Genomic DNA, 71611 nt, shown 5'->3' with positions numbered 1-71611 from the left:
GGAGCCAGGACACCAGGTCAGGGGGGAGATATCATCACCCCCACCCGAGATTGGGTACCAAGCCCCAAGTGCAATAGGAGAAGGATCGTTGAGTGCGGGAGGAACTGAAAGATAGGATCATGGCCAAGCTTGAAACCTGGGCCCCCGGTAGCCGGTTACCAAGATTACGTAAGTACCCTCAGAAGGTCTGCTAGATGATGTTAATGCAGCACTACGGACGATACCTACAGCCACGATTACCGAGACTAGCTGATCTACAATACGGCAGCAGTGATCAGTGAGATGCTTGGCTACAAGTTGAACAGCCACAAGGGGCAGTACCCTCCATGGCCGGATGAGTACCCTCCATGGAGAAGGAGGCTTGAGGCTAAAATCAAGGTAGCACGGAGGGAGGTCAGCCAACTATCGGAGTTGCAGAAAGGCACAATGAAGAAGGTGCCTAAGAAGTACAGGAAGCTGTCCATATCTGAGGCCTTGGAAACTGCCAAGCAAAGACTCACAGCCTTGGCCAGCTGCTTGAGGAGGTACACCAGAGAGATAGAAGGCAGGAGAATAAACCAGCTGTTCTCCACAGAACCAGCGAAGGTGTACTCTCAGTGGCAAGGGAACAATAAGAGAACAGCACCACCAAGGCTGGAGACGGGCTGGAAGAGCATATGGGAGAAGGACGCAACCCATAACGGCAATGCTCAGTGGCTAGTGGATCTGAGGGCAGACCATAGCAACCTCCCTGAACAGGGTCCAGTAACCATCACAGTGGCAGACATCCAAGCAAGGGTCTCTAGTATGAAGAGTTGGACAGCACCAGGCACCGACATGGTTCATGCCTACTGGCTGAAGAAGCTGACTGCACTCCACGAGCATCTGGCAGCACAAATGAACCAGCTGCTAGTTGACGAGAGACACCCGGAATGGCTAACCGAAGGTCAGACGGTCCTGATCCCCAAGGACCCCAAGAAGGGATCGGTCCCATCCAACTACCGACCAATAACCTGCTTCAGTACTACATGGAAGCTCCTGTCAGGCATCATATCAGCTAAGATGAACAGGCATATGGGTCAATACATGAGCGGGGCACAGAAAGGGATTGGCAAGAATACCAGAGGCGCAAAACACCAGCTACTGGTAGACAGAACAGTCAGCCGAGACTGCAAGACCAGACTGACCAACCTGTGCACTGCCTGGATTGATTACAAGAAGGCCTATGACTCAATGCCCCACAACTGGATACTGGAATGCCTAGAATTGTACAAGATCAACAGGACCCTAAGAGCCTTCATCAGGAACTCAATGGGGATGTGGCGTACAACACTAGAGGCCAACTCCAAGCCCATAGCACAAGTCACCATCAAGTGCGGGATCTACCAAGGAGATGCTCTGTCCCCACTGCTGTTCTGCATAGGCCTGAACCCCCTCAGTGAGATCATTAACAAGACTGGCTACGGATACCGACTACGAAACGGAGCGGTTGTCAGCCACCTCCTGTACATGGATGACATCAAGCTGTATGCCAAGAGTGAACGAGACATCGATTCACTGATCCACACCACCAGGATATACAGCAATGACATTGGAATGTCGTTCGGACTGGAGAAGTGTAGTCGGATGATAACAAAGAGAGGGAAGGTAGTCAGAACTGAGGGAATCAAGCTACCAGAAGGCAACATTGCAGACATAGAGGACAGCTACAAGTACCTGGGGATCCCGCAGGCAAATGGGAACCATGAAGACACAGGTAGGAAAGCTGCAACCACCAAGTACCTGCAGAGGGTCAGGCAAGTCCTGAGGAGTCAGCTGAACGGTAAGAACAAGATCCGGGCTATCAACACCTACGCCCTGCCCATGATCAGGTACCCAGCTGGTATAATAAGTCGGCCAAAGGAGGAGATAGAAGCCACTGACATAAAGACAAGAAAGCTCCTTACCATGCATGGAGGGTTTCACCCCAAGTCCAGCACCCTGAGGCTGTACGCTAAGCGGAAGGAAGGGGGACGGGGACTGGTGAGTGTCTGCACCACAGTCCAGGATGAGACAAGAAACATCCACGAATACATCACGAAGATGGCCCCAACTGACCGAGTGCTCAGTGAATACCTCAGGCAGCAGAAACCCAAGAAAGAGGAGGAAGGCGAGGAACCATCATGGAAGGACAGGCCCCTGCACGGTATGTACCACCGACAGATAGCGGAGGTGGCTGATATCTAGAAATCCTACCAGTGGCTGGAGAAAGCTGGACTGAAAGACAGCACAGAGGAACTAATCATGGCAGCACAGGAACAAGCTCTGAGCACAAGATCCATAGAGGCTGGGGTCTATCACACCAGGCAAGACCCCAGGTGCAGGCTGTGTAAAGATGCCCCTGAGACAATCCAGCACATAACAGCAGGGTGCAAGATGCTAGCAGGCAGGGCATACATGGAATGCCATAACCAAGTGGCATTCCATGTCACTTAGCTCATAGTATACAGAAACATCTGTGCCGAATATGGCCTGTAAGTTCCGAGGTCAAAATGGGAGACGCCCCCAAGGGTGGTGGAGAATGACCGAGCTAAGATCCTGTGGGACTTCCAGATACACACGGACAAAATGGTGGTGGCTAACCAACCGGACATAGTGGTGGTAGACAAACAGAAGAAGTCGGCCGTAGTGATCGATGTAGTGGTTCCGAATGACAGCAACATCAGAAAGAAGGAACACGAGAAGCTGGAGAAATACCAAGGGCTCAGAGAAGAGCTCGAGAGGATGTGGAGAGTGAAGGTAACGGTGGTCCCCGTGGTAATCGGAGCACTAGGTGCGGTGACTCCCAAGCTAGACGAGTGGCTCCAGCAGATCCCGGGAACAACATCGGAGATCTCTGTCCAGAAGAGCGCAGTCCTGAGAACAGCTAAGATACTGCGCAGGACCCTCAAGCTCCCAGGCCTCTGGTAGATAGGGTTGCCAACTCCCTGAAAAATAAATAAGGGACACCTCGTGGCCAGGGCCGGGCGACCCAATTGTCTTCACCCTTCCCAGTGTGGTGAATTTTTTAGCTCTTTTTTTTGTGTGTGAAATTATTTTTTTTAACCATTTGACTTGAAGTTGATTTAAGTAGATGTATATTCTTTGTGATATGAACACATGGGAAACAAATGATCATTTAGCCACTTATTTTTAGCTCAAAATGACAACATTAACACAATAAAACAGGTCTCTTTCTTAAACAGAAGCCTGTCATGCTTAACTTTTGAGAATATAAGTAAATCTTTCTTTAAAAGAACTCTGTCCTGCTTAACTTAAAATTATATAAATTAATAGAAAACAATAGAAAGAAAAATATTCTTGTAACTGTGCACATTTAGTGCATTTAGTGCAGTTGGCTTCAGTTGAGGCATTATTTCAGCTTTTCTAATGCTAATCAGCTGCTCCTGTTTGTAAACCCGCTTGTTCCCATGATTACGCATCATAACTCATCATCATTATTCATCTATGTATTACTTTTATGTATTAGTCATCTATTTGTTGTAATCATCTATCCTTGCAGTTGTTTATTACACAAAATAAATTATATTATCACACTTCTGGCCACATAGCGCTGATATTCACTGCACATGCCCATATTAACCTTAACCAGAGGGTTTAAAAAAAACAAACCAGTGTTTACATACCATATCTGCTTCTGCCGTGGCCTGGTGGACAAAAAATTGGTTAAGGGTTCCCCGAGCTTTCACGCCCCTCATGTTCTTCATGTGCCCACCATTAGAAGCATGCCTATGGTAAAAGTGCGCCGGCACACAGTGCAGTGCGCTTTATAGGTGTTATCGTGCACTTTTTCAAGCAAGGTGTTTTCCTTTTCCCATTCCTCCCAGTACTTTTGCAGCCTTTTTTTCTTTCTCTGAGGGGAACAAACATTGCTGGTCTAATGCTGGGCTTACACTGTGCGATTTTTGGCCCATTTTGAGCCGATTTTTGAGTCGTGCGAACGTTTTGGTGATCAGCCCGATTTTGGTCTTCATCGTGCGTCGTGCATCGTGTAGTATACGTGGGGTAACGAGAAGCGATTAACACCTCACGACCGTCGTGAGGGTGTCACCGCAGCCGCTCACACTGCTCACGCGCAAACACGTAAACCTCGGTGAAAAAGACGGAGCAGCACGGCTGTGCAGCGTGTGATCTGGACACAAGTGATGGAGGCACAACTTGTAGAACTTTGGAAAGCTCATCCGAGCCTTTTCGATGTGGCCTCACAAAATTATCACGACCACAACAACCGTGAAAATAGTTGGATTTACATTGCTGCTCAATCACAGCTGCCTGATCAATGTTTTTCATTAGCAATTTAGCAAAGCTGATGGTGGTGGTGTGCGTGTCTGTGTGAGTGAAAGACAGAGAGGGAGAGCAAGCGACAGATTTTCTGTTATAACCTTCATTTTATGGAGGCACAGTGTGAGCACTCAGGTCGCATCAGAGCATCTGGCGGTATAGTGTGAGACCATGCATCGTGACCTACGAACTTATAACCAAGTCAATCGTGCAGTTTGAGCAGGAGCTGAATAATGTGACTGAAAAAATCGCACTGTGTATGCCCAGCTTTAGGTGTACTGTCGTCCGAGACTTGCACCGCAGTGTCGGCGTTTGTTTCCCTGTTGGCCATGCTTCTTGTTGTGGTCATCTGTTGTCTTCCGGTATTTTCTCCGCAAGTGACCTTTCCTTGACCAATGAGATAAGCGGTAATCTGAATTGTCATACTCGAATTGTCATAAGTGTGCTGTCAGCTCATTGGTCACAAAGCAGGAGAGGGGCTGGGAATATGTTTACAAACAAAGCGTTAATTCCATTAACATTTATAGACTACTTTTGATTCTCACTGTATTACGGGACAAAGTGCCTCCCTTTTCAGCTCAATACGGGACGTGTACTTTTGTTTCTAAATACGGGACGATTCCGTTTTTTAAGGGACGGTTGGCAACCCTACTGGTAGAGGACCCAAGCTTGAAGGATAAACCGCCCGCAGGGGCGTGCTGGGTGTTTGTTTTTTCTTATATAGCGGAACCCCGACTTACGAAATTAATTCGTTCCCAAGGGCCTTTCGTAAGTCTAAAATTTTCGTAAGTCGAAGCACCCATCGCGCCTTTTGAGTGAACGATAGGCTATAGGCTGATTGCTAACTGCAACAACAATACGTCGTTCAAGTGGAACAGCGAAGCGCAAGTACGAAAGCCAAGGGGGCTGTCACATGATTCGGAAGGCATTGTGGGCATTGTAGGCATTCTGGGCTCAGCCAATCAGAGCCAGCGGATTTCGTTACGCGGGCGTTTTGCCGTAACACGGGCAGAAATATTGCCGTTAAGTGCCTTCGTAACTTGAATTTATGGGGTATTCGTAAGTCGGGGTTCCACTGTGTGTATATATATATATATATACATATATATATATATATATATAATCCAAGAAAGGGTCTCTAGTATGAAGAGATGAACAGAACCAGGCCCTGACATGGTACACGCCTACTGGCTGAAGAAGCTGACTGCACTCCACGAGCGTCTGGCAGCACAAATGAACCAGCTGCTAGTTGACGAGAGACACCCGGAATGGCTAACCAAAGGTCGGACGGTCCTGATCCCCAAGAACCCCAAGAAAGGACCAGTCCCATCCAACTACCGATCAATAACCCGCCTCATCACCATGTGGAAGCTCCTGTCAGGCATCATAGCGGCTAAGATGAACAGGCATATGGGTCAATACATGAGCGGGGCATAGAAAGGGATGGGCAACAATACCAGAGGCGCAAAACACCAGCTACTGGTAGAACAAGCAATCAGCCGAGACTGCAAGACTAGGCTCACCAACCTGTGCACTGCCTGGATTGATTACGAGAAGGCCTATGACTCAATGCCCCACAACTGGGTCCTGGAATGCCTAGAATTGTACAAGATCAACAGGACCCTAAGAACCTTCATCAGGCCCTTAATGAGGGTGTGGCGGACAACACTGGAGGCCGTTTTCCGCAGAACCCCGGCAGGACTGTTGACCACAATGCTTTGGCTAACCTGACTAGGTCATTCAGTTTGACAGTACGTGCGTCAACTTCGGCCTGTTTAACATCCGTTTACTCACGAACAAGGGACATCCCGTCCAGGATCTCCTCACAGACCATAAGTTTGACTTTTTCTGTTTGACTGAGACTTGGCAACAGCCTGATGACTTTTCCCAGCTCAATGACTCCTCCCTCCTGGGGTTTGTTTACACCTGCCAACCTCATGTGTCCGGCCATGGCGGAGGCCTCGTGGTAATCTATCGTGAGAAGAGGAAAGTCTCACCGCTGTCTGTTCCTACCTGCAGTTCCTTTGAATCAGTTGTCTGTCTACTTCAGGTCTGTCTCTCAACAACCTGTCTACTCTAGATGATCTGGTCTCTTATTATAATCATAGCCTTAGTAGTATTTTGAACTCTCTCACTCCACTAAAAACTAGACCTGTATCCTTTTCTCACTCAGCACCTTGGTACAAATGGCCAAAGTGTCTTTCTTATCCAAAATCATCCTGGCCAATGGTCACAACCCCCGTACCTTATTTAAAATTTTTAACTCAGTGGTTAACCTTTGCCCGGACATGCCTTTACCTTAGTCTCAGGCTCTTTGTGAGCAATTTACAAATTCACTTTTTAGATAAGGTCTCATCTCTTAAGTCCTCCCTTCCCCCTGTTTTATGTCCTCTCCCCATTCCTGACTGCATTTCAACTTTCCACCAGTTTGAGCCTGTGTCACTTTTGTCTCTTAAGCGGCTAGTTGATCAAATGAATAACACCAATACTGTGCTTGACATTCTTATCTCTCGCATAGCTAAGGACTGTTTTGATGTAATTGCACCTAGTATCCTATTTCTTATGAACTTTTCCTTGCTCTCAGGCTGTGTTCCTTTGGCTTTTAAGCATGCTGTTGTCCACCCGTTTCTTAAAAAAAGAAACTCTGACTGTTATGATCTTTTAAACTACAGACCAATCTCTAAGCTTAGTTCTTGTCCAAGATCCTGGAGAGACTAGTTCTCTCCCAGCTCCAGGCTTGCTTGGACACGAACAATATTGCTGAGAAATTTCAATCTGCTTTTAAGCCATTGCATAGCACTGAAACGGCGTTGGTTAGAGTTCTTAATGATATTCTTGTAATTACTGATACTGGAAGCTCTATGGTCCTAGTTTTATTGGACCTCTCTTCGGCTTTTGATATGGTGGACCATAACATCTTATTATTAAGACTTGAGCACACTGTGGGTATTAGAGGCACTGCCCTTGACTGGTTTAAATCATACCTCGCTGACAGGTCCTTTTCGGTTAACTTGGGCACCTTCTCCTCTTCCTCTGCACCGGTCTGTTACAGTGTACCTCAAGGATCAGTTTTAGGCCCTATTCTTTTCTCACTGTATTTGCTCCCTCTAGGCGCAATCTTTGAAAAATACAATATCACCTTCCACTGTTACACCGATGACATACAGATCTATTTTGAACTTACTGACGACCTTGCTGTGTCCCTGCACTACTTTCAAGAATGCATGCGGGAGGTCAAAGAATGGTTCCTGAGTAATTCCCTCATTTTAAACGATAAGAAGACTGAGATTGTGGTGTTCAACAGTAAAATCCCTCGTGTCCAACTTTGTGCTGCCCTGGGTCCCTTTGCTACCTCTTCCTGTGACTATGTCAGTAACTTGGGTGTACTGCTGGATGGCTCGCTCAAACTCAATAAGCAAGTGTCTGCTGTAGTGAGATCTAGTTTCCACCAACTGCGCCTTATCTCTAAGGCTAGGCATTATGTTCCACAGGAGGACCTGGAGAAGCTTATTCACGCTTTTGTGGCCTCCAGGTTGGATTATTGTAATTCCTTGTACTACGGTCTCCCCTCTTCTCTTCTTCTTAGACTGCAAACAGTCCAAAATGCAGCAGCCCGCCTCTTGACTGGTACCAGGAAATTTTGCTCTATTACTCCTGTTCTAGCTAGCTTGCACTGGCTGCCCATAAAGTACCGTATTCAATTTAAAATATTACTCCTCACATTCAAAACTATTAATAAATTAGCGCCGAGCTATCTTAGTGAACTTCTCAAGCCACATACTCTTGCTAGAACACTTAGATCTGCCACTCATCTACTTCTGATGCAACCTAGATCTCGGCTGAAGTCTCGGGGTGACCGTGCGTTTGCTCTGGCTGCCCCGGTACTGTGGAATAACCTTAATCTTGATATCCGCGCCTCTGATTCTATTGCACTGTTTAAATCCCGACTAAAAACCCACTTATTCAATCTTGCCTTTCCCTCTAGTTAACATTTCTTTTATGATTTTATATTATGCACTTGTATGCTCATTTGATTCCTTGTTTGTTCTGTATCTGCTGCTTTCCTATGTATCAGTGACAGCTATCTGTCTGCATACCTAGTACTTGCTTTGGTCCTATTTCTGTTATCTTCCTTTTATTCTCTGTGTTACTTGTTAAGCACCTTGACATACCCTTGGTTTTAAGTGTGCTTTATAAATAAAGTTTATTATTATTATTATTATTATTACACTTCTGAACTCCGACTTTTGAAAGCTAAAGGCCGGCGACTTGACGTCTCCAAAAGAAAACCGGCCTTACTATTCGGAAGGAAATGTTTAATAATCATGTTCTGTCTTATAAGGAGTGTATTAAGCAAACTACATCTGCCTATTACTCTACCATTATCTGTTCAAGCGAGGATTCTACTAAGACACTGTTCTCACTTTTCAACTCTTTTCTCAGGCCACCAGACTTTCTACCTGCTCATCTCTACTCATCTAACTCCTGTGACTCTCTAATGCTATTCTTCACTGAAAAAATTCATAAGATACACCGAGACCTGGCTCCCGATGTTCCATGTAGCTCCTCCTTCTCAACCCCACCCCCATTACATTGCCTTTCTGCCTTCCAACTTCCCTCTGTCACTGATATCTCTGATCTCATCCGCAAGTCAAAACCTTCTACCTGTCAGCTTGAAAAAATAGTTGCTTCACAAGTTCATCTACACCTAACCAACAATAACCTTCATGAACAGTTCCAGTTTGGTTTCCGTCCCTCTCATAGCACCGAAAATGCTCTTATAAAAATAATGAATGACCTTATGGCAGCTGACTCCGATCTCCTTTCCATCCTTATTCTAATCGATCTGAGTGTAGCCTATGACAATATCTCTCACTCCATCCTTCTCAGCAGATTAGCTTCTATCGGCCTTTCTCATACCCCACTTGTCATGGTGTGCTGTGCAGGCAGGCAGGATTGGACCCAAACGCTGGACTCGTAACTGGAAGGTTAACTTAAAACAAGACGTTATTAACAGAAAGGCAAAGGGCAATACAAAACTATGGGAAGAACTAAAACTAACTCACAAGGAGGCACAGGGAAACCACGGGGAAACGCACACAACACTGAGGGACGACGCAAGACGGAACAGAGGGAGATTCTGAAATAAATACACAGAAGGTAATGAGGGATGTGGGAACACACGGGGAGCACAGCTAACCACAATTACGCATAACGAGACAGGGAGGACACGGAACTGAAAATACCGACCCAAGACACGGAGCTTAAATGTAAAACAGGAAGAACACAGAGATGCAGAGAGGAGGGGGAGAGAGAGAGCACAGAGATGACAGGCTGGGGAAACATTTCAACGTTTCACTGTTATGCCGACGACACCCAGCTTTACCTGTCCACTGATTCACTGATCCACACCACCAGGATATACGGCAATGACATCGGAATGTTGTTCGGACTGGAGAAATGTAGTCGGATGATAACAAAGAGAGGGAAGGTAGTCAGAACTGAGGGGATCGAACTACCAGAAGGCAACATTGCAGACATAGAGGACAGCTACAAGTACCTGGGGATCCCACAGGCAAATAGGAACCATGAAGAGGCCCCTAGAAAAGCTGCAACCACCAAATACCTGCAAGTATTTGGAGGTAAATACGGTCAGGCAAGTCCTGAGGAGTCAAGTGAACAGTGAAAACAAAATTTGGGCTATCAATACCTACACCCTGCATGTGATCAGGTACCCTGATCGGGGTAATAAGCTGGCCAAAGGAGATAGAAGCTACTGACATCAAAACAAGGAAGCTCCTGACCATGCATGGAGGGTTTCACCCCAAGTCCAGCACCCTGAAGCTGTACGCTAAGTGGAAGGAAGGAGGCCGGGGACTGGTGTGTGTCAGCACCACCGTCCAGGATGAGAGAACAAACATCCACAAATACATCACGAAGATGGCCCTAACTGACCGCATGCTCAGTGAATACCTCAGGCAGCAGAAACCCAAGATGAGGAGGAAACGAAGGCATCATCATGGAAGGACAGGCCCCTGCACGGTATGTACCACTGGCAGATAGCGGAGGTGGCTGACATCCAGAAATCCTACCAGTGGCTGGAGAAAGCTGGACTGAAAGACAGCACAGAGGAACTAATCATGGCAGCACAGGAACAAGCTCTGAGCACAAGATCCATAGAGGCTGGGGTCTATCACAGCAGGCAAGACCCCAGGTGCAGGCTGTGTAAAGATGCCCCTGAGACAATCCAGCACATAACAGCAGGGTGCAAGATGCTAGCAGGCAAAGCATACATGGAACACCATAACCAAGTGGCCGGCATAGTGTACAGAAACATCTGTGCCGAATACGGCCTGGAAGACCCGAGGTCAAAATGTGATAGACGCCCCCTAGGGTGGTGGAGAATGACCGAGCTAAGATCCTGTGGGACTTCCAGATACACACGGACAAAATGGTGGTGGCTAACCAACCGGACATAGTGGTGGTAGACAAAAAGAAGAAGTCGGCCGTAGTGATCGATGTAGCGGTTCCGAATGACAGCAACATCAGGAAGAAGGAACACGAGAAGCTGGAGAAGTACCAAGGGCTCAGAGAAGAGCTCGAGAAAATGTGGAGGGTGAAGGTAACAGTGGTCCCAGTGGTAATCGGAGCACTAGGTGCGGTGATTTCCAAACTAGGCGAGTGGCTCCAGCAGATCCCGGGAACAACATCGGAGATCTCTGTCCAGATGTCCAGAAGAGCTTCCAGACCTCTGGTAGAGGACCCGAGCTTGAAGGATAGACAGAGGGGCAAGAGGGTAATGTTTTTATAATAATGTGTGTGTGTGTGTGTGTGTGTGTGTGTGTGTGTGTGTGTGTGTGTGTGTGTGTGTGTACGATCTATATATCTGAACGTAACTGCAGATTTAGGATAATTTTATGTCAGTGAAAAACATTTTTGTGTTATGACAACCCTGAGAAAGGCTTTCTAAAACTACAATAACAGTCAAGAAATTTGTATCATTTATTAACAAACTATAAAAAAACAAAGAACATTCATGTTAAAATGAAAAGAAGGGAAGTGACACAGTCACAAAGAGGCTGGTGTTCTCTCTTAAAACCAGCCTAACATCAGACACTCAAACACAAAAGAGACAACAAAACAAAAGTGTAAACTTTTCAAATAGCTTCAGTGGTTGGAAGTAAGAGAACCAGTTTCCTTCTTGTTTTTTTACTGGTTTTCAGCTTGTCAGGACAGAACAGATACACCTGAGGGGAAAAACACAAACAAATCACAGACATCGGAGGAAGCAGGAATGGGGGAAGGTAAAAATCTCAACAATGTACACTGTAGATGACTTTGACTAAGTCATTCAACACAGTCCAAAGGAAAAATACAGACAGCACAATGACTTTGACAAGGTGAAAGCCAAAAAAAAAGGAATCCGACTTACCTGAATTTACCTCCTATCTTTTATAAAACAAAAGCTTTAATCAATCAATCAAAGCTTTATTCGTCACATGCAGGTTGCCCTGCAGTGAAATGGGACCCACCCCGACCTTACATACACAACACAGACATTACATGGGGATACAAGTCGGAGATTGGTAGCGTTGGAGAAAAAAACATTGAAATGTACATTACAATGGGAAAGTACAAGAGGAAAAAAAGAGACCCCTTCTCATGCTGTGCTTCCATGGTAGGACAGCACGAGAACAGGAAACAAAAAAACTCCTCTGCACAAAAAAGCACATAAATGTCCACAGCACAACATTGTGAAGACATAACAAGCCACAGGGTTGGGTGTTGGGTGAGGAGTAATCTGAAGCGAACCCAGTAGCCGCCTCGCACATCGCTATCTTTCCAGCGCGGCACGTAGACCCGCCGTGTTCCCCCACAGGAAACAAGCGTCGAAGGCGTTTGGAAAGGGAGGGGGATGAGTGTGTGCTTATCAGTGTAAGTGTATGTGTGTGCGTGTCCATAGTTCAGCGGAGACAGTGTCCTTCGCCCTGCCAGGCTAAGTAAACAGTCTACCAGCCAACCCAGGTGGCCTTGCATGGAATGGGGAGGAACATGAGAACATTCAAAGCTAAAATCATAACTGCTTTTCTTATCCTACCCAGGTTAATTTAGCAATCTAACGTGAAACAGTCCTAATCGTCTTTCTAATAATTCAAAACATATGTTAATCTGTCCTTCTAAACTTTTTATGCCTTGAAAATCATTCATGTAGTCACTTCAAACTTGGCAGACCCATTGCTCAGGAACCAACAAAGTGCTAAGTTTCACACCAATTGGATGGGTTGTTCTCATATTTTGACTGAAAGTTGTTCTCCATTATAGTTGTTTCCTATATAGAAGCTATTTGTTGTCTTGTCAGATGTTGTCATGGTTAAAACAAAGTGCATCAGTTTTAAGGTTTTCCATATCAGGACATAAAAATCTGTGAATATGTTGTTATCAGTGCTCATTTAAAAAGCCTGCATCTCTGTGTCCTGGTTTAGGGGTGCATCATTGCCAAAGGAATTTCCAGCTTACAACTGGAAAAGCACGATCAATGCTGAATGTTTTTAGAGCAACATACTTCAACATATTTAATATGTTTAAATGTAATATGTTCTATTGTTAATAGAGTAGCATTCTGTTTTTGTTGTATGCAAATTTTAAATTTCACAACATCACCATAGATTTCAAACTCAAAATCTGCTAACAGCCTAATATGCTGGTGACAAATTATTACTATAAATGATGTGATGTGTGCCCTTTTATGATGTGATGATATACACATAAATGGATTCAGCTGTCCATTTAAGGTCAGAGAACCCTATATAATATATATATTGTTGTTGCAAGAAGCAATACACAGTGTGAACAGTGTGTAGGTATGTGTGTTTACAACAAAGCTAACAATGTGATGTTTGCTGTTTGAAGTTAACTTTGTTAGTTAGGCGGACTTCTGTATGTCAGAGCAGGTGGAGTGGAGAACAACCAGTTCTTAAGTCCACCAAAACCTGCCTCCAAGCCTCTCAACTGTTTTCATCTGTGCAATTGCAAAGAATGCTGTCAAACTAATTGCAGCTGAGCATTTTAGCACCTCTCTTCTACTCTTTTCAGACTTTGTTTAGTCACAGGAAAACTAAAAATATTGGACTAGTACTTATTTTTACCCACACAGGAAATAAATCAGGATTCAGTAAAGGAACTGATGGAGAATTGCACCTATACAAACCCTTTAACTGCAATTATTTTGTTAGTTATTACCTGGTTGCAGCTCTGTAAAAAGAAAAAAAACTGGGTGTGGAAAATATTTTTTTTTTCCAGATGCAGTTAAATAGTCACACCCAAATGTCTTTCAGACATGAATGCAGAGAGGAACAGCATGAATGTGAGCCTACCATGAGATCTGAGTTTGGTTGGCAAGATGAAACTAGTGGGCACACCCGCTTCATGAGAGAACAAAACATGTCACAACCTTTTTTTTTTTTTACAAAGGATTTTTCTGTCTAATTATGATGGCTTCAACTGACAGCAGGATCCAAAAACAAGCCTGACAGGACAAAAAACAAAGACTAATGGATGCTGATGTCTCAGCTCTCTCAGAGCTCCACCTAGTGGTGCAGAGCCCAGATATGCATAAAAAGAGAAGGATTATAATGACAATATATTAATTAATTTGGAGATCGTGTATTTTTATACACTACTAACAGAAAGGAGAAGCTGCCTTGTCAGTGTGTGTTGCTTCATGTAATATGTGGGCATCATTGACAGCAGCCACCAAGTTGTTGACATCTCTGATGGCATGAATATCTCCAGTGAGATGGAGGTTAAACTGATTCAGTAAAAGGACTAGATGTTACAATCTCTGATAATGGCTTGCTTCAAATGGAGAAAGTCTCGAGGGATGGCTGTTATGAAGAAAGGCAGCCCAGAAGTTTTACCAGCGGGACACATCGTTGTGTGCCTGAACTTCACAGGGTGTTTCGGTCTTTTATCCCAAGCTAATATGCCACTTTTTAACGTCCCCTGATCTAGATTATCATAAAATTTGGGACACATCGTCAGTAGTGGATCCTGGATTCATCAGATGTTTTGGCCATTATCACTAGACACCCTCATCCAAGGAGGCCCTGCCAGGGTTGTTCAGGCCCCGGAGTTTGTCACTGGTTTATATTAAATTGTTATTTCTCTTCTACTTTCCTCTGTTTAGTTTTCTACAATTTATTTTCTTCTATCAATTCACTGCAACTGAGAAGTAATACTCACCTCTTTAATATTTATGGAGCCTCACTTCTTCAAAGGGATAGAAAATGTGATAGAGAGAAGTAAGAGAAAAGAGAAAGATAGGAGTTAGCAGAGAGGAGAGCTGGAAGGGGGGCGCCTGATCTGGCATCCCACACCTCCCCGCTGGATCAGACTGTACGCTCTACCTCCCCACTGCCTCCCAGAAAAGGGAAGAAAAGCAGAGGGGAGAAGATCAGAACGTTTTTCCTTTTCTTTTTTTCTCTTTCATTCCTCCTTTAGGTTTCATGAGGTTAACTGCACGGCTCCCAGGAGGCCCTGAGACAGCTGTATCAGTCAACCAGCAAAATTTCTAGTGTTAGCTTTTCTACCCTTTTGACGCCCTCTACTGAGGCAGACCCACCACAGGTTGATCAATCCTAGCTGGTGTCTTATGGTTAGCTGACTACCTTAGCTGCCCAAATGATGTCAGCCCTCTTTAGCCACAGCCAGTGGCTGGTCCTCTCAGCAGTGTTAGCTAATTCTCTTGTAGCCTGCCGTTGCGACTGTCCAGTCTCTCTAAGCAGTTTTGCTGTTGTACTGGCAACAAAGCCCCTGCACCCCACTTCCACCGGGCGCGCCTTGATCTTCCAGCCTCTGTCCTCTGCTTCAGCTGCCAAGTTGGCATACCGCAGCTTCTTACGCTCAAATGCTTCCTCAGTTGCATCCTCCCATGGTACCGTCAGCACAATGACATACGCAAGTTTTTGGGAGTTAGACCAAAGAACGAGGTCTGGTCACAGAGTAATTGTTACAATCTCTGTGGAAAAATTAGCTTCTGATCCAAGTCCACTTGCATCTGCCAATCCCTGGCGACCTTCAGCGGGCCCACGTCCGGGGTTGAGGGGCTTGTCCTCGGCTTGTCCCCCTCCCGGACAAATGCTGATGAAAACTGATGCTCCTCTTGGTTTGTGAAAGGTTGAGCGTTGATGGATTTTCTCTTGCACTCAACTTTCTCGGCTAGGAAAGAAAATAAAACTGTTAGTGAAGTTTAATGCTTTCATTGAACTATTTGCTGTACCAGTCTGTGAGAAAATGAACCACATATTTATGACCTAAATGTAGGTCACAAATATGAGTTTGTTGTTACAATTGCTAGTTTAAACTCTTATGTAGCACAACATTGTGTTGATTTTGTAAACCATGGCTTAATTTAAAGTAAAAGAGACAATAAAGTCATGCACAAGTTTGTGGCTGATGTGATACACAAACATGTGCCAAAGCTATTTTTAAAAATAGAGCAGACTTGTTATTTCAAGACGATTTCAATTCTCAGTACTTCTTCTCTTATAGCAAGCCAACACCATTTTTCTTAGAAAGAATTCAAACACAAACAGCAGTACGGGATTAAATCTGAATGAACAACATTCGCAATGAACAACATTCGCTGTCAAATCAATCAGCTACGTGTCTCCCTCTTTGAATCACTGCTGGCATCATCTGTTGTTATTCACAGCTCTGGAGAAGTGACAGTAATGCCGGCTAATAGAGAATTTGCCACTTCTGCTTGTTTGCATCTGTGAGGAAAAAATAATTCATTTTGAAGTGTCCTATTCTCCACTCTCTGCATAAGTGACTCTGAGGGGTCAGACCATCCTGACACACATAGGAAGTAGATGTGCCAAAGTGAGTCAGTCATCCTCCACTGCTGCTTCACTGACGACATACAAGTCAAGGTTTCTAGCACATAACGATGACTCACTGTGAGGACCGCAAGGAATCTATTCATGTTTTTTTTTTTCATCACTGCAACGAATGGCTCCCACTGGGCTCCCCTGTTAACGGATTTCACAGAAAAGTAGAGATAGTGTCTGTCTCCCGAATCCAAACTGGAAGCTGGTTCCACAGAAGAGGGGCCTGAAAACTGAAGGCTCTGCCTCCCATTCTACTTTTAAATACTCTAGGAACAACAAGTAAGTCTGCAGTGCGAGAGCGAAGTGCTCTAATAGGGTGATATGGTTCTACAAGGTCATTAAGATAAGATGGGGCCTGATTATTTAAGACCCTGTATGTGAGGAGCAGGATTTTAAACTCAATTCTGGATTTAACAGGGAGCCAATGAAGGGAAGCCAATACAGGAGAAAAATGCTCTCTCTTTCTAGTCCCTGTCAGTACTCTTGCTGCAGCATTTTTGATTAACTGAAGGCTTTTCAGGGAGGTTTTAGGACATCCTGATAATAAAGAATTACAGTAGCCCAGCCTAGAAGTAATAAATGCATGAACTAGTTTTTCAGCGTCACTCTGAGACAGGATATTTCTAACTTTAGAGATATTGCGCAAATGAAAGGAAGCAGTCCTACATATTTTTTAATATGTGCATTGAAGGGCATATCCTAAGGTTTTCTCATAGTGTTACTGGAGGCCAAGGTAATGCCATCCAGAGTAAGAACCTGGTTAGACACCATATTTCCAAGATTTTCAGGATCGAGTACAATAACCTCAGTTTTATCTGAATTTAGAGGCAGAAAATTAGAGGTCATCCCGGTCTTTATGTCTACATTCCTGTAGTTAAACTAATTGGTGTGTGTTATCTGGCTTCATGGATAGATAAAGTTGGGTGTCATCTGCATAGCAGTGAAAATGTATGCTATGCCTTCTGATGATACTGCCTATGGAAACCATGTATAATGTAAGCACAATTGGTCCTAGCACTGAACCCTGTGGAACTCCATAATTATATGTGAAGAGGACTCTTCAATTACATAAATAAACTGAGTGTATTAATTCGTTGGATTCTTGTTCAATATTGTTATTACTGCAAGGAAGACTAATTGCAAGCTGTTATCAATATCAGACCAGAGAGAAGCCTTTGATAATGATAAAAATGCAAAAAGCTAATGTGTGGAACGGCCTAAGCTAAAATGAATATAGATTAAATGAAGCAGGAGCGGTTTATAGATGCTGTGCCTAAATTAGACTCAGTGATCAATGAAAGCACTCGGTTATAATTCCTGTGTCTAAAGTTCAGTTTGCACATGTAGGGACACAGGTTTAAGACTTTAAATGCAACAGATTTAAGCACTTAGCTTAAAGCATCATGGGACTCTTTGATAGCCTTCATCTTACTCATACAGAGTAAGATGAAGATGAGATAAGATGAAGGTAAATAAACCTGACTCCAAAGACTCCAAAGATAAATTGCTTCCCTGAAAATTCCAGTGAATCGTCTTGAACAAAACAGTCAGACGGAAAACCAGCAGCACTACTCATCGTAATCATGGCTTAAAGCAGAGACAGGCTGCAATTTGGTGTCATGTCCACCAGGTGGAGCCAAATCATCGTCAACACGAGTCATGCGTCAAGAGACGAGACGCCGAGTTAATTATTTCAAAATAAATTGTGTGGTATGCATAGTCAGCATATCTAAAGTGCCATGTAAAGATTTAAAATATAATGCCACATTTGACCTGTGACCTCTCTTTCAAGGTCAATAGAGTAATATGAAGGTCAAAGTGATAATATTGCTATAAGCTATTTAAAACTATTTCTTACTGCTCTTATATGGATTGATAACATAAAGGCGTATAGAGAATGATAAATGGGGATTTTAAAAATTGCATTGCTTTGGACCCCTGCATTGGCAACATTTAGGAAATGATACTGGTATATGGGGATTGTAAATATCACACTATAGTTTGACCTCAGACCTCACTTTTACATTTCAGATGCGCTTTTCTATATATAATCAAAATCAATATGTATCGTAGACTCTTGAGGTCTTAAAGCTCATTCCATAAGACCTGTCATATCAAAAGAAATGAGATGCAGGTTATTCAACCAAAACACTTTTTGATGAGAAATGTTTAAGGTAAACAAAAATCAAGCACGCTATGAAAAGTATTGGGAAAACAAACATTTATAAATATAAAGAACAAAATAAATAATAAAGAAATATAAATTACTATTATCATTGATAAAATAAATATAAACAACTGCATTTTTAAGAGTCGTTCAGTTTTCATGTGCTTTTGTCTTATTTCCACTTTCATCTGTTTATTTCATAATTTGTTTTCACTGACAGTAGTCCTCTACGGATGCACCACTGCCTTTTCTTCTGGAGAAAAAAAAACAGTACTGGGATGTCAATACATTAAATTTTATTTGAGATTTTCATTACGTTTTTTGTTGTTGTTGTTGTTTTTTCACCTGAACCAAGTATTGTAACATTTTCAGGGCAGTAAGATGTTTGCATCAAGCACTCAAGTTCCTGCATGTTGCGATGGAACAGACATGCCCACAGGCTTGAACATTTGAGAACAGATCGCTTAGATTTCTAAGAACTTTGGGTGTGTTGTTCAGAACTCTTCTGACATCACCTAAGTCATAGGTATATTTGTCTATTTTAATCACCTGATGTGATGTTACACACCAGGGATGTAACAAACCAGAGATTGAAGGTGGTATTATGAACAAGAATGGACAAAGCAACGTGTTTTGGCAATTCTTTTTGCGCTCCCAAGTACTAGACGAGAACTTTTCAAACACCACCCTGTCTCACTGTACTCAGATAGTTTAGACATTATTAATTCCAGATTATGGGAAAGAACCAATGCACTTTGGAAAGTGGAAAGGAGCATCTAAAGAAGTGCTGGGCATACAGTACTGTACTGAATATACTGTACTGAATATTCATTAATGAATATAATCAGAAGGGCTTTCCACAAAAGCTGTCTAAAATAACTAAAATCAGTCAAACCTACTTCTTCTTCTTTTTTTCACTGTTGATAAACAAAAAAATGAACAACCCACAAACCAACATCAACACCAAATAACCAAAGACAAGTCAGTTGGCTACACAAAAAGAAAAGAAGCCATTTAGACTGTAGGATTTGGTGTCCTCCTTCGAACCCAACCCAGCAACGGAAAATAGTTTGGTCACATCTATCAAAACCAAAACAAATAACAAAATACAGGTTTAAAACATCCCATTTAATTAACTGCAGTGGCTTGAAGGAGGAGGAGTGAGACAGAGAGACACAAAACCAGTTTTCTAGCTTCAGTTCTGGATGTTTTTTCAGGCCACAACTGGAGCCAGGCACATCTTGTGTGTACTGGGAGTGGCACACTAATAGTGCTGTGCAAAAATCTTGACAGGCTATATATTATATTTCCCTAGGGAAATGGGAAACATGTTGGATGACTTATTGAAACATGCACTTATACATACAAATACTGTATATAACTGGATATATCCTCCTCCTCCTCTCTTATATATTGATTATGATTTGAACAACACAGTTCAAATTTGGATTCATCACTCAATAAGACCTGTTGCCACTGATTTTCAGGCACGTTCTTGAGTAATTTGGGACACACCCCAGCCTTTTCTCCCTGTTTCCCTTCCTTAAGATTAGCTGCTTAACAGCCAACTTTACACTGAGACCATTTCATGAGGCTTTATGAGAATTCAGTGAACGTTAGGATTGATTGAAGGACCAGTTGCATCTCTTATTTGCTTATTTCTTTACAACATTTTAAAGACCTGACTTTCAAATACTGTAGTGCTGTGGATAGTATCAGGCCTGACATTTATTGTTTTGTCCACCCCTTTTACAGTTTTCTCAATTTTAGGGTCAAACTGCAAACAGCGCCATTATATGATAAATTTGATAACTCTTTGAAAAATCACCTTGTTGTTGCAAAATTACTCCTTTTTATGGAGTAATTAAGAGTCCTAAGAGCATACACAGTAAATAATATAAATAAAAGACTGAAACTGAAACATAAAGACACAAGAGAAGGAATAAGTTTCTTGATATTAAATAAGGACGTGTATAGGATGGGAATGGTAAACTTAAATATGCAAACAGTGAGATGTAATATATAAAATAAATACATGAACAATATATAAAGTTTATATATAGTTTGGGGTTTTTGTTTTGTTTTTTGTTGGGGAGTTTTGTAGATTGCCTGTAAAGATTTTGGTGTGGCTGTTGTTTGTAGACATAAGACCAGATAATCCCTTAACTACCTTTGCTATGCTTGAATGATTCATAGTGTTAAGTGGCCTAACAAACTACAAAATATTCTTCTTAAAATGAGTCTGAAAATTTGAGAAAAATAAGCTAATCTTCAAAATAAAAAAAGAAGAAGAAGAAAAAGAGTAAGACTGTCAGAAAGCCTGGATCACTATTGCTCAACACCACTTCCAAGAAAGTCTGGCTTCTTGGAAGCAAATTATAAGAAATGAAGGCTGGCCCGAGGCTTTTTCAAACAACTGCACACACACCACAATTTTTGTTTTGCTGTCTTCATGATGCCCTTTATTTCGTTTTTAGGACTAAGGTCTTGCTCTAAGTCTAAGAAAATGACAGCTTACTTAAAAGTTGTGCCTTTTACAAAGCAGAAATAAAAATAAATGCTATCTATACTGACCATTTGCAGATAAAAACAACACCATAATATCAAGCAAACTACCATGTAAGTATTTTTTCTAATAAAAAAGTTTGAACTTGATTTGGATTTGTTTTCTGTGCAGCATATTTGCTGCAGAGACGGTGGTTGTATCCGACAGGTTTGGTGTTTCGGAGCAGAACAAAAGCTGACCTGTAATTTTCAGGTTACACCCTGCCCCACACTAAAACATCCTCATTCTTCATCTCAAACTCTGCCCTATAAATACAGCTGTGAAAACAGGCGTCAGACACAAATTACTCTACTTTCTGCATCGGGTATGTAACTGGCATTGTTGATTGCTTGTGATGATTGATTGCAGTAAAAGTTTAACACTTAATTTTCTTCTACTTTTGTCTTTTCCAGCTGAAAACTTTTCACTGCACTTGTAAACAAGGCAAAATGAGTGACCGTAAGTCTCTGATTCAGACATCTGTTTATATCGAGATCACTGACATGTAGTAATTAGGCTGAAAATCTGTGTGCTACTGCTGCATGTACGTTCAGTGCACTTGTGCACAACTCATTTGTTTTATTTGCATTTTCTACTCTACAATTAGACAGATAGGTATAGTTGTGCAAATGTAGCTATATGTTGAATTCTTGTTCAAAATCATTTCAATGTTTGATTTAAGAACAGTGTGCTCTTTATTTAAAATAACTTCAGCTCTCTCTGAGAGGAAGCATTGTCTATACTGTCATTCTGCTAAATTATTTAACACATTTGCTTTATATTAAGTCTTCTGCTTCTTATATTATGTCTAGTATTTCTGTTATTATGTCTACTATTTTTTAAGTTACCAATTTTGATTTTTGTTTTTTGTTTTTTGTTTTTTCAAATACAGCCAAAGCCCAGGTGAGTGAATTAATTTTGCTTCCATTGTCTCACACCTGTGACAAACAGCATAACAAACTTGTCCTAACGAAGCAATCTTCCTCTCTGAAAAGCAAGCTCCGGGAAAAGGATCAGATTGTGAAAGAAAACTTTCACTTGTGTACTTTCTGCTGTTTTGCTTTACTGGTTGATGCCATTTTGACAATTTCTCTTCCTATGGTTGGGATGCCTTTTTTTAATTACTTTACTCACTCTGAAATGGTAAATTCAAATTTTCTCTTACAAAGTAAGTCGATACTTTTCATTTGAATCTTTTTGGTCACACAAAATAAATCTGTTAAGTTTAGTTTTGTTGCCAGGGCTAGGTTTCCATTTCACACATTAAATGCTGCAGAGCAGTTTGAGTGTCACATTTCTCTCTGTACCCCTGAACCCCCTTACTTAGATACAATTTAATAGCAGTAAAAACTGGCAGAAATGGGCACTCCGTCTTCAACTCATCTGTGCTGGCCATGCTGTGCATAAAATCTCAAAGGCACAAAATGCCAAAACAAATCATGGAAGCAGTTGTGACCTCACATTTGGCACATGCCATAATTTGTGAGGGTGAGATTTGTGGGGCGTGCCAATTCACAAGAGATCACCGATTCCCTTAAAAAGCAAGCTTGGTATCCAACCACGGCAAACAATTTTGAGGTTGCTGCAAAGTGAGTTTCAAGAAGCATTTTCATTTTTCTTTCTCATGGTTGTTAACAGGGAAAAGCCCAAGAACATGGACATGGAAAAGGCCAAGAACAAGGGAAAGGAAAAGGCCAAGAACATGGACATGGAAAGGGCCAAGAACAAGGGAAAGGAAAAGGCCAAGAACATGGGCATGGAAAAGGCCAAGAACATGGGCATGGAAAAGCACCTGCTGGTGGCAAATAAATAATGAATCATTATTCTGTGGTCATTTTTAAGAGATAAAGATGTCTTTAATAAACTAAAATAAAATAAAAAAAACAAGACTGTGTAATTTGTTCATTTAAACATGAGTTTCTAGCAGAGCCCACAGCGGAACATTTATTCAAAACATAAAAGCTTTTACAATAACCATTAACCAATTGCTGATGACTAAAATGGCATGACTAAGAAATACAAAGTGCCTTAAGTGAAGGAGTTCTGCATAGCTTCCGCAGATATTAAAAAATGGGATAATCAATATAAACGAGCATCAATACCAACATGCTTTAAGACAAACATAAATTGTTATGGCAGTATTAAATATAAAAATCAATCTTAAAACCAGTTTTGGAAGTTTCTCTATATGGGATGACAGTTTTTTACCTTTTGCTGCTTCATGGAGGCCTCCTTCTTCCAGCTTCCTTATGGCGATTCCTGTTGGGCAACATGTTTACATCTTACACACACAAGATTACAAGATTTTGATATATACACCCCAGTTCAGAGGGGATTTGATAATCTGTTTGGGCTCTAGGCAAACATTCACAATGGGGCTCTCCAAACAGCGTTACGCACCATTATGTTATAAATAACTTGACACACCAACAACAATTCCATAGCACGATGAATAAGATATTACTTTAGAAATGCCAGAGAGCTTTTTTTTTTGAGTCAGGTGAGATTTTCATGGAAGGGCAAGTCACTTTTGACCTTTGACCACTGCTGTTGGTCTAATATTTGATGGCTCTCCAGATCGGCCAATTGCCCGGGCCCTATGCATTTCCTTGGATTGACTACATGCAAGCAGCACCTCATTTTCTGGTCACATTTTTTGGTAAGAAGAGGTGAGGTTCTGTTTCTGTAATTATTGTGAGGTTAGTCATAACTACAAAGGTCAGGGTGACACTCCTGTGAATAATATGTTATTACAGTCACACTGCACCAAGTTTCAAGCGAATGGTTAAAGATCTTTTCTGTTTTCTTGTAGAGAGTTCACACAAAAGACTAGATGTTTGTTTTCTGTAGTTATTATTTGGACAATTTCCAGTCTTATTGTCACTGTGAAGAAACCAGGCAGCGGTACAGTTGTTAATCCAAAACTTATTTTTAGCTTTAAGTATCTATCAATTAAAATAGCTACTTAGTGACCCTCATAATTGCTGCTAGATGCACTTTGTTATCTCTGGACTAAAACACTGGTTCCCACTGTTTTCAGTTGTTATGCAAAGCACATTTAACCAACTGGAAACACACACACACACACACACACACACACACACACACACACACACACACACACACACACACACACACACACACACACACACACAAAGCAGTAATTCTTAAAATGCTGATTTTTGCTTTAACATTTTACCCTGCCGTCCATGTGCATGTTACTTTGACATGTATCACCTGCCTGCACACCATTTCCACACTTTTTTTGCAAACATTATTCCCTGATGGCTGTGGCCTCTTTCAGCAGGATAACGCTCCATGCCACAAAGCAGAAAATTGTTCAGGAAATGATATGAGGAGCACATTGAAAAGTTTGAGGTGTTACACTGGCTTCCAAATTCAGCAAACCTCAATGCAATCAAGCATCTATGAGATGGGCAAGATAAACAAGTCAGATCCACAGAGTCTCCACATACGAAGCAACACAAAATTTGGTTTAGGTATCCCAGAGTCCAAAGTGGGTTGCTTCCAAAAGTGGTTGAACTATTAAAAGTCTCCACCAGGGGATATCATATGCCTTTGACAAAAGCATACATTTATTTTCTTTTGAAAGATTAGAAAAACAAAGAAGGAAACAGGAAGAAAGATCTATTTTCGAAAACTAGACTCTTTGAATTATTGTTCACCAAGTTATTATTATCATTATCATAGATTCCATTTTTATTTATTTACTGACATTCATTTATTGTTTTAAACAATACTTTAAAGACTGCACCTTTAGAGCTGATGTAAGTGATTCAAGTTTGTGCCTGTTCACATCGAGCAGACATACCAAGATGTAGCATGAGTCGAACTTCACTCCGTTTAAGTATGCAGCTCTGATGTGTTTCTCTATGGCATTGAAAAGCTATGAGATTGATTTTTTTTAACAAAGTATCAGATGCAGCTATGTGCCAGAAAATAAATAACTCATTTAAGAATTCTGCAAAACGTTTGGCTGCGACCTGCAAAACTCTTTCTTACCTATCATGAAACAAATCAGGGGACATTTTTTTGTCTCGTAACACACCAGCCAGCCAGCTTGCATGATGTAAGACATCAGATCTAGTTTTGTATGGATGCATAAAGATAATGAAAGGTGTGCACCAAGTTGTGTATAATTATCGTAAATACCAAGTCAGACAGGATGCTACAACTGTTGCTTTCTCTCTGTGAGCTCAACACTCTTCTCCCCACAGACCAGTTCCAGCATGTTTGAACTGATTATTTTGGAATGTAGTTGTTTAGAAATGGCTCCAGGAGGCCTTCCCAATTTGTGTAAAGCAGCTGTTCTTCTTCTCAAATCGTCACTGAGTTCCTTCGACTATCTTATTCTTAAGTAAGTGCTTTTGATAATCACTAACAAGATGTTAACAAGCCTTGACCAAGTTAAAAGGCATTGTCGAACCTTCAGAAGCAAGATTTAACTTATTAAAAGATTTAACTGACTAAATATTGTACTCACACAATGACTATTTACAGTCATTTCATTGTTGCAGTCAAAACCTTAAAATGACCACGATGACTGTGTGAAAATTTGACAGTAACTGTAGATTTATTATAGTAATATCTAAGTAAAATGCAGGGACAGGTGCTCCAACCTGAGAAACTGGTATAGGTGAAGGAGAAGGCTGGACCATAGCCGCCCTGGAAGCAGGAACAGGCGGAGGTAGATAGCTCACAGTACTCACAGGAGGAGCGACAGTCGTCATAAATAAAAGCTGACAGACACCCACAGTCTCACTGACAAGAAGGTGGCAGTCTATGACAGTCTAGGCAGATTTAAGCAGTTCTGGAATTGCTTGCTCAACAGCGAACTTAGTCCTCTCCTTTGTAAAAACACCACCTTGTTCAGTCTTTAAACATTCCAGCTTAGCAGCAGAATTTTCCTGCTTGTCATAAACCAGTCTGACAGACACTGGCTTATCTACTAGCTCAGAAACCCAAGACATTGCTTTGTCATCAGCAGTTTCAAAAACATTCAACTCAGTTTCATCATTAGCATGCTGTAGGACTTCTGGTATTATTTCACCATCAGCTAACTTTAAAAAAAAAGAGAGTCTTTGTTCGGGGGCCAGATGCTGGCGGCGACGCAGGTAATGAATAGACAGAGCGAGAGGTTGGAGAGTGAGCGGTGGAGAAAAAACTGAGATGGTGTGGAGACCTCTGACAGATCGGAACCAGACGGTGTGTGGAGCTCCGGAGGAGCGGAAGCAGGGCGAATGTTGTTGGGAACTCTGGCAGTGACAAAGCAGGGCCAACATTTCAATTCAACATCAGCTAATGTTTTTAATAGATGAAATTTTTTAAAAGAAACCAGAAACCAACAATTCAGCGACCAACAAGTTGGTTAAATGATTGCAGTCAATTACCAAGCAAAAATGTTTCTACTCTGTTTTAGCCAAATGTGCTGGTGAGACATTATCAGTATAAATAATGGAAACTTTGACAAAAAGTCACAGTTTTTTCTTGTTATGATGTGATGATATACACATAAATGAAATCAGCTGTCTATTTAAGGTCAGAGAACCCTATACAGTGTGGATACTGGTTGCACTGGTCACCTTGTGTGCAGGCATCTGTTTTAGCAACAGGGCTAACAGTGTCATGTTCACTGTTTGAAATTTACTTTGTCAGTTTGGAGGACTTGTGCATGTCAGAGCAGGTGGGGGACAGAGGAACAGGTTCTTCAGTTCATCAAAATTTGCCTCCAAGCTTTTTACCTGTTTCAATCTGCGCAGTTGCAAAGAATGCCGTCAAATTCCAGTCAATTTTATCAGCACCTGTCTTCTATTCTTTCCACACACACTATTCAGACAGAGGAAGACTAAAAGTCTTGGACTGGTACTTCTTTTCCCCACACAGAAAATTAATTAGGTTTCAGTAAAGAATCAAGAACGGCACCTATGCAGCCAATGTTACTGCAATTTTTTTTTTAGTTATTGGTCATAGCTCTCTAAATCGAAAAGAAAAATACCTAGGTGTGGAAAACAAGCATTTATTCAGATACAGTTGAACAGTCACACCCTAACGTCTTTAAGAAATGAATGCAGAGAGGAACAGCATGAATGTGAGTGTATCATCATCATCATCATCATCATTGTTTATTTGTATAGCACTTTAAGAACACACGAGGCAGACCAAAGTGCTGAACAACACAGATCAAAACAACTACCAAATTAAAAATACCATAAAATCATTACATACAATAAAATAAATAAGAAGGTGTCAGTTTCCTACAGAGTTAAAAGCCAGGGAATAAAAATAGGTTTTCAATCTGGACTTAAAGATCTGCACTGATGACGCTTGTCTAATTTGGAGGGGAAGGTTATTCCAGAGCATCGGAGCCGCAATTGAAAAAGCTCGGTCTCCTCTGCATTTCAGCCGCGACTTAGGGACCGACAGCAACAGCTGCTCAGCTGAACGGAGCGAGCGAGGAGGAATATGTGGCTTCAGCAAATCAGATAAGTAGACAGGAGCCAGACCATTTAAAGATTTAAAAACCAATAAAAAGACTTTAAAACGAACCCTAAATTCAATGGGAAGCCAATGCAAGGAAGCCAGAACCGGAGTGATGTGATCGAATTTCCTACTACCGGTTAAAAATCGTGCCGCCGCATTTTGCACTAACTGCAGGCGTGAGAAGGTGCCCGACCCCTATTAAAAGGGAATTACAATAGTCCAGACGTGAGGTGATAAAAGCATGAATAAGAGTTTCCAAAGTGGGTTGTGTCAGTGTCCAAATTACTATGCACCACACTGTATTGGAAAGGAAAGGTTAAGCCTTTCCTTTCCATTCATGCCAAGTTTGCACTCACACTGTTTTTATGTCTGAGTTTGATTGGCAGGATGAAATCAGTCGGCACACCCTGTGTTGTGTTCTTCATGAGAGAACAAAATTGCCCTTGCCATGCAAACATGTCAAAACCCTGAGGGATTTTGACATGTTTGACATGTTTGTCAGGAAAAAACAGGATTGTTGTCTTATTATTATGGTCTCAACTGACAGTGGAAGCTAAAAAACTGGTATGACAGGACATAAAAGCTGAGAGATGCTGATATCTCTGTTCTCTCAGAGCTCCACTTAGCTCTGCAGACCCTAAATATGCATAAAAAGAGAAGAATTATAGTGCCAATATACAGTGTGGTGCATAGTAATTTGGACACTGACACAAGTACCTGATTATTGAAACATATTCCAATTATAGTTACATAATGGACATACACATAATGTGTAGACTCTCAACTTTCATTTAAGTTGTCAGCTCCATAACATGTGCCACTCTCTTTTTAAAGGACCCAATTAAACAATTTACTCAAGGGCTGTTTCACTGGCAGGTTGGGCAATTCCTTGATTACTGCATGTAATTATTAATTAAGCAGATAAAATGCCTCAAGTTTATATTAGGTGTGTTGCTTTTATTTGGATGCGGTCGAAGGAGCTCTCAATGCAAGTGAAACAAGCCAGCCAAGCTTAAGCTGCAAAAATAGAAAAAAAAGCATTTATATACCATCAATCCATCCATTAGGCAGTAGCCTAAGCAGAGAAGCCCAGTCCTCCCAATCCATTCAAGGCCTTCCCAGGCATGCTGAGAGATATGATCTCTCCAGCATGTACTTGGTGTGCTCCGGGGTTTCCTCCAGGATGGGCATACCCAGAACACCTCATAGGTGAGGGTGGGGACATAGATCTCAAGCTAGGAGTTGTTGGGATTTATTTTTATCTTTAAGTCTAATACCTCATAATTAGCATCACACATTTGTGTTTTGCCTTTACTACTGCACACCGTGTATTGCAGAATAGTTTTGAATTCACTCTGTTACTGCCAGACATGAGCAGAGAGAAGCATTCTTCTCTGTGGAATGGAGCCAAGGCCATAAATCAGGTGTTAGGAGATGATATGCACCATACACCCCTTCTTTAATTCTATAGGCCTGCCTGGAGGGCAAGGGATGGTTGCCAGGGTAACGGGAGTGTTGCCAGTAGAAGAGCCCAGAAAGTTGCAGAAGAAGAAGTGAGCCAAAGTGCCGGATCTCAGCCAAATGAAGAGAACTGAGTCTTTGATCCAACTTTTGACCAATCACCTTTGTGTCCTGTGTCCTTAGTGTCCTATTACGTGTGATAAACACATAATAGAAAGCATTTGCTGTCTGGGTATGGTGCTCTTTGTTCATTTTGGTCTCCTAAGCGAAGCAGAGAGACACGGCAGCCCTTTTTTAAAAACTTGAGGAAACTTCCTCAAACTTGAGGAAACATGAAGCTGCACACCATTGTTTTTCTTGTGACATTACCAATAAGTTTGATGTGTCACATGGCCCTCTTCCTAATTGTATTGTAAGTTGTATCCAAGATAGCTGACTTCTAAATGGCCACCATGGTCACCACCCATCTTGAGAAGTTTGCCCCCTCACATATACTAATGTGCCACAAACAGAACTTTAATATCACCAACCATTCCCATTTTATTACGGTGTATCCATATAAATGGCCCACCCTGTATAATTACTGCTACTTGCAGCGTGCACTTTAAGAGTCACACATTCAAATATTATAATTATTGTTTTAATCATCTTTGTAATAGCAGTCAGTGGCATTAAAGTTTCCCCAGATTCTTATCATTTGGTTTAAACATATATATAATTGTGTTTTCTCTGCAGCACACATTACAGAAAATTGTTTAAAATTGTTGTGAATGGAGGGTCTTTACCACTTCGCAGCAGAACAAAAGCTGTCCCATAATGCTGACGTTCGACCAGTTTCCTTTCATACAACCATGCCGTTACACCCCTGCCCTCAAGCATGGAAGGCATGTTTTAAGGTGGAACTGCCAGTTACCTTTTCACCTGTCCTGCAACTATTAGTAGCAGGTTTGGGTGCCTCATAAACACACCCTCATCCTTCATTGCTTCTGCCTTTAAATACAGGCGTCAAAGCAGACAACAGACACAAACGTTTTTGCCTTCTTTATCAGGTATGCAGCACTTATTGCATTTATTGTTGACTCCTTGTAATGATTACACAGAACGTTTAAAAGCGTTTCATTTTTCTCAACTTTTGTATTTCTTTTAGGAAAAGAATTTCTACGACGCTTGTTAAAAAGACAAAATGAGTGACCGTGAGTCTCTGATTAAGCTGAAAATATCATGTGTTGTTTGTGCCATTTGTGCAGTTGCCATTCAGTTAAATTCTGTTATTGAAAGCTGCTTTCAATTTTGGTTGCGGCCTTATGATTGCAGTCATCTATCCTGTTCTTTTGCAAAGTCACATATCAAGCTTGGTTTCTCTTTATCTAATTTTTTTTTTCTTACTTTGTTTTTTGTTTCCAACTATAGCTGCAGCTGAAGTAAGTACTTTTATTTCATTTGATTGTTCTACCCCTTGGACAAACAGCATTATAAACATGTACTTATAATGCAATTTTCTCCTGTCAGAAGAAGGAAGAGAAATGTCCTCATGAGGAGGAAGGATCAGGATCAGGATCAGAGGGAGAAGGATCAGGAGTAAGAAAAGTTTCACATGTGCTTTCTGTTGTTTTGCTCTGTTGATTCTGTAATACTGTAGCATTCATGTGTTTATTTGTCTTTATCACTTACAGGGAGAAGGAAAAGGAAAGGTACAACTTCAGCAACCTTTTGAAATTGAAAGTTTGCTGCCATCTGAGTTACAATACGTTTTTAATCACTTAATTTTCTAACGGTTGTTTACAGGGGAAAGGGAAAAAGCATGGAAAAGGAGGTGAACATGGACATGGGCATGGAAAAGGAGGTGAACATGGACATGGGCATGGAAAAGGAGGTGAACATGGACATGGGCATGGAAAAGGAGGTGAACATGGACATGGGCATGGAAAAGGAGGCGAACATGGACATGGAAAAGGAGGCGGACATGGGCATGGTCCTAAATAAATTATGAAGAATTCACTGAATCAGCATTATCTGATGACTGCAAAATGACAAATATATCTCTAATAAACTAATACAGAAAGAAGACTGTCTTGTTTATTCACATAAGTATTACAATTACAACTACAACAGATGTGTTGGATCCTTTCTGAAATTCAATAGTGTTTGCTGATAAATCAACGGGCTTTGATAACAATTAGTCATTCTCAAAAACAAAAACTAAAAATGGCAATAATCATATCAAGTCATTTGCAAGCTACTGCAAGTGTTACATATATAATATTCAATGGAAGGAAGCAGTTCAGAAACATCTACATACATTAGATTGTTGCCATAACAAAAGAACATGCTGTATGAATCATTAAACAAATAAGATGTATAGGTAATGACAACATGCTTATTTATCCTAAGGAAGATGCTAATTATAGAGGCCAAACGGGCTTGACTAGCAGGAGCTTGAACGTGTTCTATCTTCATGGTAATTTTCTCGTGTGTGGACACATTTTAGGTTAGCCAAGCACTAAAAATGTAAGTCTAATATAAATAATCGTGCTGTATAAGGTTATGTATGCCACTAGAGTACAACTTTAATTTGCATGGGTGTCTTCAGTGGTTCCTGATCTGATTTAAAAGTTTCATATTTTAGTCATTAACATGATCTAATAGTGTAATTCCATGTTTCCTGGCCAAGAAATATTTCAACAAACAACCATTAATAAGGTATTTTGTTTTTCCACAAGGTACACATGTTCAACTGCTTTTCACATCGCAGCAACTTGATGCATCGAGGCATTTAAACTTGCTCCAATGAAGTGCTTACATTTAAGCTGAGGATCAAGATGTGATTTAAGTGATTTTGAATGTGACACAGAGTGTTACACAATGTGTATCAGAGAATAGTCCAAATACAGAATAAATAATGAGTGATCAAAAGTTGAAAATGACTTCTTCAAGCTTCAAGACAACAGCAAATCAGAAGACACTCGTTTCAACTGAAGCACTGTATACAGAAGAGCCTCTCTGAATGCGCAACATGTAAAACCTACTGCAGCAGCCCATTTGGTTTTGGTTTTACTTTAAGTCTTAGCATTGCTTTAAAGAATTATGGACAAAATGTGGCCCAAGTGCTAGAACTGATCATTTTAATCTGTCCCAAAGTGTCCTGAAAGTAAAATTAAAAAAAGAAAGAAAAACATCATAAGAGGCAATATTTTGCTAAGCATTCTGGAAGTGAATGATTGCAACAGTTGTGTGCTGCTTTTTTACTCACAGTGTGGTTCCCTGATTACCTCAAAAGTATTGCAAAACCTGTCAATCCTTGTGGAAAGTGCATCAAAGAGTCGCTGCAAGAAACGTCACAGTAAATTAATGACATTGAAATCAACATGGACAGCACAAAGCTGTGTTCGTCCATTTTTTATAGTCTACCATTTGTGCTCAAAAACCTCCATTAGAGACATCTATGAATAAATTATCCAGAGCAGCGACATCGTTAGCGACAATGTCTCCTGCGTGAAATAAAATTTTGCTTCCCATTCATGGCTGTGTTATTATCTGCAGTACTGCAATGAGTCACATGTTGAATGACGCAGTTCCCGCTACTATGCTTCATTGTTTGTGTATAATAGTTGACATTTTCTAACTCATTGTGCTATTCTTAGCATGGCAGTAGTTCTCTGGGGAATGAGATTATCTGACATCATCCAAATAAATTCTCTTAAGATCCTGTCTCGCTTTTTATATCTATAATAATAATGGATTGCATTTATATAGCGCTTTTCGGGGCCCTCAAAGCGCTTTACAATTCCACTATTCATTCACTCTCACATTCACACACTGGTGGAGGCAAGCTACAGTTGTAGCCACAGCTGCCCTGGGGCAGACTGACAGAAGCGAGGCTGCCATATCGCGCCATCGGTCCCTCTGGCCATCACCAGTAGGCGGTAGGTGAAGTGTCTTGCCCAAGGACACAACGACCGAAACTGTCCGAGCCGGGGCTCGAACCGGCAACCTTCCGGTTACAAGATGAACTGCCAACTCTTTGAACCACGACCGCCCTTATTATTATTCATCTAGGGCTGATTAACATCTTCACTTGTTTTTCTGCTCTTTATTCCTAATCTCTTAGCAGTCTCTTACCACACTTTCTTGGCATGGGTTTTGCTGTTATTAGCTACAACATGTTCCTCTGCAGTCTCAAAAATTTCTCCAATATCCTCCTGGAACACTGACTTTACCTCCAATTCATTTACATGACTTTAAACTGGAATATTGAAGAAATACAAAGTTTTCACAGTATTCTGTGCAGTCCTTTAAAATATTAAGTGCACCCTTACTGCTTCCCTAGGAATAAAGAGGGGAAGTAGTAGCCAAGAGCTGCTAATCAAACTGATTAAGTGATTATCTGTAACTGTGATAATACTCTATAAAGGCAGACGTTTTCCCAGTTTGCTGGTCTAGAGAATTCAGGTGTGTGTTAGCTCAGTGCTACAATGTTCCCAGGAGTGGATCTGCTAACAAATTCAGCCCAACGTCAGACTCAGGGAACCCAAGAGCTACATCTCAAATCCGCAGGTCTCATACGGTCATAACAGTACGTACTGGTTATTTGGAAGGGTAGCCTGGAGAATGTCTATTCTATTAAAAAAAAATTAAAAATCATGGCAGCACTTTGCAAAGATGTACCTTAACAAGGCAGAAGAGTGTTGCAATAATGTCCTTAAGAAAGACAAGAAAGTTTGGTCATTATGGAAAACTTGTAGTTGGCAGAAACCAAATACAGCATATCAGCACGGTGGTGGAGGGCTCATGATTTGGGTTGGTTCTGATAGCTTTGTTGTTTTTGGTTTTACAAACTGTTCCCACAAAGTTGGGAGCATAAAATTCTGATGATGATGACTGCTTTGCTTTGTACTTGAATGCAGCTGCTTGGCCATGGAAACCCATTCCATGAAGCTCTCTACACATTGTTGTTGCGCTAATCTTTAGGCTACATGAAGTTTGGAGGTCTGTAACAATTGACTCTGCAGAAAGTTGGCAACTTCTGTACACTATGCTCCTCAGGATCTGCGTGTTTAACGCAGAAAATAACTAAACTCTGAAAAAAATGAACATGCAGCTTTGTTTTAAAAAGCCTTTATTTCACAGATATGAGGAAATCACTGATTTTACAATGACATGGCCATTGAGCTTCACAGCAATGATGGCGACTTTTCGAAAATTGTTACAGAGTGTCAATTAAAACAAAGACAGAGAAAGGAGACATTATAAATGCAATTAGATGGGATTAAAAAAAATTATAATTTTGTTTTAAGGCAGAATTTCTTGTTAAGACTTACTTATGTAATAAAACCTTTATCTGAAGGGCACAGCTTGTTAAAGACTGAACTGAAGGAAATGCCTCTGGTGTGGTGCTCACAAAATATACACAGTTAGTAAATACAGCCTGGGCAATCTGAGATGTGAAATGTGTATGTTCAGCCAGCAATATAACGGAACAACATGTGCCTGATAGCAGGGAGAAAGACTGTCCTGATCTATCATTAGCAGCTTTACAGACGTCAGTATCAATATGAGAAACAACAAAAACAGCAGACGAGTTTGAGGTGCTTCCAGTTGGTTCTTCTTCACATTTCTTTGGCGCTCAGAGGACTGATGGGAAATGTCTACACATTAAGAATGAAACAGTTGTGATCTGTTGATGATGCACTCTGCTGCATGGCTTTATGTCTTAACTATGTTTCGTACCATCAAAGGGTGTGAGGACCTTTTTTTTTTGTCTCTTAGAAGAGTCCATTGACCTGTTCGGTCTCGGGGTCCAGGTCGATGTCATAGAAACAAGGCCGAGTGGGGAGGCCAGGGATGGTGGGCATCTAGGATAAACCAAAAGAGAAAGAATGGAGTTTTAGTTTTTTCTGATTTGATTTTTTTTTTTTTTTTTTTTTTAAAAACCTGCACTTCAACAACTTTTACTTGCCAACTCCAAATCTGAAAACAATTTTAGTGTAGCATGCCCCATTTTCTTTTTAGTTATGATGTTCCAGGTATCCAAGGACAACTAGATTGACTGGCTAGAAACGTCAGTGACACATAAGTTTGAATACGATTGCAGATCTGAAATCAGAGTAAGAAACTAGACCAAGAGCTTGTCTGAATGTCCCAGTAATAAACAAAACATTTTTTTGTCGATCAGTGTGATCAATGATGACCTGGTTAAACGACTGAAGTCAGTTACCAAACAAAGGTGTTTATATCGTTCGCAGTTCACATTTTTTGTTGTGTTTTTGATCCGGACTTAAATTACTGGATCGGATATCGGGGGGAAATAGAAAATGTAACCCGATCCATTAATTATTACAAAAGCATCTTGCAAAACTTGCTACATGGCGCAACCCAGGTAGTGACCTTAGCAAGTCGAAGCAGTATGCGTCACGTGATAGAGCGGTTGTTGTGTGCGAGACCTGTCGGCAGTCTGGAGTTACTTTACACTGAAAGCATCAGGAGCCTCGCTACATGCTGCCAAACCAGCATTTCATCTCCGAGCAAGCTATCCCAGAGAAGTGAATTAAGTGTGTAAGTTCATCTCTGAATGTTTGTAAAGCATCCCTACATTAAGGTTAACAACAGATATATGGAGCTCGGACGTCTATGCGTTGTCATTGTTCAGTCTGACTGTACAATGGATAGACTCAAGTTTAACTTTGGAAAAAAAAAAAAACTGTGTTGCACTCTAAACAGTTCCGTGGTTCAAAAAAAACATAAACTTAAAAAAAAAAAACACCTTTTTTTAATACTTGTGTTAAGTGTTGTATATAAATGACACAAAATTCAGTCTCAGCTTAAATGTGATAAAAACACTGACATCCATCTTGACAAAAGATAGGTGTCATGAAGCCGTGTTTGCATTTATTTGCACTGCTTTCCACTCTGGATGTCTATTTATGTTAAGCTTTAAGTATAAAAGGGTCCATTTTACAACTTTTTTAGTTATTGAATATAAACATTATTTTGTGCTGATATTGCACTTCTTTTTTCAGAACCAAAGTGTTTTTGAAATCTGCATAAAATTGCATTTTCTTATTACTTTTTGAGATGGGTTTCCTACTTCACAGCAAAAAAACTGTGAGAAACTATCCGTATAAATGAACCGTATGCAGCAGGAATACAGGTTGCACTGGTTTACTACAACACTGTGAATGCACGCATGTTGTAAACACACACAAACATTTTCTACTTGAAATGCAAGGGATGGTACATCCAGCTTTTCAAAATATGCATCTGAGTATCTCGGTTCAATCTGCTGAATTATGTCAAATTAATCCCAGTTGAGCTTTTAATGCTTCTTCTTTTTACCATTTCCACAAGGAGGCTAACAGTGTTTTTGTTAGTTGTTATTATTTTGTTAGTTATTTCCATGATGCAGCTAATAATAAAACATGTGGGTGTAGAAAAGGCTTCGTCTAGATCCGGTTAAAGAGTCACACCAACATCTAAATGTGGGATGAAACTACAGAAAGGAAGTCTCAATGCATGCTCAATCGTCCAGATAAGTAAATCCCAAAAAGTTGATTCTGTTCGTCTGGATGTGGCGTTTATAGTGGGAGAGAAAATTACGTCGCTCATCCAAGTGACTTCTTCAGTCTGACCTGACTGCAGGTTTCCCCAACTTTATAAACAGTGCATTTGCATAATGACTGTAACTAGCACCACTGACGAACAGTGGGTTGTGAGGTCATTTCCACTGGAGTAAATTTGGTTATCCCAGCTGGACATTTGTCAAAGCTAGGTAGGCACCTAAAGAAAGCTCCAGCAGATCTAGAAGAGAAGGACAACTGTTGCCTAAGTAAAAACCCTTAGTGATCCCATATGTGTCAGGAGTATCAGAACAGTTGAGATGCATTTTCTCTAAACCCAGTGCCTCTGTGGCTTTTAAACGCCAAAACACGCTGCACAAAAAATGAATCCACCCCAAGGATCAGGTACCCCGGCACAAACAGAGTAATGTAGTGTACACTGTGCCAGGATTTATACATCGGGGAAACCAAACAACCTCTGGCTAAGAGGATGGCACAACACAGAAGAGCTAACTCGTCAGGCCAGGACTCTGCAACTGAAAACGTCCAGATGAACAGAATCAACTTTTTGGGGTACAGAAAGAAGGGAAAGGAATTAGAGCTTACTGTGCCAACCAACGGGAACAGAAAGCCAGCGCCCACACTGGCTCTGATGTCTCTGATTGGCAGGATGAATCCTTTGGGCACACCTTTCTTTTCTGCTTCATGTGACAGTGACAGGTGGGTCTTTGCCATGCAAATTGGTAGATTCGCGAACCCCTGAAGGAGGCAAAAAAAGAAGGATCTTTACAAAGGTTTATTCCCTCTGCTCTGTTTATCATGATGATCTCAACTGACAGCAGAAGCCAACAAACAGGCTTGACAGGACAGGAAACAACAGCTGAGGGATGTTCACCTGCTTGGTGTAGAGCGCCACCTTGTGTTGGGCCTCAGGCAGAAGCTCAATATCATCTGCTCCATAGATCTTCTGAGCAATTATTCGAATCTTATCAGCAATAGGAAGCTAAAGTGGAATCAAAGATAGATATTTTAAGTCATAAATAAGCAGATCATGTGTTGTTTTAAAAGAGTGACTGGTGAAAATTAAGTTCAGAGCCCTTACGTCCAAATCATACAGGAACTTGAAGTTGCTGGGGGCGGTAGAGGCCTTCTGGATGGCCTCGCCAAGTGCCACAGCACCAGCGCCACCCTCGGCCCAGTGAGAGCATCGCATGGCATCGAATGCTCCGGCAGATTTAGCCAAGGTGCACACCAAGTCCAGCTCAGCCTCTGTGTCTGTCCTGCACAACAAATGAATGAGCAAAATAAAAAACATGCTTTCCACATATGTGCACATCCTTATATACGTTATTCTATTATTCTTTTTTTTAATTACCATCCATCACTTACTTGAAAGCATTCACTGCTACCACAACAGGCACACCAAAGTGCTTTGCATTTTCGATCTGCTTCCTCATGTTGTTGCAGCCCTTCTCTAGCAGATTAAAGTTCTACATAGAGGTACACAAACACATTCGATAAAAAGTTACGCAAAGCTTTAAAGGTTGAAAAGCTTGCATCATATCTGATTAACAAAGTAGGCAGATGTGGCTCAAGCATTCTGCACAAACTAATAAATAAACAATGTTATCAAAAGCACCTTATAAGAATATTATCACTGTTTCGGCACATTCTTTTCCATTACCTCTTCCACATATTCCTTAGGCAGTGGCATCCCAGCAGTGACCTAAACAAAAGAGACAAGAGAAATGTGAAATGTTTTAGTTAATTCAATAAATCCTCAAATTGTAATCAGCAGTGACTATTGTAATCCTCCATGTGATTTATTCTTAATGATTACTAAGATGCTTAATTTAAAGATTAAACATAATTTTGTGGACAATTGTGCTGAAATTGTCTTCCGGAAATGGAAAATTGTGAACAACATTTAAAATTGCTCTGGTGGGGGGTTTTTTCCTTTTAAAATAAAGTTGTTTAAAGTGGGTTTAAAGGCTTGATCTTATCATACACACATTGTTACAGTAGTGGATTCTCATATTGAACGTGCCCCATTTTGTGCACAAGTAATCGTCTATTAGCCAACAGCTCCCAATTCGCACTGTGCTAAAAGCCCCGTTTCAACTCTTTGCTCTATAAGATCTCAAAGAGAGGGGCTCTCTCTCTCTCTCACTTGGTATTCTCGGGCATAACTCTGGCAATGAACACCCGCCCATGTTCTGCTGAAATCTTCTATTTACGGGGATCAGCCAAACGCAATTGAGGGGGAATTGAGCTAACACAGCTCATCTCACAGAGTGAATGAACTGAGGAGTGGCACCAGGGCCAGGGGGAAACTTACTGTTGGTCCTCCTCCATGCATCTTTAGAGCTCGGATGGTCGCCACCAACACCACAACATGAGGCCTCAGGCCCGAGTAGCGGCACTTGATGTTGAAGAACTTCTCCATGCCGATGTCAGCACCGAATCCAGCTTCTGTCACTATTGCAAATGATTGACACAAGAAGGAAAATATATCAGAATCCAAGCCGTCAGTACTACGGACTACTATTATTCACTGACATTACATTGACTCCATCACTTTTACAATTAACATCTACAATATAAGCTAACCCTGTTAAAAAAAAAAAGCTAAAACTGATTCTATTTATCAGCTTACCTACAAAGCCCTCAGGTCCAACCAACTTCAAAGCAATTTTATCAGCCAGGATTGATGAGTTTCCGTGGGCAATGTTGGCAAAGGGGCCAGCATGAACAAACACAGGAGTCCCCTGTGGATTCAAATTACTCACGTGAATTATTACAAAACTATTAAATGCAAGTTTAAAAAAACCCAGCAGTTTGATAAACAACAATATCAAACGACCTGAACTACAGAGAAATGCTTTTAACGTCGTCATGCTGCATAGGAGCTGCATGGATTAGCATGGGCACCGTGTTTCACCTACCTCCAACGTCTGCATCAGGTTTGGCTTGATGGCATCTTTCATCAGCACAGTCAGAGCGCCACTCACGCCCTATAGAGAGAAATCCATCACTTTCATCAGTATCATTATCACAGCACTTACGCTGCACGACGTCATGTCACAGCGGAGGGTTTACAGCACTCACCAGATCTTCGGTGGTGATGGGATCTCCCTTCCGACTGGTGGCTACGACCATCTTAGCCAGGCGCTGCCGCATGTCCTCCAGGCTGCTGGTGAGGGCGAGCACCGCCATGATTTCGCTGGCCACAGTGATGTCAAACTGCGCCTGAAGGACACAACAGTCCAGTCATGCAAAGCAGCACTAAAACTAAGTTTATTAAACCAACTTTCCCTCAAAGGTTCAACTGCTTTATGTATATTTTATGATGCTTTATGATACCATGAAAGAAATTTGCCACCTTTAGAGAATAATCAACTTTACCTCTCTTGTGTATCCCTTTTCAGTGGGTGACTGGCCGATAGTGATCTTCCTCAGGAATCGATCATTGGTATCCAGCACTGAAGTGAAACAGAAGGACATAAGTATTTGTATAAGACACACAATACACTCACAGCAGACCTGCTGAGGAGGAGACCTCTGTGCTGCTCATACCTCTCTGCCAGGTAACAGAGCTTGGGTCGATGTCCAGGCGGGCGAAGCGGTTGATCTCCTCCTCAGTGAGAGCAGAGGGCTCCGTCTTCTGTATTCCCAGTTTCTAAACCAAAGAAGAAAACCTCGGTGTCAGAAATGACCTGTGCACATCTAAATCAAAGCTTACACGTGCTGCAACTTGATCATTTACTTTGAGTCTGTTGATCTGGATCGGGGAGAACGTCCTCTCTCCTCCACTGAGTGGCACCAAACGGTTATACAGAGCCTAGATATTCACAGGCAGAGATGGATTATAGTGGTGACTCATTAGATAAGTTAGAGGAAGTGTACTTTTTATACACCAATGACAGAAATGAGAACCCACCTTATCAGATTGTGTTGCTTCATGGAATATGCGGGCATCGACAGCAGCAGCCACCAAGTTGTTGGCAGCTGTGATGGCATGAATGTCACCGGTGAGATGGAGATTAAACTGAAAAATCAAAATAATCAATTAAATGTTTTGCTTTCTTTGAACTGTTAGAAGAAGAAAAAACAGCACAGTGTCGGAAAAGCGATGCTGTACCTCTTCCATTGGAATAACTTGAGAATATCCACCTCCTGCAGCACCGCCTGCAAACAAAAGGAAAAATAAATAAATAAAACATACATGAATATGTCCCTGTAGTAAACATGGGCAACATCTCCTAAGTTTACACTCTTTCAAAACTCACCTTTAATACCGAATGTGGGTCCCTGAGAAGGCTGTCGGACACAAGCAAACACATTGAGCTTCATGTGAGCACCCATGGCTTGTGCCAGACCGATGGTTGTGGTGCTCTTACCTTCACCCAGAGGCGTGGGAGTAATGCTGCAAACACAAAAAACCGTCAACATGTATGCCCAAAGCCCTCAAAGGCAAAACATAGTGTTCTCTTTGACAAATAACTTTATCTCAGTCACTTTAAGCGTTTTTTTGTTGTTGTTGTTGTTTTGGTTGGTTGGGGTTTTGTTTACATTTGCAAAAATATAACAAAAACTTTCATCACCATAAGAGAATTTTATGAGTGGATTCTGCAGACCACCATTGCAAATACAAAGGTGGCTTAACTGGCATGTGTAGTTAAATTAGGGTTATACTGGCTCACTGCGCCATCTTGTGGCATGAAATGGTATTACATAAACATTAAACCCAGCCTGAGTTGAGTTCAACTTGAGCGGATCTCTCTTAAACAGATTTTTTGGACAACAAATTATGGCTTGTTGTCCGAAAAAATCTGTGTTGAGAAATGTTAAGAAAGTGTTTCTCTCTTAACATTCTGCTGATAGCTTTAGTTAACTTGGGGATTTTTGAACTACAGATGTAAACAGTCTGCCAATTTGAATAACTTCTACTTCCATAAACTGAGAACTTCAGTATCTTGAAATAAGATTTTGTCTACAGTCTACAGACTGTAGACTTTTATTTAACATACCCAGTGACCACTACATATTTTCCATCTGGCCGGGACTGAAGGCGCTTGATGATAGTCAGCTGGACCTTTGCCTTAGTCTTGCCATAGAGCTCTACTTCATCAGAAAGTAAGCCCACTTCTCTGGCCAGACTGTCAATGGACTTGGCTGCGCAGGAGCGAGAAATCACTATGTCACTGTTGGATAACAAAAAGGGAAAAAGAAAATTAGCTTCTTTAGTAAGACAGCAAGGATTGGGCTTCTCCATCAAGTTAATGAACAGCATGGTTATGATTATGATAAGGAGGCAAACCTTGGCACCGGCTTTCGGAGATTGAGCGCGGTGTAAGAAATGTTCCACTTTCCTGCTTGATGGCTCTCCAGGAAGCGCTTTGCACTCAGCACGGTGTTCTAAACAAGTAAACGTGATAAGAAAACGAAAGAAAGAAAAGTTTGTAATAAAAAAAAAAAATCAAACTCTTAATTAAACTTGATCAACTCTCAGGTGTCTGAACGGCTCTTACCGCCATCAGCATGGCCACAGTCATAGGTCCCACTCCACCAGGCACAGGGGTGATGAAGCCGGCCTGTTCTTTGGCTGACTGAAAATGGACGTCACCCACAACACGCTTTCCGCTGGATTTAGTCTCATCTGAAAGAGAGACTCCAGTTGACCCATGCCTCTGCTGATTATCTCAAAAGGGAACTACAAAGCACCATGATCGCATTAATACCTATAACGTGGTTGATGCCACAGTCAATGACCACTGCTCCCTCCTTGATCCACTCTCCTTTTACCATCTCTGCTTTTCCGATACCAACAACCAGGATGTCTGCTCTACCCACCTAGATAGAAACAGGGAGGGATAAACGATGAATGTTTATGAATGAAGAAACTGGATTTTAGGCAATGATGCAATAAGTGTCATTAGGCTTTTTCGAGACACACAGAGGTATAAAGAGATGCACAGTATGCAGACAAAGAGCAACTGTTTAAAGTCCATGTCTGATTCTAAAAATACATCAGCAGCCAATTCTTAATACTGACGTTCTCATTTGATCTTAGCTGGCAAATTAAACCTTTTCACAACTTGTTATATGAGGAGCCTAATTAAATATTTTAGTCTGTTAACTGCCCCAATTATTCTAACTTAACAGTTTATGACATCATAGGAACTACAGATCTCTACGTCAGTATTAAGAATTGGCTGCTGATGTATTTTTAGAATCAGACATGGACTTTAAACAGTTGCTCTTTATCTGCATACTGTGCAGCCGTTTATACCTCTGTGTGTCTCGAAAAAGCCTAATGACACTTGTGTTTCTCTGTGTTACCTCTGCGGCAAGATCGGCGGTTTTAGAGTGGCAGGTGGTGACGGTGGCGTGATTCCACAGCAGCAAATCGTGCATTGGTGCGCCCACAATCTTACTGCGCCCAATCACGACCGCTCTCTTCCCTGCCACAGAAACGCCTGTAGAGAAGCGCACAGTCTGTGAATTCACTCAGGTCATAAACAGATTGTTGTTACTTTTGATATATTTACACATTATAACATCATTCTAACTGACTGCAGTTTTTTCAGGGTTATTAGAGATTTTGTTTACCCGTCTGTTTGATTAACTCCATGCAGCCATTTGGCGTGCAGGGGATGAGGCAGTTGCCCAGATCCCCACGGGACAGCTTCCCCGCATTTATGCTGGTCAGTCTGTAAACACACAAGAATGTACAAATCACTGTAACCTGAAGATAGCCATCAATCTAAAAGCTTTTTAAAGGTACAGTGTGTAAAATATCACCACTATACTACAGTGTATACTATAGCTACGGTGGCCACTGTAGGACAAACAACTGTGGACAAACTTTTCCTCTGCAGCAAGTTGTTAGTTTGCGGTTTACCTCAGCTCTAAATATGTGCCATTTAGTCAAGAAGAGGCTGTAAAACTTTGTGAAAGGAGTTCGATATGAGTCAATGAAGCTCAGTGAGGCGAGCTGTTGGGGTTGCAACACTGCTGTTTGCTGCTGTTAGTGAAACTTTCTTTGAAGACTGAACATTGTTGCATTCAAACTAGGGCTGGGCCATATCATACCGTTCACGTTAATACCGGTATAATGTTGGGCAACGATGAGAAAATTAAATATCGCGATAGAATATGGGTAAAACGCGCATGCGCATTGCTTTTGTTTTCATACGCACATGGCGAAAAAGGCACGGTAGCGACGAGAATGAGAAGGGCGAAAGTGGATCGTTGAATGAAAAAGATGGACCAGAATTGGTTTGTAAAAATGCTGCAACTTCAGTGGTGTGGAACTGGTTTGGCTTTCGTCCGTCAGATACACAACAAAGCACTATTTTTGGTAGCGCATGCTAGCAGGCTGTCGTTATTACCGTGTTTTTTGGAAAATACGGCACACTTAAAATCAATCCTTTGATTTTTCTGAAAAATCGACAGTGCCCCTTATAATCCTGTGTGCCTTATGTATGAATTCTGGTTTTGTTTACTGACCTCAAAACGATTTTATGTGGTACATGGTGCTGGAAAATCTGTCAAATGTTTTAGTACGACTTTGCTAAGCTACGAACCCGCACCGCTCGATGGATTGCTGGAGCATTACGGCTACCGTAGGCAGAGCCTCGCGGAGTGATACGTACTGTGCTTCAACATAATATTACCGTATTGTGTGTGTGTAGAACCTCTTTTTAAGTTTTGTGGATATTAGACATGGTTATGCTGAGGATATGTCGGCCAATTTCCACTGGAAATGCCTTTTGGTTAATTTGGTTAAATTGCACTGTTAAATTTTTATATAACGTTAATGCACATACAAAACAGCTGCTTGCTTAAGTGAAAATACGTTGATTTTTTTTAGTTTTTTTGCACGAATAAAGTTGTGGAGTTGTAAAGTATTTTGTCTAGTGTCGATTATATCGTCAGTTATATCGTTATTGCAAATTTTCAAATGTATATCGTGATAAATATTTTTGGTCATATCGCCCTGCTCTAATTCAAACTATCATACGATGTGAGAACATAGTCACACTGTTTACCAGAGGGAAAGTGGATTTTTTAAGATAATCAAACCTAGCTTAGTTGGCATAATGTTCGCTTGTACCTAGCTGTTTTTGCTTAGCCGGCTCGTTGTCAACTGTCTGGAGACAGGAATGTCTAATCTGCTGAGAATAAGTATTTCTAACACTATCAGGAATAAATAAGAATTTTATAAACTTCTGGATGTTTTACAGGCCTGACATCTGCTCAGGAGATGAGGCGTGAGGTGAATAAGAAGAGGATGACATTTTATCCAAAGGGTTTGTCTTGCAGCTTTCTGTTTTGTTTGGTGTTTTGTTTGCAGATCATATAAAATAGGTATTGATACTTCATATCTTGGGTCTGAAGGTACAGAAATAAAAATTTGCCTCCATGGCACATGAACATCTACAAGTTCCCTCTCCTCCGCTTTTCATGTAGTTCGTGTGTAGCCTATAACCGCATACGTAAGACGCAATTAGACAGAACCACATTGACCATCTCAGCCACTGTATTCATGATGGTGGGACAACCAATCGCTTTAATGTATTTTTAATGGCTTAATTCTAAGTTTATTACAATGCATCTGTTTGTTGGAAAATGTAATTACTGTTTATGAGCAAAACAGTCATTTTTTTTCTGTAAACTAAAAAAAAGGACTTGCTGTAACTGTGGAATGAGCACTTTTTTGTGTTGCTGCTCTTACCCATCTACGTCCTTCTCTGGGGCCACGGCGTTCGTGACCTTCTCTGTGTCGATTTCATGGACTGAATCTAAAGGCAGCTGAACGATGAGGCCGTGGACAGAAGAGTTCTCGTTCACCTCTGTGATACTGTGAAGAATCTGAAAGCAGGTAGGAAGCCTTAAAACACTTTACTGCTTTCAGGCTTGTCATGTACTGCATCCCCACACAGCCCCTGTATTGCTAAAGCAAGAAAATCCTGTAAGCTCAAATTCCACCCATATCTTTCTGTGCTGAAAATCTGTCAATTATTGTGGGTTTTAAGCACTCAAAGACTTGAACACAACAAAAAAATCTATGCGATTCTTTAGACAATCTGTTTTTGCTTCAAGAAACCATGTGACCTATGCATGCTTCCTATTGGCACACTAGGAAATAGTATGGCAGGAACAACTACTCCCCCAGGTGTCCATAAATAGTCTAATCCTGGAGTTGCTGTGCAGGTGTGTGCAACCCAACAACTAAATAAACAAGCCTCCAGTAATGATTCTAACTCACCTCCTCCTCTGTTGCAGTCGCGGGAAGTCTCATATGCATTGCATTTATTCCAATCTGCACACAAAAATGCAGCTTAGGCCTCGAGCTGTGGCTCATTGAAACAATATGCAGAGTACACACACTGTACACAAATCCCTTGAGTATCAAAAATTATTTTCTTTACCTCTGCTGCTGCTTTGAGCTTCATGCTGATGTACAGATTTGAATCATCGCGGTCTCCAACCTGAAAGACACATACTGCTTATCCCCCTGCATATTTCTATGACAGAACAGGAACTATGTCACGCAGACAAAGCACCAGCATAAATGTCTGAATCCACGTGTGCACACACAACATCAGTGCAGTGGCACTCAGATACTGCCAGGTGCTCTCTCTAACGAAAGGCCAAATGAAAGCATGTGTAGAAATGTTTTTAGGGAAAAAAAGGCTTTTAGCCTTCAACCACAAAGAATTCCATCATAAACTTACCTGTAAAACCACTAGACCAGGCCTGAAGTTGGGATTCTTAAGTTTCATCTGCTCAACATCCTTCTTCAGACGCTCCCTCACCTGCCTGAGAAAACAAAATACAGCCAATTTAATGTGTGCAATAACAGACAAAAGAGTTAGCAGTATCATGTGACCCAGTCTGTACCGTTTAATTAAAACAGTGACAGATTTATGCACCAGATCAATGCCATCTGATGATCTCATTGTGAATCATTTTCCAAACTCAAACTATCATTCCGGACAATCACTCAGAAAAGCACGCTTATCTTCGGTTGTTGTCTTCATTTTATCTTTATTGATTTAATGTTCTGGAGACTAGAAAACATGGCACTATTTTTTGCGCAGAGAAGAGATAAGCCGGAACTTAAAGATAAAGGTTGAATACAGTCAGCTGAACCAATCAAAGACAAGTGAGAAAACCGTGATTGCGTTACCTGAACTTTGTGGTCATTGTTTAGAACGTGTCATGTGTGTCTAAACCCAAAATCCTGAGTCCTCATGTGAGCTGTAATAGGAGTGGTGATGAAATACATTTTGGCACTGATTTGAGACACAGTTCAACTAAACTTAGTCTCAAGAGAAACTCATTAACCTTAAGATTTATGTACACCCGCATGCCCCCCCCCCCCCCCCTTTTTATTTCAAGATGCGATAATGTGTGCAGAAGATGTTTTTCAAACATATAGCACAAATTATATACAATATGTATATAAAACAGGGTAATTAAATGTTATTTAGGTACAGTATATTGGATATGACCTTGTTTGCTTTTTATTTATCTACCAGCAGAGTGACCCTGGGGATCTTTCCAGTAATTAGAAAAGGCAATCACAACACTGAGTATTGTACCATAACAGATCTTTATCTCAACAGTGACTGGTACAAGTTTTCCTCATCAAACAACCAGGGCTCATATTCCTACAAACACAGGTCATTCACACAGTGTGCAGTCAAGCATGTCAGCTTCTGTCAAACTTTGGAGATAATGAATAAAGATGACCCATGGGGAGAGCGGCTCTGTGGCTGCATGGCCTCTTTGTATTGCATAACATAATCGACTAATAACTACTGTGAGGCGGTCTTAACAAGATACAGGCTGCTATATCTTGTGACAGGCACATGCAACTAGATGTCTTTTGTCTTACTGTTAGAAAGATTTTGCCTTTTTGCCATTTTTCCACTCATTCTCATTACTTGGATCTGGTCAAAGTTATTTGATTTAAAAAAATTATAATAATTTAAAAAAAAAAAAAAGGGTTTGCCTGGAATATCTGACTGTATAAATTGTATTTTTCCTCTTCAAATTAGGTCAGTGAACCAATAGGACAAAGATCAGAGCACAACGCCACAGCTTCTTACATAACACCCCAGGATTTGCAATGATGCATTCAGAAGTTATGAATGACCAAAACTAACCAGTTAAGAAAGTGAATCACTCAGATTTCCGCTGAATTTAGAGTCAACGCATATATGCACTGTAAACAGTCTCTGCAGCCCGATGCGACTGATTTAACAGTAAAACTGTTGATTATACTAAGTTATGAAATCACTTCACGGCGTCAGACTGCTTACTTCATATATATAATATTGCACTTAAAATCCTCAGAGGATGCACAGCGTTTGAGTAAGATCAGACATCACCAGCTGTTAAGTTAGTGTAACTTTGCTAGTTAGCTTCTTTAGCCAGTCACATGTTTCACAACGTTGATTACATTCACATGCTACCTATGCTTTCGTAAAGGTAATGTTTGATACTTACGCTGAAACCTCTTTACCGCTTATGATCTGAGCTGGCATCTTTCCCTGGGATGGTCTCTGCTCTTCTGGTGACGGTAGTAGCTGGTCTGCACGCTCACTGACTTATAAGTAGAGGAGCGTGGCTCGCAAGTGGTAATAACTACTTCCAAAAAGTTTCTTCAACGTGAGTCGGAAAACGACGGTAACAGCGCAGACTCCGTCCACAAACCAACCCTACGGTGGAATATCAGCGTATTAACTTTCAGGAATAGAACAACGTAGTTCAACGTAGAATTTTTGCTCTGCCTACCTAAATGGGCGGTGCTCGTGACAGCCAATCATATATCATCTTAAACGTACGGCTAGAAAATATTGACCAATAGCACTTCTAGCTGTGCTCCAACGCTCACGGTAAAGTCGGGGGCGGGGGCTGTGCAAAATTGGAGCACAGCACTTCTAGCTGTGCTCCAACGCTCACGGTAAAGTCGGGGGCGGGGGCTGTGCAAAATTGGGGTGTAATAACGTGGAGAATCAGGAGAGGGCAGCACTGTATATACACAGAGCTTAGATTAATATCGTTACAAAGCTAACAGCACTGTTTATATAGGTCAGACTTGACGTCTACTACAATTTTCGATTCACAGTAAGGTGTCTTCGTTTACTAGAAGGTGCGAGAAAAATACCACAACTTATATTTCTGGCTTTGAGGTCCGACGTGAGAAATGAGGAAATACGGAGAGGAATGGAGAGTAGATTCTGTGTTTTGAACGACACTGAGGACCTCAAAACACGAATTTCAAACACTGAGAACAATCAACACTTTGAAAGGTAAGCTTATATATAGTAGGTGATGGTTTGTTATCCTTTGTTGGGCTCCGACTAGTCCCTGGAGGGTAACAGAGCTTCACTCGCCAATTGCGTGGTTTGTTTTTGCTATCGCAGGATTTTTGACCTACATTTGCACAGCGTCAGTTTTTCGAAATAAAACAGATCAAATCCACCGGGGCGATACATTTAACCTCGTCCTGTGTTAAAACGCATTTGTCTGAACTTTTGCTGGTTGGTGTGTGTATTTATTTATTTAATTATTTGTTTTAGGTCCAAGACGCTTTTTGAAGAAATACGTGCCTCCATAAACAACAACGACGAGGAGGACCGCTCCTTCTGGAGGCCTGTGCTCCCTTGGGGAGGCGTTTTTACCATCAAGGCAGGACGGAAAGCCATATCATGCACGCCTCTGTACGTGGAAATCCAGCTCAAAAACACCTGCACCATCGATGGCTTCCTCATGATCCTGTATGTGATTCTGCGGGACAACCAGGGCTTTCGCAGGGAGCTGGCTGTCTTCCTGGGCAAGCAGTTTGTGGAGCATTTCCTCTACCTGATGGACTCCTGTGACTACACCACGGTGAAGATGCTGTGGATCTGGGACAGAATGTCTAAAAGGCAATATCGCTCTGAGATCCACCAGGCAGCCCTGGAGATCGACCTGTTTGGCAACGAGCACCAAAACTTTACAGAGAACCTGGAAAACCTCATGTCCACCATGCAGGAGAGCCTGTGCACCAGCTGGAGCTGTCCAGCCCGCTTCCAGGATTGCCTCAAAAGTACCATCAACATCAGGTAAACTGTATTTACCTACCTACTATTCGAGTGTTTTGTTAAGATACAGTTGTGGGCTTTTTACCCAAAATATTTATGGGGTTTTTTTCCAGTATTTTTTGTTTAAGTGCCCTTCAGCAGACCTCAGCTTTTAACAGTCTGACTAAGAGGTCCTCTCTCTCTCATATATATATATATATATATATATATATATATATATATATATATATATATATATATATATATATATATATATATATATATATATATACATATATATATATATATATACATATTATTTTTATTTATTTATTTATTTTTTTAATCAGAATAGGTCAATTCTAAGTGAGTGGATTGTTGTTACATTATATTTTTCACATTTCTAAGAATTTCACTCTGACCCTTTTTCCTCTCAGTCCTCCTCACGAGCTTCCTCACAGAGACCCAATTCAGTCGGCTGTGGATGAGTTCTTCTGCCCCAAGCTCCTGCTCTGCTGTGAAATTGGGTGAGACACGGCAGGATCTTCATCATCGTCGTCTTTTTCAGTGCTGTGTTGTTGTACTTCCTTGAATTTTTTTTATTTATTTATTTATTTTAAACAGATGTGATGGTCTAAGGGAATTCTCCCAGAGGATTTTCTGCCATGGGCCTCCACCCTTTGTTATCCTCAACATGCAGCAGTGGAAGTCAGAGGAGCTGTCGTATGTCCCTTACCATCTGGCTCTCTGTCAGCACAGGTATGAATCAGACATGGATATATCTACAGTAGGTTCTGCACTGCTGTTCATTCAAACGATGTGCCAGTGTAGCCTTCATGTTGCTTAGGGGGAGCCCGGCCTCCTAATGCTTTTACGTCTGCTGAGCCAGAGGCCTGTGCACAGTCATCATAACTGAATTAATGGAACTTTATTTATGATGTAGGATAGTCATTAAAATTAAAAATGTCCGATCACTATCCTGTCAGTGTTTAAATTTTAAATGTCATTTGGATCTTCTCCACTGCACTGTTGTGCTGTCTGTTTTGATTTCTTTCATTGGAAATGAAAAGAGTAGTAAAAATATCTGGAAAGATCTACTTTCCAGTCTTGAGAACAATAAATGTTTTTCTTACCTGCAGGTATACACTCGAGGGTGCCACACTGTTCAACAAGGAGGAGCATCACTACTCTGCAGCCTTCCAGATAGACGGTTGCTGGATGCACTATGACGGTCTGAGGAACGATAATCTGATCTTGTTACACAAGCCCCCAGAGCTCCTGCTGCTGTCCTCTCTGGTCTATGTCCGCACCTCTGACAAGTGAACTCATAGTTTCTCAGGTGGACATAGAGTACAGATGAGCCAAAGTCTCAGCACACGCCAGAGTGATTGCATTCATCCATTTTTTTGTTGTTACATTACTGCAATGTTGTTCTTTTCTTACTGCATTGCTGTAAGTTTTAATTCCTGTCCTGGGTTAGCTTCCTCGATTCAGCTGAATGCTTGGTTAAAGCTTACTGTGCAAAATGGAAATGACATCTTTTTGGGCACGCTTGGAATCCAAGAATATAATGGACTATAATAGTTCTGGGTTGAGATTTATAAACAATAATACGAGTCAGTACTGAATTTCATATACATGTGCAGTGACCATCGGCATAAGAGATTAGTAGGTGAAACTGCTCTGTAGAAATTTCTATTTGGAGTTGATACTGACACAAGTTTTCAGTACAAGTATAAAAAGTGGTTTTTTTTTACTTCCATGGTTGATTTACAAAACTGTTGAACTCTCCTGCCAGCCGTGCATGCAGCGATGCAGACCTCTCAGCTGTTGTGCATCTGTTTGGCAGTGCTTTTCCATAATAACCACAGTATACTGGTTAGTACTTAGCACAAGCATAATGACACAGAGGGTGCAATTGAATCAAACTTGATCATTATGCCAAAGAAAATATCCAATCTGCTAATGTACACACACAGTTTTTCCCGTCTTCATAGTTCCAAAGGTCTGTGTACAATTCCCAAGTCCTCTCTGGTTCCTGCGCTGATCAGATCCATTTCATTCCCAATGCAGACACACCAGCGCACAAACATATAAATGTAAGCCCCCTTGCTACAGGGATTCAACTCAGTACTGTAATTTAAGCTTATGTTTATGCATTTCAGTCCTTTCCTAAAATTAAACTGGTGCTTCCCCCCCCCACATTTATACTGTGGTCTGAGGGAAAAACTACTAAGTCCCCGCCTACCAGGTGAACAAGTTAAGGTTTAAATTGGAGGTAAGCATTTGCCAAAACAGGTGAAAATATAAAATTATGCCAATTTAGAAGTAATGTGAAATTACACTACAAGCTGGCCTAGAAATCCATTCAGGCCACATCATGTATAAACCGATGAATAAAATTCAGGCATTTCACAGTTTGTTCAGCACACAGCAGTCTCAAAATGTTATTTAGAGTTTGGTTTGGTTTAAGTCAAAGCATTACTGTTGTCACACAGTGCCTCTCTCAAGGAAAGTTTAACATGAATCCAGTTGAGAGTTAAAATAATCTTGATCCAATAATTAAGTTTTTTTTCCTGTTTGTTTATATGCTGACACTGTCTTTACAATACAAATACAGATATTTTTGAAACCTTGCCTATGGCTCCAGTTTGTCGTCCTTTTTCACGTGCATGCCAGGAAGAGATGCAGAAAAAGCAGGCAGTACCTTTTTAAGGCAGGCATTTATTTTTAAACTGGGTACAGCTGCACCACATAAACAGACTTAAATGTATGTAAAATGTCTTCAGTCAAACATGAGAAAATGTGAAAAGCTACTGTTTTTAAACACCTAATGTTATCTTGTACTTCCAGTATTAATCCACAGGATATAAAATTCAAGATCATCACCTTACTCCAGACACACAAGGGAACTGTTAAAAGAAGCAGAGTGGTCATTTTGGCTAACATTGACATCAGTTTCATAGGATTTTTTTTCACCCCCCCTCCTCTCAGACATAAACAGAGTGGTAGGCCACTGCAGAACATGTGTTAGTCATCCATCTGCTTTCTTTGTACAAGCACTTTGGTGAGAGTGGTGGCAAAACATGACATTAATTTAGGCCATAATTTAAAGAAAAAAAATGCATACATCTGTTCTTTTTTTGCAGATTCACGTTTCCAGATTTTCATCAGCCTCTCTCCAACCTTAAAATAGTTAGTATACACATCAGAAATGGCAACATATGTACATAACAGTGACACAAGACATGGCAGCGGTGACGGCGCACAATTACGCCTGCGTGAATCTGTGCCGTGGCTGCAGTGCTAAAGTGACAAACACTACTACAACAGACAAAAAACAAGAATTTAGAGAACACAAACAAAACAAATTAAATACAAAATTAATAGTTGTGCCGTTTTGAAATAAAGTGTACAGACATACAAATTAAGTTGTGTGTTACTTTTCAAATAAATCAGAAATTCAAAGTACTTGACTTTGATGGGGAAAAAGAAACGAATCCATGACAAACCGCGATTCTCACATGTGACACTGACCAGTTTGCACGGCAAATGTCATTTAACTTCTCATCTTACAGATTTAGTTTAGAGTAAGCAAGGGCAAGGTGAAAGAACACACCTATGTAGTGTTTACAAGACTTATAAGTGCTGAACTGCAGGAAAAAATTAATCTAAATTGATCCAAATAAACACATGCTTTGTGCAAAATGAACCAGCATGCACAACAAAAATGACAACACAGGATGACTGGTTGGTTTAGACAATGTCAAGCTACCATCTGATGTTTCATTTGGACATCCACACCAGCCGACAGTGTGATCTGACAGACATGCTATGTGGGGGTTCTCTTACACCAACATGAGATGCCTTGGCCTTATTCCTTTTTTTTTTTTTTTTTTTTCCTCCTTTTCCTTTTTAAAGAGACAAACAACAAAACATAATTTAACCCACAAAAGGAAACAAAAGTCTTATTGCAGTATCTAAATGCCATTAGCTTAAATCAAAACACATATAGAAATTACAATATGTATCAAATAGTTTGGTAAGTGCAATGCAGAGCTTGGTTAAAGTTCCCACTTATGTGCAAACATTAGTCCACAAAGCAACGCAAAAACTTGCCTTGAACATAAAACAAGTGACTTAAGACGCATCACTACCTGGCCGTCTGCTAATCGAGCGTCCCCTCTATTGCTGTGCAGTCACTCGAGCCCAGTCGCACGCTTTGAACTCTCTCCCAGGGCTGGTGACAGTAACAACATGGCCAGAGTTGGCAAGCACAGCCCTTGGTGCCTTATCATCCACCTCCATATATAACCACATGGAAGAATGCAGGGAAAATATTTAAAAATGTGGCACACAAGGGAAGATGTTGCGTAGGACCGTTTCCTTTTCAAACGTTTTGGCGTTTCACACCAATCTGTGAAAATATTACTTAAAACCTGAGCTTGCAAGCAAGACCTGGCCACGTGTAGACATGTTTTTAGTGGAGGATTAACTAGCAACGAAATGTCCGACCCAATCACAAATAAAATCGTGTTCAAAGCCAAGAGAGCATACCAGCTACAGATAGTTGACAAAGCATGCTCACGTCCTGCAACTGGACCAATAATGGAGAAAGTGTAACATTTAAAAAAAAGTTTGAAATATTTGGGAGAAAAAAAGAAAAAAAATGAATGAAATCATGCCAATCTTCTCGCCTTTGGGAACTATGCAGGTAGAAGTTTGCAGTTGTTGGTCCACAGGCTTCCCTTTTAGTAGCTTTAGGGGCCACTTGCATTTTCTCCAATTAAATTCATACGATAGCAAATAAGTATCACCAGTTACACAGCAGAGGCCTAACAGAGTTTGACATTAACTGGATGAAGCAACGCAGACAAACAGCTAAATCCTGAATCCTAAATATAGCACCAGTTAGTATTGTATACAGACCAAAAAAGGTGAAAAGAAGGCCAAGGTCAGTTTCAACTATTGTGAACAGTAGCAAGTGCATGATCTGACCTTAGACCGATGCAACAGAGGAGAGAATATGAGACCTTTTTTTTTTCTTTTTTTTTTTTTTCTTTTTTTAAATGGCTCAGAGGATGAAGCAGAGACTAGTGGTGAACACTTTAAGGAGAATTCACCTCTACAGTGGCTGTGGGAATCAAACTGTACACACATTCGCACACACATTAGTGAGCCAGTGCAGAAAAACATTTACAGGCAATGCACTAGAGGATATATTTATATCTATATATTTCATTTAGACTATTTACAAGAGAAAGGCAGCCCTTTTTTGAGAAAATATAAATATTCCAACTTTTCTATTTTTTGTTGTTTTTTTGTCAAGCACTGATGTGGATGCAGAATTATCCTGCGTTGCTGAGCCCAAGCATCAGTTCTGCACGCAGACATGTGACAAAACAAAACAGTTCTATCTGACATGCACATACCCCCTGGACCACACACACACAGACATACACACTATATGGCCAATAACCACATAGTCATCAAATGCACAAGCAAACTGCAGTGTTCTAGGAAATTTGAACACACAGCTCTGGTTGCAGCAGAGAAATTCCTAAACAAAACAAAACAAAAAAAATAAGTTTAACACAATTAAGGACGTGAAGCACAACATAAAACTGTCTGCAAACTTGACGAAGAATTTTGTAACGTAAATGAGCAGATTCCACAATCCTCTGAGACATAGCTCGAAGTCCTCATTGTGGTCCAGCAGCAATAGAGCGTTCATCTCAGTTTTCCAGTGACAGTCATCCAAACACCATCCACCTTCCTCAGTTATCTCCAGAACCTTCCAGCTCTTCCTCATCCCTGCAGCACAGACTGCAGTCCCCCTTCTAGCCAGCCAGCTAGCCCGGTACACCCATCCACCCAGAAATGCTCTCTGATGTTAACGAAAATGTGCAGGTAAGCTCATCTGCACCTGGAGGATGAATGTGGGGAAGGAGGAGGAGAGCCAAAAAAATAAAAAATAAAAATAATAAAAAGAGAGAGAAAGTCTTCTTTGTGTCTAAGGTAATTTATTGGGTCCTAGCTGGCTGGGCCATGGGTCAAAGGGCAGTCAGACCAAAGTTACAACGGCAGTACATCATGCCACTGGAGTCCAACCAGCTGTCTGAGATGGGATCATAACGCTGAACGGTGTTCAGGTAGGATGACCCGGAGTGACCTCCTACCACATAGAGGTAGTTGTCCACAATGGCAGAGCCCACACCTGGAAGACAACGATACCACAAACGTATCTCATTATAGGCTTTTCGTCTTATTTTCTGGATCCAACCATCACAACAGAGTCACTCATTTTGAATTTAAAACTCTAAACTCACAACTCACCAGTTCTGGGTTCGTTCATTGGTCGGCACGCCGTCCACTGGTTTTGATGTGGATCGTACCGCTCGATGCTGGACAGGTGCGACACTCCGTTGTGTCCACCCACCACAAATATAAATCCAAGCATCACACCTACTCCGAAGTTGATCCTCTTATCTGCCATGGGGGCTACCATTTCCCAGGCATCCTTGCTAGGGTCATACCGCTCCACGCTGTGTACAGTAGACGCAGCACAGTTATCAAAACACAAAGGTTAAAAAGCTCCAACTCACCCAAATCTCACCTGCTACTTGCAATACCTAGCTTTGCTTCCAGCTGTGGTTTTGTGTGCCTTCACTTTGAGACATTTATGGCAATATCCACAATGACCAGTCTTTACAGACCTAAAGGTGAGCTCACATTACACATCTGGTGTAAGAATGCTTCCTCCATCTCCTGTTCCCTTCTACTAAAGCCTGAATGACAGTTCAGAGAACCTTTGTTCAGCTTTGAATGGGAGCTATTGCTCAGTCAAACAGAGGCACTGCTGCATTGTATTTATTTTTTCCACCACCACTGTTATAGCTGTGTGCTGAGAAATTTTGTTAAGTAATGTAAACACAATGGGGCTCTTTCTATGCATGCGAGCTTCACAATACATCATGACTGAGCAATTTTCTTTTAATCGTACAGGGGAAAAAAAAGAAAACAAGTTAGATGGTCATATCAAACACACCAATTTGAACTTGTAATGAGGGAGCGATGAATTCCTGAGAGCCACCGGAACATTGGCAAACTAAGACTGTTTTGCAGCAAGCAAGGCCATATAAGCCACGGGGGAAAGCAGGGGGAAAAAAAGAAGAAGAAGAAGAAAAATGTCCCCAAAGATTCTTTGTCCAAACACATTTTCCTGAGGGGTTTTGGGAGTCAAGGAAACAACCAACACGAGCGCTGCTCTCTAGTGACCTCAGCAATACAGCAACACATTTAGCAACCAATTCTGTTATGGCTATCCAGCACTTATTAACAAGCTCCTGGTCTTTTTCTCAGCAAGACTCGATATAATTCACTTCATTGCCACTTCTAATAAATAATTAACATAACCCTGAGAGGAAAGAAAGAAAAAAAAACCCAACATTTTAGGAAGTCTTAAAGGCCTAACCTGTTTCGTTAAAGACCATTTTAAACAAAAGATAGTGGGGGGGGAAAAAAAATCTTTTTTTTTTTTTTTTTTTGTTAAAGTACAATTTTATGTCACACGCGTCTATACAAAGCATTATTTGACTGCTAAATAAATTGGAAAGTTATTTAAAATTGCCTGGTCCAAGTATTTAATGGTCACTTGGAGACAACATGCACTTAGAGCATATATACACAACTACTCTAAGTAAGATTACCTGTTCATATGTGCTGGGCCATAGCCTCCAATAGCATACACCATCCCATCCAGGACAGCGGTGGCAAAGCAGCTGCGGGACTTCGTCATGGGTGCCACAGGCTGCCACTCCTTCAGCTTCGAGACATACTTCTCCACAGACTGGAGGTAATACTGGCCGTCATAGCCTCCCAGGGCATACAGCTCTCCGGCCAGGACCACCACACCGAGAGTGCTGCGACACTCTGCCATACGCTCCACTGAAGACCACGTGTTGGTTTCGGGGTCCCAGCTTTCTACGGTGCTCTCGTGCCTCCGATAGCTAATGCCCTGCCTCATATGTGTGGCGATGCCTCCCACAACATAAACTTTGTGGTCCAGCACCGCCACTCCAAATTCATATCTGGGTACACTGAGAGGGGCCAGTCCTATCCATGAATCCGTCTGAGGGAAATACATTTCCGTGCTGAAAGACAAGCAAAAAAAAAAAAACAAAAAAAATACACTAAGACACTTTTAAAAAAAAAAAAAGTTTGGAAAGTTGCTTTTATACAAATGCATCCAATTGTAATCTACAAGTCACTAGCATTACCTTTCCAATGTGGCAAACAGTCCAGCCTTGCCTCCTACTGCGAGCAGCACCTTTGGGGCACACCTGGGACGTGCAGACAACACAGTCTGATAGGATAGCCGGTGTTCAGGCATAAAGTGATATTTGAGGGCCTCATTGAGCAGATGCTTGCATGCGTGGTCATCTCGTATAAGATGGTTGGCTTCATATAGGCGAGTGAGGAATTTGACACTGAGCAGCGGAAGGCGAACACAGTGCAGCAGTTGAGCCAGATGCTGCTGTCTCTCAGTTACATCATATTTGATCCATGATTCGAGGGCATAAAATACAGTCTCCTCTGTGACTACCTTAAGGCAATCATTGGACACAATCTCATCCAACTCGGCTCTCGTCAGTTCAAAAAACTCCTCCGTTTGACAGACTTCCTCAAAGTTCTCACAGATGAACTTCGTTGCGGCCAAGCACAGGTCATGACAGCCGTAAGTCTCTGCAAAGCGGGAAATGCCTATACAGTTTCCAGCGTCCAGCTGGCTCTCTAAGAAGGAACAACACTCCTTAAGTACAAGCTTAACCTGGAGTAAGTTGGCAGCGGGTAGCAGAGATTCCACTGTCTCCTGGGAGATAAACACTGTCCCGGTATAAGCGTACTCCACTATAGCCTAGAAGCAAAGACAGCACAAATGTTACAATAAACATGCTACAGCAGTTCATCACTGCGGCTAGCGAGTGTTGGATGGAAGCATACCTGCAAGGCAGCTTCATCGATGCACTGGAACTCCACCTCAGAGGTCTCCTTTTCTGACAGGTTACCCGTAAACATGGCCTTGAAATAAGGACTGATGCTGGCCAGCACTACTTTGTGGGCATGGATCTTGGCATCACCCACACGCAGCACAATGTCACATAGTTCGTGATCCTGCCGCAAGAGCTGGAGGCCTTGCAGCAGCTGCTCTGAGTGAGGCCGTGTCAGACTTGCAAACATATAGGACTGGTCCTGCTGGTCCATCTGAGAGCAGCAAATCACAGATCAGTGTAATGTTTTGAGAAGAGTCATAAAGTCAGTGATGTTTTCCAAAGATAGGCAGGTCAGCTAATAGAAATAGTGGACGTTATCCAAGTGCCATACGGCTCTGACACTACAAGCCTGAAAAGTCACACTTTCTGGCTTGGGTAACGTGACGTAATAGCAGCACGCGTTATGTAAACACGCTTGGGCAGTATGATGCAGTCAGACATTATTTTCCCCGAACCAAGTATTGCATTAGTTGTTCTAACCAGTTTTGTTAGCAGATTACTGCGAGTTAAGCTAAATAAGCATGATCTTTATTAAGAAACAACGCAGCGTAAAGTCATCTACACGTATTAGCTAAAAACAACACACATTCTAGATTGCCCTAAAACCAGGTGGCTAAATGTGAGCACTCTGTATCCAAGCTTTGGGACAACGAGTCACAACAACACATCAGTTTGTTAACTGGGGCCTTGATTTCTGAACGCAGGACTTGGCCAGATTAAAAATCGCTAGCTACCTCTTAGCTTAAAATAAGCACACAGCTAATACGGTAGCCAGTACTGTAAAGCTCACCAGCAGCTTAGCAGTTTGCATAAACAAATTTGCACGAACATCACACGCACAACGCTCATGTGTGCACTGTACTGTCATTATATTATTTTTCCACGCCAACAAATACAGAGGGCTGATATTCCTGTTTCCCTGCGCTGCAGTCACCGCAGGTTAGCTGCTAAAAATAAACACGGTTCCTGTGGCTAGCTGTATCATTGATTGATATACAGTAACATGGCTGACAGATCCAAAACGTGACGTTGTAGCCAGGATTTAGATAACATTTAGCATCGTCAGATTAAGAAAAACAAACCTGTAGTTTACAGCCCGTCTGGCGTGCCGCTGTAATGACCGATTTTGCAGTGGCGACGACAGCGAAGCCCGGACGGCTATCAAGAAAACAACCTGCAACCTAGCCACAAAGCTACAGACGAGCTCTTATTATAACCAGCTACCAGGGCAGCACACCCACTTCCGGTGATTTTCAAAATAAAACGATATTTACAGCTATTTAATTCACTGAATGGTTAACCAAATCAGTGACAATGCTCGTTATTGAGTTTAACCGTATTCTACTTGGTGTTCTTTATTTTACTGATTTCCTCCTTTATTTTACTTATTACTTTTATTTTCAAAAAATTCCTCTCTGCAATTGTGCTCTCCGCTAATCCGAGCAACGTAAATTGCATTGTACTGATCGATTGCTTTATAGTTTGAAAAAGAAAATGTGTTTCACAATTCAAAAAAGAACTATTTACAAGAAATGAACACATTTTTAGTCCAATACAAACATTGTTATGTGGCAGCACTGTAGGCATATGTTTTACTTGAATGTGGGAGGGGAAAGGAAAGGAAAGTGCAAAATGTAGGCACCAGGTATCATCATCACACAGTAATACTCACATGATATATTGCTGCTAAGTAAACACACATAATTTACCCTTTTGTTCTCTTGTGATTGGAAGACAGTGTATGTTTTTTTTTAAGGAATCATGTGCGCTTTAGCTCAACGTTGTTACTAAAGATGACTACCAAGAAGAAGCTTACTTGGTTTTTAAGAGTTTTTGAGAAATAAAATATCCTTGTATCAGACCTCTTCATGAATTGCATTATAACTTTTGTGTGTGTGTGCAAGGGGCCAGAGAAGAGGAGGAAAGGGTGTTGGCTGCTGACTAAGTTCACAACATGATGTGTTTTTCTATGTGGAATATTTATCTTTGCCAAAAGACAAAAAAAAACAAAACAAAACAACAACAAAGTGCTAGGACCAGTGATTGCATACACTCTCAATTCATATTTCTATTTTGGGATTTAATTAAAACGATATTTGGAAGAATGCTGTTTTATTACAAAGACTTGTGAGCTTAACAGCAAGTTTTTTTTCTTATTAAAATGAAATATACATAAGTCACAATTCAAAAACACGAGAAATGCAGCCCAGAACCCTGACAATTTTCCACTGATCAGTTTTTTTAAAGTACAAGATAATATCAGAAAAACTTAAGATGATAGCTTTTTAAAGCTACCTTATATAATAATCTATTTGTTATTATGTTATTAATAATCTGTGTAGTCTAGTTTATACCAGCGCCTCGTTCAGTTAATCAGTTCATGACAGATTTGCATAACAATAACGTCGACTCACCAGTAGTTATAACTGCCATGTTATGGGGCATAAAATAGTCCATATTTAGAATAAAGAAAATGATGAAAATGTATAGATCTATACATTTTAATTTTAGTTTAGTTTAAATTTTAAATTTTTGTGAATACAAAAAAATATGAAATAGTAAACATTCTTTTACACAGTGATAAATAAATGCCAAGAAAAGAAAGCATACCTGTAATCTGTGTGAATGTATGTGTGCGTGTGTGTCTTAGTGTTCAACTATAACACCACAAAGAGACCAAAAAATAACTGGATAAATAACTTAAAAAGTTATTTTAGAGTTACATTTTATGCCAACATGGGTGTGTGTTATATGTAACACAATGCAGCACTTTATATTCATGCCATAACGTATTGTTTAATTTTTAAATTTTATTTACATAAATATGGACATTAAACTTTTGTCAGGAAGTTACATAACTCCAAAACATGCTGAATATATACAGTGAAGAAAACTAGATGTAAAATACTTTGATTTTCCCGCTCACATAATCACATTTATAATCACTGTCTATTTTGAGTCTTCACCTCAGATTCATCGTAACGTCTCAGTCTGGGCTGCAGCTCCGTGACGACGATGCTGCCTGGAGGAGCCTGGTGCTCGCGTCTCCATGGAAGCACTCAGTTTGCGACATGTATTCGCCATTTTGCAGCTTCGGTGTGTGTCTGTGTGTGTGAAGTAACGGAGTGGGAGGGGGGCTCTTCTCGAGGTGAATACCTCTGTAGCTTCCAAACATTCAACACTCCAGACGTCAGCTAAAACAGCCAGGGAAATGTCTGCACTTAGAGAACTGTAGCGTCCGCAGTATGTCATGGAAATTTGGACGACGAAATATCACATAGGGTCGCCCAGCGTTGCCGAAGAGGACCGGGAGAAAATGCAAGGTCTGTTTTCTTGCTGTTTTTCTAACTTTGCTAGCCCAGCCACACAGAGCATACAACGGTGGAAAAAAATTAGCGGAGCAGCGAGTTAGCTTAGCACCATTTCAGTGGTGTTGTAGTAAGCTAAGATTCTCTGTAGCTTCGCTAATTAGGCTGCTTAGAGGTAACGTGTGATCAAGGTTTAATTGTAAGTCAATTGAAGGCATTACTTTGTAGCAAATAACAGTCTAAAGCTCCAATCGACACACTTCCAAAGCCTAACTAATTGTTAAAAAAAGCAGAAATAATGTAACATACAAACGTAAAGGTTATCGTAACCATTTTTGCGGTAACTACGTTTCCAAGAGCCACAAGTGGTTGTGTTCCTTCGCCCTTATCTACCGTATCATGGTGATCGATCTGGAGCACTAGGAGGCTCTCGCTAAAAACATACACCGTTATGTGGCTCTGCCTTGCTAAATATTTTAATGCGGTGTTACAGGAACCGCTAAGCCCTTTCTTGACTGTTAATTCTCTATATTTTGCATTCACAGCTTGACAAACGGGACTGTGGTTTTTCCATCATCAACCACTCAGGATGAAAGCACCAAGTAAAGAGGAGGAGCATTACTGGCCTTGCAGGATTGTGTTTGCTTCCTTGGATTCTAAAATTTGACCAAATCCACCAAAAGAGTACCAATAATGATACCTGGATTGATCACCCAGGAGTTACAGGAGCAGCTTCTGGATGTGAAGAATTACCAGAATCGCACAAATGGGGTGGAGGAGCTCAAACACATCCTCTCAGAAGTGGACATTAAGTCAGTCCCTTCTGCTGGCATTGAGGCGTTTATAAATTTTCTCCCGCGACTTCTCGACGATAGTAATTTTAAGGTGTTTTATGGCACCTTGCAAGTTTTAAACTTGTTAATTTGGAAGCTAGATACAGCTGTAGACAAATATTTCAAACATATAGTCTTAGTCGCCCTAAAGGCTTTAGGGGATACTCGCACTGTCACCAGGAATGAATACCTGAATGTGTTTCGACAGCTGATGAAAACTATTCCACCCCAGCAAGTATTGGATCTTGTAATTGGCCACTTGAAACACAAGAATTCCAGGGTTCGGGAAGATGTCCTTAACATCATTATGGCAGCTATGCTCACTCATCCTAGGAAAGATTTCAGCATCCCCAAGCTTTGCTTTGAGGTTGCACCATACCTGGCAGACAGCAAAAGGAGGGTCCGACATGCCGCCCTCGAGCTGTTTGCTGTTTTTGACCATTGCCTTGATGCACGGAGAAAGCCGTCTCTTATGGAAGCTGTTGACATGGTTGAACTGAATGAGGATGCAGAAGGTCTGATGGCAGCTGTACAGGCAAGACGAGCAAGGCGCATACTTCCAAAACTCTCCTCAGAAGGTGTAGTGGAGTATGGCTTGGTGGTGCCCAAATCGGGCCAGCGGTGCTCACCACAGTATGGTTCTGGAGCTGATCTAGACTGGGTGTTGAATGGAGGGCGGATAAGTAGTGCCAGGAGCCACAGAACAGAACCAGACTGTGACAGATTATATGGCTATGGCAGCTTAGGCTCCCTCACCGATGACCTTCCACTTCAAAGGAGGATTGTCAGCGCGGGCAAAGGAAAGAACAAACTACCCTGGGAGATGTCGAGCTTCTCGTCCACTGAGAATGACCAACAGCAGTGCAGTACACCCAACGGAAAGTGCACTGAACAGGTGGAGCTCATCAACACTGGGGATAATCTCAACAATCTTTTATGATAATTATGCCATTTGGATAACTTTCAATGATTTAGCATCTGTTTTTAAATACCTGTGTGCTTTTTCTCTCTTACCATGTCAAAACAAGACATAGTTTAGAGGAATTATCTGATTTATCGCCAGTTAATTTTCCCCAATAACAGATGATTTTGACTCACGTTAATGAAGCAAATTTCAGTTTTGCACATTAAGGCATGATTGTTCATCTGTTGACTGCCTAAACAAAGGAATATTTTTAATATTTTCCTTTAAACTACTGAGTGTCTCAGTATCAAAGCAATTCATGTTGATTTCTCCCCCAATGAGCCAACAACTGCAGTCACTGCATGAAAGGAGTGGTTATTTTTGTCCTTGTTGTCTGTCTTATTTTACTCATGCTTAGCTTGCAGATAACATAAATGTTTGCATTATCAGAAATCAGTATTTTTTAGTGAGATGAGTGATAACTAGAGGCAGCCATCCAAAGATTTATAAGACATTTTAGAGGTGGCTTTTTCTTCAGAGACAGTCTTGAGGATAAAGCCTAAATATAGATATAGCTCTCATGATGCAGTATGTGATAAAGAGCAGCAGAGGAAAGGGTTTTGCTTCTGTGTATCATTTTGTACGTTTTTTTTAATACATCCTTGCACACGTCTTCTTTTAGAACTGCCTTAACACCCCCACTTTTTTCTTTTTGAAAAAGACTTGGCGTATGAAAATAGTCTAAGATCGGTGAATTAATTTGGCTCTTAGTTCTTTATAACCAGGGATAAATGGATAGACTCTCACTGGTACTATTCCTGTAGGAAATACAGTATTTGACTCATTTTTCCTGCATAGTGACACCATTGCTGCAAGGATGAGCGCCCAGTTTCAAGTACAAGGCTTGCGAGAGTAACTCTCAACCTACCCCTTGGTTGTTTGAAGGAAGGAATGGAGAACATGTCATTTGTAACCTAACAAACTATAAGAACTTATTAAGCCATTACCAGCTTTATTTTAATAATCCCCTGGCTTTTTCTAAAATTAGCTATTAATTGATTGTGTTTTGTTCTGGGAACTAATATCCAGCTCAGAACCTGTATTCGAGAAACCTTGCGTTTACAGCAGTGTCTGTTTCCCAGCAACCCCATTACCAGATAGCACAGTTACTGAAGGGACCGTGAAACATAATTGGTAATAACACAGAGTTATGCTTGCAAAACATGGCCTATTGACTGCTCCACTGTTGATTGCAATCATGCCAAGTGCTCTGCTATGAGTGCTGATCAGATTATAGGCAGCGGAACTAATTTCAGCCTCACTGTTTTATCTGAGTGGTTGAAATACAAAAAAATACACAAAAAACAAAGCAGTCTTTATTCATCTTTTTAAGGTTGCGTTGTGACCTTAAAACTTAAATGTGAACAGTGGACATCATACACCAAATTAAACTTTAGAGTAGCAGAAAGACCGTAAGCCAGATGTTTCCAGCTGACTAAATATCTCCTGCGTCCCTTTGTTGAGTGAATGACATTACATTGAGGTCCCCGTTATAGTTAGCCTTTGGACAAGGTTCATCATTTTTGTAATTTTTTTCCTCTCCAACCCACCACAGTGTATTTGAAATGAAGCAATCAAGTTGGCAGTGTAGAATTCACCCTTTAGGAATTACAAACATTTTTTTCCACAGTCATTTTAGCAGGCTCAGAAATAACTGGAGAGACTATAGATATAAAAGGTTTAGCGTGTCAGTAACTGCTCAAAGTTTGGAACCTATGGACATCACTAAATGCTTTTCTCTGCAGGAGGAAAGCATTTAGTGAATTAGTGATGTAGTGTGTGTCTGTGTTTTTGATTGAGTTATTTTTCAATTTCACACAAGGAAAAATACAATGTGAAGTGGCAGAGTATGTGCGAGTCTCATAATTGGCCTAGAATTGCTAGTACTGTCAACTGTGGCTGAAAAAAGATGTGCTGAACTGTGAATGTTTCCCTGTTGAAACCCCAGAGATGATTATCAGACAGCAGCACTTGTTTTTATGCCACTTGTTTTACCTTTTATACTTAATTTTTTACCATTTAAAGAAATAATTGTATATTCTTTCACAGGGGGCAAATGGGGACAGCCTTTCTTTGTCCAGGAAGCCAGAAACCTACATACCCAGTTTTAGTAAGTACCAAAACTTTCTTCTCTTAACATTTGTTTTCACATTAATTTCATATACAGTAAGCTGACAAGTGCAGTTGACAGCTTGTCATGTTCAACTTCAGCTTGAGCAGCTTTAAATTGGATTAGCATCCTGAGTCAAAGGAGTTACTGTTCCACATGTCAACGAAAACCGTGAGATGAGCACGCTGACAAGCTGCTTGCCAGATTGGTGTCATGCCAGTTCACATCATGCCAGGAGAGACAGTACTGCTCATGTACTGTTCAGTTTTCCAAAAGGTAGCTGTTTATTAAAGTTCTAATAGGCAGTAAGTTTGGGCTAACAGGACAAAATCCCTGACTAAATGAATGGGGGAGCACACCATAAATGCAGTGTTTACTGGGCCCATAAAAATGCATATATTTATATAATCTGACTGCATACCAGTCCAATTAAATAAAAGGGTGCCGACATGACCAACACTTCTGCCAGATCCCAACAGAGACTGGAACAAAATGCCATGCTAATTCACTGTTGGTTAGTACGGCTATTGATTAGTACAGCAGTCCCACAGAAAGGGGCATCGACAGCAGCTGTTCATTTAGTTTAAAAGCAGTTACTGACACTGAAAGAGAATGAAGGATCTGTGCTGTATTTTGAGCTGAAGCTTGGTTGGAACGTGTCAAACTTACTTCAGCGTGTTAAAAGGTAGCATAATAATTTTCAGGATGGACACGGGCAGTAAAAATAGCAGCATCAAAGTTATTGTGGCTTGCTTTATTGTTGATTGAAGAGATTAGACTCACTTCCAATACTGCTGCACCATGTTTTTGTAAGTTAGGGACATGCTAGTGGTAAGCCTAAAAAAGCTAACAAGTTTGGACATGTGCCTGAAATATTGAAATTTAGTGACCTCTTTAACACCCAATACAAGTCAATAGTGTGTTTGGCTAAAACTTTCCACTCTTGCGTAACGTCACTGTGTAAATGTGCAGTTTCTATGGCTGCTGGTGCGTCTTACCTGTGCTCACAGGTGAGAGTGGAATCAAGCCGCAAATCTCCAGTCCAGAGTTTACCAGCAGAATGGAAAACACATTAATCAATGACTTTTTTCCAATCCCTTTTTTTACTTACTTTTCATGTTTGTTTGTTTTCTGAGCTGTTCAGAAAATTAAACCTCTTGGCTAAAGGATCGAATTCTCAAATTTAAAAAAAACTTTATTGGACTTTGTCGATAAACTTTTTCATAATAGGCATTATTAGGGTTTTTTTTTTATTGCTGTCATTTTAGTAACTACTTTTTAGCATTTCTGTTTTTAGTGAAAATGTGAAAATATACTTTGTGTCTAGGTTCAACGGAGCCCCGAAAGCCCCAGGGCTCCCGAAGGAGGGAGTCTCCTGCACATCTCAGGAGAAGTGGAAGCCTCAACTTAGAACCTGATATCTTTAAAACCACAAACTTTTCTGACCCAGATGTTGGTATGGAGTTATTTCAAAAATATTTTTACATTTAAAGTTCTTTTTATTGATTTATTTTTAATTAAATTTGAGTAAATTCTTGAAAGTACACTTAAAGTGGCATTAACCATTTAGTGTCCTTACACAGTATTTCATGGGTCTGATGAGTGAATGTAATGTCTGACAGTGGCACCCAAAGGACGTCTGCTCTCGAGGAACCCCAGCGTTGAGCGAACATTTTCCCTCCCCTCAAACTCTACTACATCCAGCTCCTTTCTTCTGCCCTCTTACCCACTGGCTATGCTCCCAGGGGGCATGCTTACCCCAACCCCATCCCGCCGTCATGCAGACTCCTCCCTCTCTATGTCCAACACCTGGCCCAACAAGAAGGACAACAGCCCCCAACAGCGAGAAACCAGCCCCTGGAGAGAGACAGCGAGTGCTGCAAAAGGTAATCTAGTTGGGAAAAAAAAGACTTCATTCCATATGTGCTGGTTTGTAATGTCAAAAACTTTTTTCTTTTTTTCTTTTTTTTACCTTTGTGGGGGGGTTTTCGGGTTACTATCCTGTCCTAGGTGACTTCTCTAGCAGACGCTCTCCCAGACCTCTTTGTGCCTCCCTCATGAATTCTTCCACGTCATCGTTCAGACGGGCACTGAGCAGTCCCAGAGGCACCTTCTCCGTCTCACCAGTAATCCCTCCAACAGAGCACATCCATTCCATTAATGGCCAGAGATCCAATGCCCCAGGAAGCCCTCTGAATAAGCAGTTAGAAAAGACCCTTAATGTGGACCCTGGTGGCATCAGTGGGGTGGATGATCTTCAAGAAGATGATCCTCTGGACATGCAGGAGGTCAGCACAACTCTCTATTTTATATACTGGATGTTGTTTATAATCAGCCATCAGGAAGGGCCCTGCATGAACAGGCAGTTGAAGTAAAATGAAAAATCAAGCCTCTATGAGTTCCTATTAGCTTTGTAACTTGCCCACAGATGCTCAACTCCCTGCGCTCACTACGCAACAGCGCTGCCAAGAAGCGGGCCAAAGCGAGCCTTAGTAGTCCGGATCCAGACAGTCCTGACTCAGCTGTGAAGGTGGACTTGGGTCTAGACTCGCTGTCAAACACTTCTCCAGTGCTTACCAGCTCAACTAGTGAAAGTGGACTTTCTAGTCTGAGCTCAGTTGCAAACTCCAGTTTTAATGGCATGAAAAGGTAAAAGATCCAGATTTTCTGCATTTAGCATATACTGCTTACAATGTTGCCTCACATTTTCATAGAGTTTGACTGTGTTGGTCTGAAATTATGTTAATACACCAGATAAAAGACACCTCCATATGCTGCAAATACATAAATTAAAAAAAAAGAAGAAAAAAGACAGTGGGACAGGGGTATAAAGTGGGAAGTATATTTGAAGCATCGGTTTTAACAGTTAGCCACATACTTATTCTTGGTGAACTCTTCTGCTATAATCAAAATACCAACAAGGGAGCAGAATTAATTTAAAAAATGTATTTTACTTCATTTTTTTAATTTACAACGGAAAATAGAGCAAATAAATCACAAAACAACAAAAAGCCATTAGTTATAGAGTGAAATCCAGAGACAAAAAAGTAACCGGTAAGATAGATGTGCTTATGAAGTGATCTTTTATATTAAATGTAACAGGGAGATGTTTGTTTTTTAATAAAGATGACCTTGTGTTGGGATATGGGATATGTTGCCTGTTGTGTTTAATCATGTTGACAGTTTTAAGAAGCTCTAACTTTGTAGTCTTTAGGTGTTCTCTGATGATGTGTTGAATGGTGCCAGGCAGTTTCTCATGATCATTTCTTACTTGTCACAACTTTCACCAGCCCTGGAAGCTCTGCCTCTGCAGGAATGAAACCTCGCATTGCAAGAGTGCCTTCAGCAAAACTGAGGTCTTCTGTGTCCTCGGACTTCAGCAGCCTTCAAGGTAGAAAAGGAGAGAAAGGTTTTTCCCATTTGTTGCATTGCCGTGTGTCTTTTTTATTTTATTTATTTACATTTTTTTTTCTGTTTTTTGTTTTTTTGTTTTCTTTCTTTTCTTCCAAGTGTTGTCCCAGGGAGATGAATTCTCATCTGAGGTGGGTGTGTTTGGGCAGAGAGTTACGTACTCCAATGGCATAATCAAAACTGACGAAGAGAAAACGGTACCATCCCCTCCATTGGTCAGACCAGCTTTTCGCGAATCTTTAAAAGCTCAGAAGCATCCCAAAGGTCAACTAGCATCGATGAGAACAGAGTGCTATATTGGGTATACCTTCTAATAGCATTGTGTGTGCTTAAATAATTAAATCTCATTATTTATCTCCTTTGATGTTTAGGATCCCAGAGTCACAGCAGCAGTAGGAAATCACCAGGCACAGACATGTCTGAAGGAGTAGTTGGCAGAGGTAAGTTTCAGATCTTTAAAGGATACAAGTTATCATTTGATTTTCCAGGCTTTTGCTGTGTTACTAAGCTGATGTAGCTCAGTGCTGCTCTTGTTTTGTTTTTGTTTTTTTAAATAAAGGACTCAACAACATACCTTTTACTTCTCCCATCCGTTTTTTAAATTGCACATTTTCAACTAGCTGTAAATTACAGCTGTTTTCTGGATGTATTTTTAAATAAAGTTTGTACATATAAACTTGCTTGTTCCTACATGATCACAGTTAAACCGCTAAAAGATTAGTCATCTTATTCCCTCATGCTTATTAGGCATGCTTGGCACTGCAGTGTCCTCCAGCCATCCAGGAGTTCTCTTGCCACTTGAGCAGGGTGATTTATCGTTCAAACCCCCCACCGATCCCTCAGCGGGCATCCATAGCAAAGCTGTGTCTGGCAGTCACCAAGACAGTGATATCATCCCACGTCCAGAAGAGGTTAAGGTTAGTCACACTGTGTTCGGCGGTGGATTAGGAGTGTTGCTATATATTACTGTGATGTTTAAATAGTAAATACTGATGCCATGTTTATATTGAATATACGATATAACATATGGCATCATTTACTTTGGGATTAATAAAGTATTCGTATTCTGATAATGTCAATGTTTTTTGTGCGTGTGTGTTTTGACTCTCTGCTTAATACACCCCTGATTAATTGTCAGAAGAGAGACAAAACACATTTTAAGTTAAAATGTTAATTTCAAATTAAACAAAAAACTGTATATCTATATTGTATATAAATTTTTTTTATAATATCAGAATCAACCATATGTAGTGAAAACTTGGTATTGACACAGCTCCGTAGTTCATAATGTCAAGCTTCCGGTTAGCAGAATCTGACTCTGTGTGTGTGCTTTTGTTTTGTTTTCTGGTTGCGCAGGAGAGGATAAAGAATGCAAGGTTTGGCCGGGATAAGAACAGGCTGGATCAACAAGATGGCCCGATAAGTCAAGGGCAGTATTCAACAGATCAGATTCGCCACCGTGTCAGGAAGATGCTGTCTGATTCACCAACAGAGGAAAATGGAGCATTAGTTATTAAAGGCAAGAGAAAGTTTTTGAAACTTATAAATCTCTAATCTCATCATAAATGCCTTTTATTTTGTATTTAACAAATGTGATGCATTTTTGTGACAGAAGATAAATTTAATTTTAACCTTTAATTTCTTTAAAATAAATGTTCTGGTTATGGTTTAAAAAATCCATCTTTGCAGATAGCTTTATATATTTTATAACTTTCTCATATAGCACTTTTTTTTTTTTTTATTAATCTATACATGTCAGCTTTGTGTCTGCTGCACCCTTGGGCATACTGAACTCACAAAACAACATAACTGTTTTGCACAATGGCCTAAAGAGTAAACAGTATGTATTAGTGTTGATTTGCTCCACAGTCCGATCATCCTATCACATCCCCCTGTGGGATTTCAGATGACTGATGGCGTCCCCAACAGGGCAAGGGAGCAGAGAAGGTTAATGTGCAGCTGTTAGGGTCGAGGTATCCACCCAACGTAATGCAAAATGTGTGGCTCAACCACACAAAGCTGAGTGGAGCATGCATGAGAGAGGAACACACACCGGGAATTTCTTATTACCAACATAAAGAGATCTTTAAATATTGACATAAAACAACATAATTAAAGTGGACGGATGTCAGAGAAAGAGCTAAAACATCGTTGGCTCATAAAATTTGCCAACTGTGCTGTTTTACCTTAGACCTATAGTACTGACTCGTGCAGTCTGTTTGTACAAGTGCAAAATGTCTCACTTGCCTCTGTTCCACTCTTCATTGTTTCCTGCCCACACACAGCAGAGTTTCTCCATCAAAAACTCCTGGTGGGGAAAAAATTATGGTGATGATAAATGAGTGTCTTCAAGTGCCCACTCACATTTAGCTCTAATTTAAACCAGCATCTTCTGTTTTCTCACATTGGATGATGACGGATCATTGTGGACGG

The 71611-nt window shown here is 41.0% G+C and overlaps 4 protein-coding genes across 5 annotated transcripts in view; 2 read left to right on the top strand and 2 right to left on the bottom strand.

Annotated features, from left to right (window-relative positions):
- Positions 1–33983: 33983 nt before the first annotated feature.
- mthfd1b (methylenetetrahydrofolate dehydrogenase (NADP+ dependent) 1b) lies at positions 33984–48084 on the bottom strand. Its single transcript, XM_063497877.1, has 27 exons — positions 47941–48084; positions 46161–46245; positions 45855–45914; positions 45692–45745; positions 45158–45294; positions 43030–43130; positions 42760–42896; positions 42159–42270; positions 41949–42076; positions 41738–41835; positions 41448–41621; positions 40707–40843; positions 40559–40605; positions 40358–40465; positions 40184–40258; positions 39994–40096; positions 39823–39899; positions 39526–39666; positions 39363–39431; positions 39074–39185; positions 38756–38895; positions 38102–38143; positions 37807–37907; positions 37520–37697; positions 37313–37420; positions 37024–37176; positions 33984–34716 (listed from the first exon to the last, which is right to left on the bottom strand). The coding sequence occupies exons 1-27, from the start codon at positions 47976–47978 to the stop codon at positions 34627–34629; spliced, it is 2805 nt and encodes a 934-aa protein (XP_063353947.1). The 5' UTR covers positions 47979–48084; the 3' UTR covers positions 33984–34626.
- Positions 48085–48455: 371 nt separating this feature from the next.
- Positions 48456–52147, top strand: lg16_19h14orf28 (linkage group 16_19 C14orf28 homolog). The gene is made up of 5 exons (XM_063497107.1): positions 48456–48746; positions 49017–49541; positions 49937–50026; positions 50124–50258; positions 50639–52147. Exons 1-5 carry the CDS (start codon positions 48661–48663, stop codon positions 50820–50822), a joined length of 1020 nt encoding a protein of 339 aa, XP_063353177.1. The 5' UTR covers positions 48456–48660; the 3' UTR covers positions 50823–52147.
- A 73-nt stretch (positions 52148–52220) lies between these two features.
- LOC134644254 (kelch-like protein 28) lies at positions 52221–59779 on the bottom strand. The gene is made up of 6 exons (XM_063497106.1): positions 59635–59779; positions 58503–58763; positions 57779–58416; positions 57209–57652; positions 55836–56044; positions 52221–55716 (listed from the first exon to the last, which is right to left on the bottom strand). The coding sequence occupies exons 2-6, from the start codon at positions 58761–58763 to the stop codon at positions 55553–55555; spliced, it is 1716 nt and encodes a 571-aa protein (XP_063353176.1). The 5' UTR covers positions 59635–59779; the 3' UTR covers positions 52221–55552.
- Positions 59780–61422: 1643 nt separating this feature from the next.
- The window catches only part of LOC134644012 (TOG array regulator of axonemal microtubules protein 1), a 15256-nt gene continuing 5067 nt past the window's right edge, over positions 61423–71611 (top strand). The window contains exons 1-12 of one of the 2 annotated variants that reach the window (XM_063496644.1): positions 61423–61875; positions 62406–63588; positions 65707–65767; positions 67095–67223; positions 67390–67653; positions 67778–68055; positions 68196–68416; positions 69058–69158; positions 69278–69442; positions 69550–69618; positions 69926–70095; positions 70535–70697. In XM_063496644.1, the coding sequence (XP_063352714.1) occupies positions 62554–63588; positions 65707–65767; positions 67095–67223; positions 67390–67653; positions 67778–68055; positions 68196–68416; positions 69058–69158; positions 69278–69442; positions 69550–69618; positions 69926–70095; positions 70535–70697 (2656 nt within the window). In that variant the 5' untranslated portion in view covers positions 61423–61875; positions 62406–62553. The remainder of the gene's footprint in view (positions 61876–62405; positions 63589–65706; positions 65768–67094; positions 67224–67389; positions 67654–67777; positions 68056–68195; positions 68417–69057; positions 69159–69277; positions 69443–69549; positions 69619–69925; positions 70096–70534; positions 70698–71611) is intronic. The other variant, XM_063496643.1, reaches the window with a different exon arrangement.

The sequence above is a fragment of the Pelmatolapia mariae genome, linkage group LG16_19 (genome assembly GCF_036321145.2).
Source record: "Pelmatolapia mariae isolate MD_Pm_ZW linkage group LG16_19, Pm_UMD_F_2, whole genome shotgun sequence".
NCBI lineage: Eukaryota > Metazoa > Chordata > Actinopteri > Cichliformes > Cichlidae > Pelmatolapia > Pelmatolapia mariae.
This window is presented reverse-complemented; position numbering and strand designations above follow the sequence as displayed.

Excerpts from the sequence above, each read along its gene's own strand:
- mthfd1b (XM_063497877.1), bottom strand. The coding sequence starts at position 47,978 with ATGCCAGCTCAGATCATAAGCGGTAAAGAGGTTTCAGC. Across the intron at positions 45,915-46,160 it reads CTGGTCTAGTGGTTTTACAG|GTTGGAGACCGCGATGATTC; the intron begins GTAAGTTTATGA and ends TGTGTCTTTCAG. Across the intron at positions 41,622-41,737 it reads CTCCGAAAGCCGGTGCCAAG|TGACATAGTGATTTCTCGCT; the intron begins GTTTGCCTCCTT and ends GTTATCCAACAG.
- lg16_19h14orf28 (XM_063497107.1), top strand. The coding sequence starts at position 48,661 with ATGGAGAGTAGATTCTGTGTTTTGAACGACACTGAGGACCTCAAAACA. Across the intron at positions 49,542-49,936 it reads AAAAGTACCATCAACATCAG|TCCTCCTCACGAGCTTCCTC; the intron begins GTAAACTGTATT and ends TTTTCCTCTCAG. Across the intron at positions 50,027-50,123 it reads CTGCTCTGCTGTGAAATTGG|ATGTGATGGTCTAAGGGAAT; the intron begins GTGAGACACGGC and ends TATTTTAAACAG.
- LOC134644254 (XM_063497106.1), bottom strand. The coding sequence starts at position 58,763 with ATGGACCAGCAGGACCAGTCCTATATGTTTGCAAGTCTGACACGGCCT. Across the intron at positions 57,653-57,778 it reads CTGTTTGCCACATTGGAAAG|CACGGAAATGTATTTCCCTC; the intron begins GTAATGCTAGTG and ends CTTGTCTTTCAG. Across the intron at positions 56,045-57,208 it reads GGCCCAGCACATATGAACAG|CGTGGAGCGGTATGACCCTA; the intron begins GTAATCTTACTT and ends TACTGTACACAG.